A 72,089-nucleotide genomic window follows, 5' to 3' on the forward strand; every position below is an offset into this window, starting at 1 on the left:
TGCTGGAGAGACAGGTTTGTCTCCCAGAAGCTGCCCTGTCTCTGGAATAGACTTCCCATACATGTGAAACAGAGCACCTTGCTGACCCTCTTCAAGCGCAACCTTGATGAATGCATAGGACACAACAAATTTATCCTACGGGTTCCACCTGTGTCCCTCAATGACAGGGGCAACAGGTGCTGACTGGGGTTTCCTTTTGGGGATAAACTCTTGGCTAGGCTTGTAAGGGCCCCAGGGCCATTAGCCTAGTAACCTTGTACGATCCTATGATCCTCTGAGTAGTCCATTGTAATATAATGCCTTTTCACTTTATAACTGCAGTTCCTCTTATATTATACTTATCACAGTGATTTTTTTCCTCTTCAGAGCCATGCCGCATGTCAACTCCCACCCATGCAAAAAATACAGTGCTTAGATGAGTGATGTTTCTTTGTCATTTGGAGCATAACACAACATTACTTGCAATTACAGATATCAGGGGCACCTAAAACAATGCTCATAAACTCAGTACCACTTTATTACTTTTTTCCAGAAAAGATGGTATCACATCTTGAATTACCTATATTATGATGCTGTTTTTCTTATTTATATAGAAACAACTTCACATGCATCAGAGAAACCAACACGTATATTCATGAAAGTTAAACTGGCATGCAAGGTCTGTGTTCTCCATTATTGACCAGTCAGGCAGTCAGCAGATGGGAATGCATTCTAGTAAGATAAGAAACAAATGTAATACCATTTGGGGCATTAATGGCATCAAAATGTTGTCACTGGCTATGTGGGCAAGGAACTTTAACAGCTAAGTCACCAATTTATCCATTGGGGGAGAAATGGTTAAGGTGCATTACAAGTGAATTGTATTTAAAATATTAAAAGACATTTCATATTTAGGGTAAGTTTTCTAATACTGTAATCATTTGGTCAGAAATCATAGCAGGGATGGCATGGAATGGTGTCCAGAGCATTAGAGGTATGCAGAATGCCCGTAAAATGTTAATAGAAAGATGTAAATTATCTGTTGTCTTGTTGTGCATAACTTTTCTTTGTTCCCCCTCAGCCTCCATTTGCCTACAAGGTGACTTTGAGCAAGTTATTTATCCAGACAGTGTTCCCAGGCTGAAACTGAAAATGGTCCATGTAGATCAGTCCCCTAACCTGATTAACAAATACAAATAAATAGATGGCCAGGGAGGCAGAGATGTAACTTGTAAAATATTGAGTGCTGGAGGCTTAGAGGGATTATGATGAAGGTGACCCAAGTTCTAGTAGCAGCTAAGGTGTTTAAAAGCAGAGCTGGGATGTCCTTCCTGGGGAGGAATGGAGTGGGTACCAGTTGGCTCATGTGACTGCACCTAACCCAATAACTGACAGATAGTGACAAATTACTGTGGCCATTGATGGGGTAATATAGGAGTGTCCACCCAGAATATTGATACCCTTACTGGCTATGCACATGAGTGCATTCAGACTGACAGCGGGGAATAAGTAGTCCTTACAGTTATGTAGGTGACCATCTTACCACCCAAGGGTGGAGGTTAAGGTCTTCATACAAAAATAAACTGTCGCTACTGGGATGCCAACAAGACCACCAAAACTTCCTGATGTATACCTGGGTGAGGGCCTCTCAAGAGAGCTCTCACCCTAGGGGATCTGATGAAAAAAATACCACCCACACCTACAGAATGTATGCACTCTAGTTTGATATGGAGTGGTTCAACAGTCAGTAGGCAGACAGCTAAAAGCACCTAGAAAAAAAGAATGATTGAAAACACTAAGGCACTATGACCTAGAGGAGAAGAACCAAGTATGCTATAGGTTGGAGAGGCATACCTAGTAACTTTTAAACTGCACATCCAGCTATTGCATATGGGTTTAGTATGGAATGCCTGAGGAAACAAACATTTATATAAATAGAATATAGAAGCAGAATACAAAGGAAAAAAGCATGAAAGAAACAACGTGGTGTTAGAGCTCCAGAAGGTTTGCAGAAAATAAAAATTAAAAAGGAGTTGAGTCTGGAGAGCTAAGGGATAACTTAGGCAGTACATCAAGATGGAAGAGGCCACAATTATGGTTAAGTTCAAAATGCATGCAGGTGAACCAAAGGAGCTCTGGTAAATAGTGATGGGAATGCACCTTCTGATGAAAGTACCAAGTGTTACAGTTTTTATGATGAGAGGCAGATGAGCTACTGAGGGCAGCTATGGCCTTCCAGTCAGATGATGAAATGATGATACATGAATTTGATGGTGAAATGATGAATTTACAGTCAAATAGTAAATAAAAAGAGGTACTCTGAAGTGAAAGGCACCCCCAAGAATGCTGATGAAATCATGTGGAGACCAGGTTATGTTTCTAATAAATGCACTCTGAACTCTGAAGTCCACTTAGCCCATGAATAGAGTACTGGTAAAACGACTGCACTTACTTGCCCATTATAGATTACTGGTAGATGATCCAAATTGATAAAGTGATATAGGTAACTGACAGATGAACAAAGTCAGAGCTAACTGATGTGACTTATAGTTTTGCATATTTAATGTGTTATGCATTTAAATAAATCTGAATGTGATCCAGCTTGGTGCATAGATGAGTGAATCATATACTCATACTTATTTTAATTGGATGAATCATTTGAATGATAAGTTGTACTGGACAGAACCATTCTTCAAGTGTAGAAATGAACATTGATATTGTGGGTTACTAATACAATAAGATGCATTCATGTGTTAATCTTCTTCTTCTTTCGGCTTTTTCCCAGTTAGGGGTCACCACAGCGGATCATCTGTCTGCTCATGATTGGCAGTGGAGTTTTACAGTGTCGAGTTGCCAGCCCGGTGCCCAACCTTCCACAGAAGTCACACATAGGCACACACTCACACCTAGGGCCAATTTAGAGTGTCCAATCTATCTACTGCATGTCTTTGGGATGTAGGAGGAAACCGGAGCACTCGGAGGAAACCCACGCTACCACATGGAGGACATGCAGACTCCGCACAGAAGGCACCCCAGCCAAGAATCGAACCAGAGAACCTCTTGCTGTGAGACGGCAATGCTAATGTGTTAATATACCCATCAATATCTGTGTTCAAACTTCAGTGGAGTCTGGTGTGCAAGTGTATTTTGTCCAAGTAGAGTACAGGGCTAAATGGTATTGCTAATACTGTCAGCAGATAATGGACTTTTTAAACTATGAAGCAGCATTCCTCTGCACCTATGATGGAGGCTGAAACGGCCGACTGTGATTTAAGTTCAGTAGCACATGTATACACATATACACACACACTCACACACACACACACACACACACACACACACACACACACACACACACACTCACACACACACACACACACACACACACACACACACACGTACACCCACACATTTTTTTCATTTTATTTATTTATTTATTTGTATTTGTTTACCAGGAAAGTCCACTGGTCTGAGAGAACCATGCAAGGCAGTTAGTATAATGGTACAAAAATTCAGAAATGGATAGTACACACACACCATGTAAGCAAAGTGGAACAATATTAAAACAACAAAATAGAAGGGCTATGACCCATACAATATGTACAGATAATACAGTTTAAGGGCACATACTCGTATAGTGCTAGAATAAATTCAAAATGGATAGTACATACAAGCAGTGTTAGAAAATGGTACAATATTAAACAAAAGCAGAATAGAAGGGCTATACTCATGGAGTATTTACAGATAACACAGTTTAAGGGTACATACTAAACCTATAGGCATTTTGGTAAGTATTTTAGTGATATAAACAGTCTTACAGAAGTATTCACAAGGTAATCTAAGAGCAGCAATTAGAATAAATGATGGAAGGAAGAGTGAAAATGAGTAATTAACAAATAGTTAGGAATCGATAGATAGTGAGTTAGGATTGGAAGAATCATATGTGTTTATTAAATAGTGATGAGGGAAGATATGACAAGGACAGGTCAATGTAACTTAGGGTGTGGGACTCAGGTTATAGATGCATGGGAGTTAAGACATCTGCTTTTCCATAGGGTGGAGAGGTGCTGCCGAAATTATTTTTTTAAGGAGGAGATATTGCTGGTGGTTCTGGTAGCTATTGGGAGAAAATTCCATAGCTTGGCCATAGTGAAAGAATGCAGCACATCACCAGCTGGGAGTTTTGGTCATTTGTCTTCTTGAAGAAGAAGGAGCTGATTTTCGGATCTGAGTGCCCTATTTGGGTGGTAGTGGGTTAAAATAGATGAAAGATCTGTTCAATCTGAGAGTTTGAAAATGATTTTGTGTGCTGTGATTAGCTAAATAGTTTGGGACTTCGAGCCAATTAAGTGCTTGTAGGGATTTGCAGTAGTGGAAAGAGTGTTCTTTTGTTATGAACAGTCCAATGAGTGCAATAAGTAGGGCACATACCTCCCTTGTAGTGAGCAACACAGTTAAAATAATCGTAGAAACAAGGGTAGGTAAACCAAATACTGACGTCTTTTTTACAGCAGAATCAAGCATATATCAAACCTCTAATATATATTAGAGACCAAAAACGACTCCAAATTTCCGAACTCCGGTTTATTTAATGAACAACCAATAAAATGCAGGTAAGCGCTTTCACCGATATGGCTTCTTCAGACCTATCTAACAAACATCATTTGCCCTTATTTAAATACATAACTTTGGCGGGAAAAGGCCTGTAAACTAAAATTTAAAGGTATACCTCTTTACTAACTCAGCCATAAATTATTATTATTACATACTAAAAAATGTATATATATCTTCATATACTCTAGATATATTCATATTATATAAACATAGCATTCATGTTAGTATAATGAATCACACTATCCTTCAATAACTTAAAAACTTGAAGTTAAATTAAATTTCTGACTTCTAACATATTTACTGACTTCTTTTGACACAGACTTATCACTCTAATACATCTATAGTGATCAAAGAGAATATATGTATATATATAAAAAGAATATATGTATATATTTAAAAAACATATACAATCTTTAACAATATATGCATATATAAATATATAAAAAACATAAAATATACTTATTTAAAAACATATTATATAATAATATGTATATTATAAAAATTTGGTAGAAAGCGCTCAATGGATATACATATAAAGAAAACTGTATAATAAAACTAGACAATATGTATTTCATCTATGTAGTTTCCTAGATTTTAAGAATGGTTTCACTGAGACCATACTGTTCAAACCAGGGGGACAGTCAGACTTCAGTCTAATAATCCAATTAGCTTCTCTAGTCTCCGTATAAGTCTTGACATCTCCCCTTCTAGGTCCTATTATAATCTTCTCCATTATTAAAAACTGAAATCTATGATCATGTCCTTTATCCATAACATGTCTAGCTAGTGCATTGGTCTGGAGCCCTATCCTGATGTTATAGACGTGCTCCCTTATCCTGTCCCTAAGTTTCCTATTCGTCTTACCTACATAGAATGCGTCGCATTCCATGCAGGTGGCCAAATAGACCACATCAGTGGTTTGACATGTACCTTTCTCATGAAACTGATATGTTCTCAAGGAAACAGGATGTATAAATTTACCCTCCACATTAATGTAATCACAAAAATTACATTTATTGCACCTTTCCGTCCTGCATTCTTCTCTCTCCTTATTGTTTCCTTCATCTAACGGATAACATAACAATCTTTTTAAATTTTTCTTATTCCTATAAATAAACCTCGGTGCTTCTCCTATTATATCCCTAATCATATGGTCAATAGTTAAAACTCCCCAGTACGACCTAATGATGTCTTTAATATCTCCCACGTCACTGGTGTAATACAGGGAGCATGCTACACTGTTCTTCATGGAATCTTTATCTCTAGTGTGATGTACTGACACATTTGATGTTTCCATTATGGAGTCATACTGAGTTCTACCAAAATAGGGAGCGGCTCTATCCTTCCTCAATTTATCTATATCAGTAAATCCTTTAGATATATCCAATGCAGTATAACATCTTGCTAAAAACCTCTCCTCTAATGACGTCTATATTAAAGACGTCATCAGGTCGTACTGGGGAACCACCTAGTACTAATTTTGTGTTCATTTTAAGTCCCTGAATCTTTATCCAGCAGCCCCATCCATAAATATTGTAAAATCCCACTGGATATTTTCTACTATGTTTTGGAAACTCCCTTAGCAAGAAGCACCTGTGTTCAGTCACATGTTTTGTGATCACCACCTCAGCCTGCTATTTTATGAGTGGATAATTAGTCATATAGTATACAACATTACATTTGTTTCAATAATCATTATTCAGTAACTACTGAAAGCTAAACTACCTATCTGATATATACCTGGACAGTTGATTAATGAGCCTTTTAATGCAAACAAAGGTCTGGGCTATTGTCTTACTAATAAAAAATATATTTATTCAGAGTAAACAGCTTCGGCTTATACAGTCACTCAGATAAGAGGAAAAATGAACTGCTACATACTTCACTGAAACTAAATTCTAAGTGTAGATGTGTTATTTTTCTGTTATTTTACTATGCTCTGAGTCTGCCTTTATGTTATGATAGAATGAAGGACACGCACCAGAGAAAGAAGTTATATTACAGAATGCTTAGAACACAGTCATATCCTTGGATATATCTTTCTCATAATTTTAAGTAAGGCAAAAAGATAACATATCAAAAAGTTATCAGAATCAGTTTGGCCAATACCATCCATCTTCCCCATGCAGTAACTCAGTTTAATGCTTTTCCACTGTTGTTTTCATTGTATATATTTTATGTATGCATTTATATAATTTTTATTTGCTTGTAGATAAGCTATTTCTTACTTGTTATGTTCCCTCTGTCTGTCCTGTCTTTACAATACAATTATACCACATGAATTATTAAATAACTTTCTGTAGCCTTTTTCTGTTTAAATTTCTCTGTAATGCAATTCTGTTTATTGCCAGTCATTTGGGATCTAGTGTATGATGTGTATTCCTGTTATATATTTCTCATTTTATTTTCTCTATGCAACTTTTATGTTTCTAGGGGAGGGTTCCAAAAAGTCTTACAACCTGCTACTCTAAACTGCTCAGAGTAGTTAAAGGAGCAATATGACAAACTCTATTCATATGTGACATGCAAAGGAATAATAATAATATTGAGAAGGCAGCTTTATCCAATGAATTAATGGAGGACATGTTGACTTTGCTTATGTTATCTTTACATGCACACATAGACAAGTGGGAAATCCACTAATTCTTACACTATTGTACTCCAAAGTTTTTGGATAATTAAAGGGGCAAAGTAATAATAGTGCTCATGTGTGATATGCACATGGATTGTAACAATGAACTAATGCAGTCTATTCTGGCTTTATTTACATTATAGTTAAAGGTAGACATAAATGTGAGGGAAAACATACTCTGTCTGAACACCATAGTGGTTTACTTTTCTAGACAACCACACAAGATATGCAACTACTTGCATATAGTACTACTATATGGCATACTGTGATGGGCAGCTGCTGATGGCAAGCCGCATTCTATGCTGAGAACATGACAAGGTTGGGAGGGTTGGCATAATGGTTAAGGTGTTTACCTCAAAGACATAAGGTACAGGATTTGATTTCCACCTGTGAGGGAAATTGGATATGCTTAAATGGTCCACAAGGAGTGCTAGCCTAGTACGTACCTATGAACCTATACCTATGAACAACATACATATCTGGAAAAATATGCATCGGCATCCACAAAAAGTGCCCACAAGGATTCCAGATAATAAACAGCAGATAAAGTTCAGTCTTAGGAAATAAGATAGTCTAGGTTATATAACAATTAGCAATAACTGAGTTGTAAGTAAGGGTGAAGAGGGGGTAAGGCAGAAGAAGTATTTAGGACTTGAAGGCAGGAGGTGTTGAGCAGTTACAGCTCCAAATGGAAGAGAGCTAGTTATGTAAGGAAGTTTTAAAAGAAGCAATGCGTGGGTTGGATCTAACAGTTACAGGAAGAAAGTTCCAAAGCCTAGCTACAGTGTAGGAGTATAGGAGATGGCCTGCAGGTCATTTTGGTTTATGAGTCCATAGAAAATGTTGATTTTCAGATCTTAGAGATCTGTTGGGTAGGTAGTTGCTAAATAGGGTGGAGAGGGCAGGACATACTGATGGTCTGTGTACTATTTTTTGTGATAAAGTTAATTGGATGTAGGAGAGATATTGTGGAAGTTTGAGCCAATTTAGAGAATGTAATGCAGTACAGTGATGGGCAGAGTAAGAGACATTAGTAGCAAATTTATCAAGTTTATTGTAGCAAATTTCTAATTTTGATTTTAGGGTAGAGAGTAAGTCAGTGAGTAATGGAGCACCACAGGTTAGAGAAGGTAGAAGATAAATAATGGTAGGGGTCTGTTTACAAGTAAGGCTAAGAAAGTGTTTGTGCCTATATAGCAAGCCCAGTTTTGGTAAGTTTTTTTAATGTTGTGTTGAACATCAAGATCAGATTTTAGGTGTTTATCTATAATAACCCCTAGTAGTTTAGTATGGGGAACTAATTAAATTGGTGTTTTGTTGTGGGGTGTATAGTAAGTTAGTCTTTGTTTAAGAGGGTATTTTTCTTAGGGATAAAAACAAGTAGCTTGATTTTGTTAAGATTGAGTACAAAGTGATTTTTGGTAAGTCAGTTTTCAATGGAGGAAAATGCTAGTTGGGTAATATGTTGGATATTGTCAATGGAGTTGTCAGAGCAAATGATTGTAGAATCATCATCATACTGAATATAGATAGCTTGCAAACCAGTTAAGTGAAGGATGGTATAGTCCAGTTAGTGATAGTCTGTTCAGAATAAGGGGAACTGAAATGGTATCTAAAGCTTTTGATAGATCTAAGAAGGTGGATGAGACATATGGACCAGCATCACTAGCCTTGTTGATTATATCCAGTAAGGAGATTAAGGCTGTCATTGTGCTGTTACCCAGTCTAAAGCCACATTGCGTAGGTAACAGAATGTCATTATTTGTGAGAGAGTCAAGTAGTCAAATTTGTATAGATTTTTCAAGAATATTACCAAGACAGTCAGTAGTAGCAAGAACTCTGGTAAACTTTGTCGCCTCCCTCATTCTTGCCCTATCAAAAGCATTTGGCACCATGTCACACCCATTACTACTTCCAAAGCGGTCTGCACTGGGCATCACTTCCTCAACTTTCCTTCAGTTTCAGAGCTGTCAAGCAGAATACAAGGAGTGAAATGAAAAGATAATTTCTCTTTTTTTTTTTGCCTGCGTCTTCAGGGTCCCACCAAGGATCAATTCTTGGGCCATTGTTATTAAGTTTCTGCACAAATTATCATTACTTTGCTACAAAACTTGTTGCCATACTTCAGTATGCATATGGCCCTATTCTTATTTGAACAGCTGAAAACCTCACAGAACTACAAAAAGTGACAGCAATCTTTCTCAGCTGTTAAAACATGGATAAATGTGGCTCAATGTTTCCTTAATCCTAAGAAGACTAAACTAGCATTATTTCCTCCCAAACAACTCTCTGTCAAATAGACTCTCTTCATTATATGCTTAGCATGATAATATTAAAATGGAGCAGGTCTCACATACTAATCTTCTAGGGGTCACAGTAGATGGCAAAATGAAATTTGACCACCATGTAATCCAAACAATAAATAAAACCCACCAAAAACTTGGCTTACTATATAGGCCTTAACCCTATCTGACATAGCCATCATCTTCCTATTGCCATCCCTTCTATATTCCTCCGCAATATTCATCAGTCATCAAACTGCATCTCAAAATGGAACAACACTACAACAAAGTAACAAAATTTGCAGCTAGTCATCCCTCCAAAACTCACCACTGTTTATCACTGGTTAGAGCTCCCACAGAGTCTAACCTTGCCACAACTGCTAGTAACCCATAAATGTATATGTCACCCAGTTAAACATTCTGCTCTTCAATCTATTATCCATCCATATTCTCAAAAGAGAGAGCTCAGATGTGAGGACAGATCACTGAATGCTATTTCTAAACATATAATTCGGCAGTTATTATATGTTAGATCAAGCTTTTTTGGTTGTGTTTCTGAATACCCGAGTTTCACAGGAAGTCACATTTGTTATTAATTTGGATTATATAGTAAGTATTAGGAAGCCCAAGCCTAAACACACTGACAGTGTTCAGAAGACCATTGTGAGCTGTTAGGCATAGGTGTCTCTTTAGGTGTGTGTGTCTGACACCATAAAGCTGTAAAACTACCTCACAGTCTGTATATTCTCTACTTCAGCAGCTGCTCTTGGCTCTGTTCTTCAATGGGGCTCCAAGAATGACCTATGTCATACCAGTATATCATTCCTGTGCCTCTCCTGTAGAAAGCAAACAGGTATAGATAGCCTCAATATTCCTGATGAATGGGAATTGCTTTCCAATTTCAAAAGTCCCACACTTTTTTGGGGAAGTCTCTCCATGATTTTAACCTCATCGTTAGCATTTGAAAACTATTTAGCACAGAGCCATTGAGAATAACAGTGAACATGGTTAACTTACTCTATTCTTATCATGGATTAAAAAAAATGTCAGCCATCTAGTATGTCACATATGTCACTGACGATACAGATGATATTTGTCAGGAGTTCTCTTGGAGAAAATAACCTGGGTATTTAAATATATCAGTCATGCTTAGCTCCTCACTTTACATGCTAGGTAAGGTTAGGGGGCTGGAGCCAATAATTAGTTTTGGAACTAGTTAAAAAAAACACATCTGTCGGGTTGTTATTCTGGATCAAGAAGACCTGGTGTACCTCAGAGTTTTGTTTTAAGATCAATCTTTTATAATGTTCTTAAAAACCTTCCAACTTACTCCGCATCTCATAATATCCTTTATATCAATAATTAATTTCCCTTGTAACTTTGAAAAGCTTCTCAATTTATGCAAACAGATGCACAACATGACTTCAGTGCCCTATGCAATAGTTAAACCTTAATAGACTAAGCATTCTTTCCAGGAATGTTTACTTTGGTATGATATGAGCTATGTACAAGACCATTTATTTCTTTTACTGAAGATGTTGAAAAGTACACATGCATAGGGGGCTGGCTACATGATTTTCTTTAGTCATAATATTGAGATTACTACAAATTACAAATGTAATTACTTTATCTGTGCTATCAGGTATCCTATTTGCAATCAGCTGGGTCAGAAAAGCTCTTCACATCAATCTAATTCAGTATGCTTTACACATGGTTTCTCTTCTTTCTCCATACAACACCAACCTTTACAGTATCATTAAACAAAACCAGCCATTTCTTTCAAGTGGCAGACTTCAGTGAATGTCACTGAATGCTGTTACAGAAAATTAATTGACTAGTGATTAGTGTGAGTTTCCCTTTCATCACCTTCCCCAACTTTCAAACTACTCAAAATCACCTACTGCTCCTTCTTGCCAAGAAGCTAATAGTCAAATAATATTCACAATCTGTCAGATCCAAAAAAATAGACCTAATGAGGCATGTGATGAATTTTATTGCTGGAGGGGTCCAAAGGGAGAGATGAAAAGTCAGCAAGCAAAGGACAGTAGTAGTGCTGAAACTGACTTCATCCTCAAGTCTAAGTGAGTACCTTCATGACGTGGATCCTGTTTTCTACAAAATCTCACCAATGTAACACTGATATATATTAATATTAAAGGAATCTTAGAAAAGGTCAGCAACGCCAAGCGACTTGATGAGAATAAAAAGAAAAAATATGGTGTCTTTAAATGTGGAGCTTGTGGGTACTGTAAGAATTTGAAGACTGGTAGTACACATTTTTTGGTAGCCCGTAAAAAGACACTTACTTTAGGTTCTTTTGCAAATTGTAATACCAAGGGTATTATATACATTGCACTATGTGGAAAATGTGAAGCATTCTATGTTGGTAAAAGTGAAAGAAAAATGAAACAGAGAATTTACGAGCACCTGTATGATATTAGGACCAAGCGTGACACAAACTCTTTGTTTAAGCACACCTTGGTCTGTGATGGGGCTTATTTTAACTTTTTTGTGTTAGAAGTGGTACCACCAGATCCTAGGGGAGGCTGTTGGGAAACTTTGGTTGCATACAGGGAATTATATTGGCAGATTGTTCTAGAATCTAATAAATTCCCAGGTATTAATGACATGATTACCTTAGCACCTGTATTGAAAATGAGATCAGCTAAACTTTAATTCCAACATGTGTAATTTGCAGTTAAAAGTTATTTATATATTTATAACATTTTATAAAAAGTTTTTAAAGAATATTTAGCTATTTAAGCCCATTTTTACTTTCTCCACTAGAGGGCATTACAGGATCATTCAGTATTACAATACATACTAGTATTATACAAATATATTCTTATTCATTTACATACCCTTATTTATTAATTTTATGTAACTATTACATTTTAAATGTATTTATATGGATTTTATGTTATTATATAAACAAAGTTGCACTGTATTTATAGGTTTTAATGGTTTTAACGTGACAATTTAGGATTCTGAGATTTAATGTGTTTATAATTAATTAACATATTCATGATACATGGATTTTTACTGGTTAGTTTGAATTTAATTAGGGTATTTAAATGTTATTTTGCTGTGTGTTGTCATTCTGATGAAGTTTTGGACGAAACGTGAAGTGTATTTGTTTCTACGTATCATTTAACTGTTGCTGCTGCTTTTGGATTGCTTCCTCGTGTGGTGGTCTACTATTTACAGTTATTCTAGCCCTAATTTTGGCACTTGTGCTGGGACTTCGGTGCTTGTGTTATATTTAACACTGATATATAGACTGTATTTATATAGCATATATCATGGACAGAAGTAGGTCAAAAATTAAAAGAGATAGCTGTGTGCACAAGACCCAGGATAAAAAAAAGTGTCCAATCCTGGTAGGTGCTCTGGTGCCAAGACTGGGGAAAAAAAACATTGTACAATCTTCAAAATACAGAAACATTCCTACAATGGGGCCAGGCCAGGCAGAGGTGGAGGATGCCCCCCCCCCCCCATTGAAGAAGGAAGTAGCAGTCCACAAAAATCGCAAAAACTGATACGCCAAAGAAGAGCCATAAAAACGATAGAGTGGACTATTGTGGATAAAAAATAAATTATGTATTGTTACTATTATGCAAAAAGCCCAGAATTTCCAGACACAAGATATACAAACCAATTAAGAGAAAAATTAGAGAAAAGAAAAATGCTTCCACAAGAAAAACTGTCAGAAGCTTAAAATGAAATTTTGCATTCATTAATGCAACAGATTTGTGAAAAGCAGTATATAGATCAATATACTTTGATGTGTTTGGAAAAAGAAGCATCTGAGGAAGTGCAAAAATATAAACAACAAAATCAAGAGATATTTGAAAAGTATAAAACGAAATATGGACATGGGAAAGAAAGAGAGATTTGATATGGTGCAATATTTATGCAAAGGAGAAAGCCAAATTAATAAATATAAAGAAGGCAGCCCCAAAGATATTCAAAGAGAAATATAGATAAAGGCATCCAGCTATGGAAAAGTTCACAATAAAAAAATTAATATCACAAAGATGGAATATAGAAAAGAAGATTAGTAAAGTATAAGTTAAAAAAAATAGAAGTTGAAGTTATGGAGTGCCTGTGAAGTGAAGGATTTGGTGTAGAAGGTCTAACACAGGTTACATCACAGTATGATGGAGTGAGTCCCCAAAGTAAGGAGAAGCAGGAAGATCAGAAGACATCTGAAGAAGAAATATGGATGTGGGAATGAAAAATATATCTAATATGGTGTAATATTTATGCAAAGGGGAAAGCAAAACTAACCAAGATAAAAAGAGCAACACCAAAGATATTTAAAAGTACTAACATCTTTACACGAATATTTAGCCATGAGTTAGCCAACCTGGCTAACAACAGGAAAAACAATCCTCCTATTTAAGAGTGAACCTGCAAGCTACTCAAAAAATTATAGACCGATAACTTGTCATCCGACCATGTATAAACTATACATGGGAATTGATGCCTACAGAGGTTCTATTCAATTAGACGAAAACTCAATTTTGACAGTAGAACATTGGGGCAATAAAAGAAAGTTGTATGGAACATGGGATCATTTGTTGTCAAATAAAGATGTAGTAAGGAACTGTAAAAAGAGGAATAATTTAAGTCTGGCATGGATTGACTACAAAAAGGCATTTGATAGTATCCCACATTCATGGATAAAAGAGTGCTTAAAAATGTATAAGATACATCCTACACTGATCAACTACATTGCAGTGACCATGAAACAATGGCAGACCACTTTGCAATTAAGCCATGATAAAGGCCAAATTATTATCCCATGCATAAAAATTCTAAGGGGAATATTCCAGGGTGACTCTTTGTCATCACTGCCATTCTGCCTTGCCATTAGCCCATTAAGCTGTCTACTTAACAACTTAGGACATGGCTATAATATGGCTCCTAGAAATCAACAGAGTGTAAAGACTTCTCATCTTCTCTTTGTCAATGATTTAAAACTGTATAGCTCATCAGATGAGGAACTGAAAGCACAACTGCAAGTTCTCAAAACTTTTTCAGATGATATAAGAATATCATTTGGTCTTGATAAATGAGCTAAACCAACCTCCAAAGCAGGAAAACTGCAACAACAGGAAAACATCGGTTTGGGACAAGAATGTGATATAAAAGAACTTGAGCAAGAAGGAGTGTATAAATATTTGGGAATATCAGGATCAGCAATAAAACACAAACAAATGTGAATAAAACTTAGTAGGGAATATTTCAGAAGACTTAAATTAATCCTGAAAACAACACTGACATCTAGGAACAAAATCCAAGCTATTGGATATTTGCTCTTCCTGTCCTAACTTACAGTTTTGGAGTGATTGACTGGCCCCAAAACATGTTGGATAGGTTAGACAGGAAAACAAGAAGGATACTTCACGCTCACCAAATGATTTATAAAAATCATTGCATGCAAAGATTATATATTCCCCGTTCTGAAGGAGGGATGGGCCGCCTTGACATTGATTACATGAATAGATCTGCAATTGTGGGAGTCCACACATATCTACTGACCTCACAAGACCCAAATGTAGTGAAAATGTTGAAACATAAGGAGAATAAATCTAAGATTACGTCTCTGCTTAATCTAGAAGAAGCATATCGGCGTCAAGCAAGAACGGAAATCAAACTAGAAAAATCAGGCGGCAACTGAATGATCCAAAAAACAAAAGAAAGAATATAAGGTGAAGGACCAGATGAGAAGGACAGAAATGTAGAAAATGCATAAATATAGTTGCAAGTATAGAAAACTTCTGGAAGAACCTCATATTGATCAGGAACAAATGCAGGAATGGTTAAGGAGAGGCGAATTCTAACCAAGAGATGAAAAGTTAATATTAGTGGCACAAGATAGTGGGCTATGTACACATTGGTTTAAAAAATCTATTGAACATGTGGGAGAAACAGACAAATGTATATTTTGAAAAACAGAATTGGAAACAGTTGCACACCTCATTGCTGGTTGTGGCATACTTATGGCAGAAGGACTGTATATTGAAAGGCATAATAATGTGGCGAGACTGTTGCACTGAGGATTGTGCAAACATTATGGTACTGAAGTGGCTGACAAACACTGGAAACATGAGTCACAAAGCATCATAGAAAATGATGAAGTCTATATCACATGGTATCATCCATTACCAACAGTTCAAAGGATAGATGCTAGAAAACCAGATATAGTGGTGATGATAGAAAACCAGATATAGTGGTCCAAGAAAAGAAGACAAAAGTAACATTTTTAATTTGTATGGATGGAAACATTTCAGTAATGCATGGTGACTATTATCTCCCATGGCTGTATTTTATATCAAGCATTTACCTGCATCAGTTTTAAGCATATTATAATGTTCTAACATGTTATATATGTATGTATAATCTATATATCTACTGTATATATATATATATATATATATATATATATATATATATATATATATATATATATATATATATATATATATATATATATATATATATATATATATATATATATATATATATATATATATATATATATAGACACACACACACACACACACACACACACACACGCACACACACACATATAGAGATTGACATATATTTGTATTGCACCACTGTATCCATGTATAAAATGTCCAAAGTGGAAGCATGATTTTCTGCATCTTTACTTTGAATTGCCTACCAAAATACCTTGAGCAATACAGGCAGAAACGGATACAAGTAACACACAGAATGAGAGCATCATATAATTGCAATAACGTTAAATTACTTGAAATAGTAAGTACATTATTATATTATAGCAATGTGACACACACACACACATACACCACACACCATCTGTGTCAAAATACATAGTGTACATAGTGCATAAAACAAATGGCTGTCAAGACAATGAAATGCCTAATGACACAAATCCTGACCCACAGGTATAATTAAAAAAAAAAAAAAAACAGAAGAACTAATCCACTCATTCATTAACAAATATTAATGACACAGTAAGTGTCCCCACCTCCATGATCACACTACATTGGGGTAAGCAGGGATTTCCTAACCAGACAAAAGACATATTAGACAATGCATGCCAAGCAACACTTCTTATAAAACTGTACTGTAACCTAAGTGAGCAAGTGCTTTTTTCAGGGGGACTAGTACAGTTGTACTCCCTGTTGATGTGCTTTGCCCTTTACTCCCTGCATTATATTATATGATAACTCTACAAAAGCAGTACAGTGAAGAAAGAAAAAAAATGTCTGAACCAGGAAGCAGCTCACTCAAGTGAGTGGGTTTTACATGATTTGAGTAAAATAATAGTGTGTAGATGATTATTCATGATAACCCCCTTCTCAGGTTTATTGTCTTACCTTTGAAGTCACAAATATGGCTGTTCTGAATGCAGTTTAACTCCCTTTTTTAAAAAATTGAACTACAACGAATTGCCAGGATTCAGATAGTTTGAAACACTGTAGTGTTTCTCTCTGGGCAGCACTAGGTACATATTAACAACAGAATCCTGCTCATGTCTCATTTTTAATAAAATTAAACGTGTTTTAGTCCTGTCTGATAGACTGCCACCTTTATTAACCTTGTTCTGTCTCAGACTGTGCAGGTTGCTTTGTAAACGTGAGCCTATATACACTTATATGAGGTGGATCTGCACGTGCAGTAGTCAGTCATTGCTCAGTCTGCGCTTGGTAATAATATGGCTTCTGCCATGTTCTGCACTCTGTATGGACTTCTTGAAAACATGTAATAAGAACAAGATTTATATTGCCTTATCTGAGAACAATTGAAAACTATATAGCAATGGTGAAATACTGGTCTGTACATATAGTACTGAGAATTGTTTCTTAGTCCCCAGCACACCTGTAGATGATCATCAGCAACTTGACCATGCTCCTGAGTTCCTAATTGCTCCTAATAATAGCCTACTGGGGTTGGGATCACCTTGGCCATCACCAGCTTGGGTAGAGCAAGTTGGAACATCATGTGAATTTAGCAGTCAGGAATATCACTTGTGCTGTCTTGCATGTCAGGGATTTTTCCCTGGCCTCTATCCCCAAGATATGGTGATGTACTATATGGCTATGTGAGCAGTGAAGTGTGGTATGTCAGAACATGTCTGCTGTGAGCCCCAGAGCTGCTCCAACTCTTTGTTTATTCTCTACAACCAGCACTCATTTTCATTTCCAGCCTTCAGCAGGGCTTAACTAGCAATCTGCCATTTCCACCACATTCCATCCTCCCAGGATAGGCACACTAATTCTTTCTGTCATTCCATAAGTAACCCGCGAACCACACCCAAGTTACTTGGACCATAGTCAGGGTTTCATCTCCCTATGCCACCAGCATGGCTCATGAACTGAGAATTTTTTTGTGGTGAGCAAAGGACCTTTGGAAAAGCTAACAAAATGTTACTCAATGCTATGAATGCATCCATAAACAGACTGCTTCAGATCCCAGTTTAACAACAAAATCCTAAAGATAAAGCTTATAACTAGTATTTTAAAGTGGTAAATGGATATTCTGATCCAAACTTATTACTAATGTCAGAAATGTATTTTAATTATTGCAGTCAGAGATTTAATAACATTATGATGGAGTACATTGATAAAATGAAACAGCAGGATGTGAAAAGTGAATTTCTTTTGAGTTTTAATAAAGCACTTACAGATATATTTATTAGTAGTATTCTTACTGAAGGTTGCCAAAAAAAATAATTATGGAAATTAATTTCACATTTCAAAATTTATTTGCGATTCTGTCTTATAATACAGACCATGACAGAGATACACAGTAGCTGAGACAGCATGAGAACAAGTTGTCACCACAAACAATGGTAGAACATAGGCTAATCTTTCAAAAGGAAAAAAAAACTGAAGATATGATGCCAGTGTAATAACAGAAATTACTCATCAGAAGACTGTTTTGCAAAGTTTCTAAATTTCACAATTGTGGAAAAGTTGAGCATATTTAATGAGCTGTTCCTTGCACAGAAAATAATATAAATAATGCTTTTCATAGTAAAACCACTAAATATATTTAGAAGGATGAAAAAGCGTATATGGGGAATCACAATATGTGCCTAAATTTATTATAAATGACAAAAAAAATGACATGGTTCTAAATACATATGCTGCAGTACCCATTACCCCTGAATTAATAATTTATACATTCTTCTCTAAGAAATGTAAAAGACATGCCCCCAGATTCACGAAACCTACGTGTAAGACTAAAAATGTCTTACTCGGAAACTGCAGTTGAATGGACTGACATCAGCGTGCCATGCATATTCATGAGGGCATGCTGAAAGCAGTCCAAGTCTAACACAGAGCGTGTAGGGAGGCAGGGGGCGTGTCCGACTGCAGAGCAGTCCCAGGTACACGCCCCTGCAAGTATGTGAAATGTGAAAAGTGTAAAAGTCCGCCCACATGTTAACACACCCAACACAAAACCCCCTCACAATGTAAATCTCCAGTAGAGTTATAAATTGTAAAATAGAAGTTGAGTTCCAATTCCCGATATAGCTGCCCATATTTGTGCGTGATTGCGCGGGTGTGCACATAGCTTAGCTAGAGTCAGCAATGCTGACATTGTAGAGCATAATACCAAATGTTTATGCAAATCAATCCAAATAGCAATAGCGTAGTGGTAGAACCATCGCACAAAGAGGAGGCATACATGGTTCGACACCCATCACACCCATCAATTTTATGTTTTAAAGTAGCACATGAACTAATACCTGACATATAAATGACTAATATATTACTAAAATGCATTGAAATGGCCTATGTATCAGTGAACAAAATGTAAATATAGAAATGTAAGAAGAAACATCACATATAAATGCCCGTAGCTAAGCAGTGCTTTACCCAGTGCAATATATTTGCCCACAGCTAAGCTGTACTTTACCCAGCACAATATAGTTGCCCAGAGTTAAGCAGCACTATACCCAGTGCAATATAGTTGCCCAGAGTTAAGCAGCGCTATACCCAGTGCAATAAGTTTGCACGGAGCTGCACACCGCGCTAACCAGTGCACCGTAGGCCAACGTGGAGCAACGTCGGGCAACGTGGAGCAACATAAAGCAAAGCTGCCTAAACACAGCCACACTCCCTAGCCTACCTGGAAAGTATAAAATCGAACCCGGGACACTGTGCACCATAATCAAAGTACTGAACCACTAAGCCATGACAGCTTAGGATAAACATCCACTGTTAACATACATATACTTATAAATGGTATATTAACCATTGCTAAGCAGGTCTGCAGTCAGCCGAAAAAGTTCAAAAGCAGCCAATCACAAAAAAGTGCAGGAAATGCGGCATATTTAAGCCCCATAGGTGGGAATACTCACTATATCTGATTGTAGCTCGCATCTGCAGTTAGAATGTCTGGTGTTGGAGAGGGTAGTCACTTCCGAGCGTAACGCTGGGGCATCGAGGAGTCAAAATACATGGTTTGGCTCCTTGTCATGAGTCTCGACTCCTGCAGGGCCAGTTCCAAGGAATGGAGTACAAGGCAGAGGCTTGGAACCGGTTGGCTCATGACCTCACCAGTGCCACAGGTGTCTCAAGGACAAGTGAGCAGGTCTGTCACCACCATGCAGACCTGAGGAGATGGAAGCAGGACCTACTGAACCAGTGGATCCAGGAGGCTCGTCGGATGCATGATGCTCCAGTACTGAGTAGGTAGCCATGGAATGCAGTATGTAAGACATGCTAAGATAGTCTATTAAATGGATAGGTATGTCTCACTATCCCTTCATTTACTCCACAGCTGCAGGTGATCATGCCACTAATCAGCAAGCCTATGCAGATAGGCTGCTAAGGCTGCGCCACCAGGCAGGTTAGTAATTATACTGCATGTATTGTTATATAGTAAATGTCAGAAAGCATGGAAAATGTTTTGTAGCCTAATAATACAGATATAAATTACCCTGAATAACTTCACTGCATGTACTGTTACATAACATAAGTCAGAGAGACAGGAATAGAGTGTAGTAACCCATTAATAAAGGTAAAATAAGTCTGGGATAGTATCTCTGCATGTACTGTCAAAAGAATAAGTGAGTGAGCCTGAAAATGAATGCTGTAACCTATCAATAAAGGTATAATATGTCCTGGATAGGTCATCTGTATGCACTGTAAGTACAAATAAAGGAGAGAGCCTGCAGAAAAGACTGTTCAATGTAATTAATAAAGGTATAAAATGTGGATTGTGTCTGTGTCACTCACTTTGAAATGTAGTTGTACCCTTGCATAAAATGAATTGAACTGTTGTAATAAGTGCTGTCAACCCACAGTTGTGCAGTCCCATATAAAGTGGATGAAGGAAGTGCTAGTAGCTGTGAAGCATATAACATTTATTCCCTGAATAAATCCTCTGTATGTACTGTCATATAACATAAGTCATTGAGCCAGGAATAGAGTGTAGTAACCCATCAATAAAGGTGAAATAATATATGTCAGAAAGCATGTAAAATGTGCTGTAGCCTAATAATACAGATATAACATGCCCTGAATAACTTCTCTGCCTCTACTGTTACACAACATAAGTCAGAGAGCCAGGAATAGAATGTAGTAACCCATACATAAAGGTAAAATAAGTCTGGAATAGTATCTCTGCATGTACTGTCAAAATAATGAGTGAGTGAGCCTGAAAAAGAGTGTTGTAACCTATCAATAAAGGTATAATATGTCCTGAATAGGTCTCCCGTATGCACTGTAATGACAAATAAAGGAGAGAGCCTGTAGAAATGAGTGTGCAATGTAATTAATAAAGGTATAATACTTGTAGTGTGTCTGTGTCACCCACATTGAAATGTTGTTGTACCCTTGCATCAAATAAATAGTACTGTAGTTATAAGTGCTGTCAACCCATGGTTGTGCAGTCCCATATGAAGTGGATGAAGGAAGTTCGAGTAGCTGTGAAGCATATAACAGTCCCCAACAGTAGCTAAATGGCTGGAATGCATAGGTAATTCTGGCACATGAGTAGCTTGTCAAGGTGTTATCCAGAAATGTGAGTGTGCTACATTTTTTATTTTTATTTTTATTTAACATTTTGTTGACCGGGAAAGTCCGACTAGGTTCTACAGATCCTGTTTTCAGCGGAGGCCCGGGGAGAAACACTCCAGAAGCATGTCTTTAGAATGTGGGAGGAAACCGGAGTACCCGGAGGAAACTCACGCGAATGCAGGGAGAACTTGCAAACTCCACACAGAGGGCACCCCAGCCGAGAGTCGAACCAGAGAACCTCTTGCTGTGAGGTGACAGCATTAACCGCTGCACCACTGTGCCGCCCATGAAATGTAGGGTTCAGTAGAAATGTAACTGAAAATGTTACGTGAACACATCCAGATATGTAGATATTGAAATATAAATAAACTACATAAGTATGGAGCAGTAACATCTGCAACCTGGACAGTTAGTATGTTAGATTTAGGTCAGGTCTATAATGAACTATCCAAAGCCATTACATATTCTAATGCAAGTTGCCTATTGTAATAATACATGTAGGGGATATACACCTGCAGTCAATAGTAATATAGTGAAGTATAAAAGTACTTATAAGATGTTAATGGAGGTTTCTTTTTACACCCTAATCTATGTGCATAAACAATGCAATTCCACACTTTAGTGGGTATGTGTAACCTGAAAACATTTGTTGGGACATATGTCCTATTTCTCTATAAATAATTGCATTTACTGTGATGCATGTGCCCTGTTCAAACACCACAATCTCGGTGGCCTGTTGCCACCAATCATCCCTGCATGCCGTTGTAATGTCCACTGTCGTTCAATATATGCATGTGTTATGTTTGCTGTTCAACTGTTGGAACCATGGTGTTTTGGGTTAATGGGAATATTACTGCATGCTGTTACAACTAATCTGGAATGCTGTTGTCTATGTTGTAAATTAACACACCTAAAAATGCAGAAAGTATGGGAAGGCCGGTCCCAGCGGACCCACCTCTCCCTCCTCAGCTGGTGATTGCACCTGGCACCAGTAGGTCTGGTGCCCAGTCCGGGCCACCCTCCTCCGTTGGTCCTATGCCACCTTTGGGTGGAAGCGCTGCAGGGGATGGGGCTTGCCCCCCCTTGCAAGCGTGGGCAGAGAAGAGCCACCTGTCACCCTCCAAAGGGTCCGGGTTGTGGTGAGTAGGGAGATCCAGTATTTAGTCGCTGATCCCCTACTCCAGCTCGAGGCGAGAGTGGCACGTATCTCGGGTGAGCCTGCCCCTCTTACGCAGCCCCCAGCACAGCCATCCTCGAGGCTGTGAAGGTGCAGTGGAGACTGCCCATGGGTGGGGATCTCAGTCCCACTGTTACCATCTGTGGGCTCATGGGCTTGCGATTTCCAAACATCCGTCCCCGTCAATTGTGTTCACCTACCCTATGTGTCATACTCCGCCCCTGTATGCATCTTGCTTGTCTTGTCTGTTTACCTACCCAACCTACCTCCCCAAATATACCTACTTCCCTACCTCACATTCCACTCTCACCTGAAAAAAAAAATAAAAAAAAAAAAAGGCAATCTGTACTCACAAAACAATTATGCCCCATACATAGCTGCCCATTTCACACACTTGTCTGCCGGACACGTAAACAGATAATTAGAATTGGCAGTACAACATACTTTGTTGTCCTCAGCCCTCTCTCAGGGGTGGAAGGTTCCAAATATCACTTCAAATTAGCATCATATGCACAGCTGTTGCTGGTAAAGAAATGGGCAGCTATGGAACTTCCCTACACCCGTCCTGCACACCCCGAGCTTGTTTTCCTACTGTCCTTCCCTCTTTGTGTCCCCTTTTTCAACACTTTCCTATCTCCCCATTTTCTTTTCTTTCAAAGAAATTAGCACGGGGGTTAGTGGGAGTATGCACTTTTAAGCAGAAGTAAGTGGGTTTGAGCGAGTGTGCTCGTGTGCGCTTTTAGCTAAGCTTTCTAAGTGTCGCGTAAACCTGATTACAACTGCTTAAAAGTGCCTTAATCACTCTGTATGTCAGGGCCCTTGTTCTGCTCAGCAACAAAATAAAACACCTCTGTCAGTCTCGCACCCCGGACCTTGGACACACTAGAGTGCATGAAGTACCACTAAGCCAAAGCAGGAATACAATAACCTGCTGCTGAAATAAATATATCATGCATTACAATGAGTGAATGTAAAGGAAAAATAGGAAGGCCATAAAACAAAGCTTGTTCTGTGGATCCGTACCAGCACTTGTTGTGAAACTGCATTACATGAGTGCAATGTGTACATTAAGATGTTGCTGAAACATATATATCATGTGCCAGAATGTGTGAATATAAAGTAAAGGTAGGAATGCCATAACACAAAACCTGTCCTGTGGAACTATACCAGCAATTGTGGAATTGCATTACATGACTGTGATAACAGAACCAGACATTCTAGCAGTAAATACTGTTACAGCAGCACTACACAACCCCCACACAGTTGAGTGTGTGAATAAATGATCACAGTATACCAGTTCACAAACTGTTCATGTGCCAAAAGAATACATCCCAATAACTACTTATGTATGGCAGTACATTGTATCAGTAGTAAAGAAACTACATACCCCCATGTATCTTGTGTTAGCAAATGCTGTGGTGAGTACAATTCTACACTGACAACTGTGTAGTGGAAGTGGCAACATCCAGGTCAGAGTACAACAAAAATATCACTGGCTACACCCCTAGCATCAGATATAAGAACCATACCAACCTTCTGACTTACACATCAGTCTCCACAGCAAAGAAGCATGGGCCCCACTCTGGAAAGCTGAAAGGGCTATGCCTACCTGACATAGCAATGTATAGCATTGGGTTGCTATGACAGTGAATACTGCAATTACCACATAGTAGGCTGCATGCAATCACCAAATGGCGGGCACCAATTGGTGCAGAGGCCATCACATGCACATGTGCAGATAACTATATAAGCAGGCTGTACTTGCTGGCCACACATGCAATCATCACATTGCAACTGCAGAGTGAGAGAGACAGAGACAGAGACAAAGACAAAGAGAGGGATACACACCCCCACCCACACCAGTGGAAAAATAAATAACTAAAACAATATAAAATAAAAAAATAAAAAAAAGAAAAGAAAAACAAAACCATCAATCAAAGCTGAAGAACAGCAACGTGGGAACTAGAAACACATACAAAGGAAAGGCACGTAACAGATATGTATTTACTGGCATGTAGTAGATTTTTTGAAGACTACACTACATAGTTTGAAACATCAACATGTGGCAGCAGTATGTATCTATGCACAGATGCCCTGTAATTATACTGCCATGGACATTTTAGTGTGTAGCTGTGTGCAGTGGGACACAAGTGTGAAATATGTAGCTCAGCATTAAATGTTAAACATTTGAACCATGTCATCTGTGTCCTGTACAGTAGTGTGTACAATGTCTGTTTGGGGGTGTAGCGCATACAGCTCAAAAACCATGGATGTGACAGAGTAACAAATGCATGATAGTCATATCAACATGTAGGTTAGTATTGGCAACAGCTGTACCAGGCTAGTATGGCAAAGAAGTAGTGTCAGCTATATATACACCCTCTAATATTACTGTGTGCTCACATGTGACACCTGTTCATGTTGCAGCAGGGCTCAGCAGGTCAGCTGTGAGGTCCATGGACACAGAACAGTGTGGACCTTGTGTGTGTATAGCACACACATATGGAGAGATCTGTCTGTGTCACATATAGTAGCATCTGTACATGTGCATAGAGCAAGGGACATACTGCAACTGTTTGTGAAGGGTGGACATACAAATGTTGTTGAAGGCTGTTCTGTGCATACTCCACTGTAGATTGTAGCGTGTGGCAAATAAGTCAGCATACAGTGCTGGTATATGAACTGTGGTTAAATGGAGTGGGTATGAGATGTCAGGCTTGCAGTGTTGCAGCCAGTGAGGCCTGCTAAAGCTACATGTGCTAAGTACACCCCCAATGCATTCCGCACAACACTGTGGAATATGATTACATCACAGTATACCTCGCAGCCTTCGCACAATTGACATTCCCACCATGAAAGGTGGACCGTGTATGTGCCTATATGGATATCACTAAGTACACCAATGTTTGTTTGTGCATACGTGTGTAGACATATGTAACAGAAACACATATATATGTGTATGTATATATATATATATATATATATATATATATATATATATATATATATATATATATATATGTATATATATATATATATATATATATAGAGAGAGAGAGAGAGAGAGAGGAACAGGGTCATAATTACTGTGACAGATGGCTGTTGACAAAGCCATGGACCCCACTTCAATGTACACAATGCTGTGGCAACCCTACTGGAAAAAGCTCTGCACACATGAACCATCACATAGGTGGTAGTCTACCTAATACTGAAAGTGTGATAAGAGACCATGGGGACACAGGTGGACTGTAGTCTCCCCTTCGATAATCACAGTGACACACTAGTCATGTAATCTGTCTACCTGCCACACCTCATCACAAAAGGTGTGTCATCCAGGGAAATATAGGTCAGTGTTCCCTTCAACCCATCACAGATAAAGCCCATTACAGGGTATAATGCCCCATGTGGTACGTACCTTACAAGACATCCAGATCTACAGGAAGTGACAAAGACATACCTCACAAAGAGTAATACCAGCCCCAAACAGATGCACTAGGCAGACCATCCCACAAACCCACAACTACACTGTGTCACATACCACCTACCCAGAGGTGATGATTGCCTGATACTAAGCTATGTAAAAAACAGAGCTGTTGGACATGCTGCACATAATTGAATCATAATCCCTACATGCTACATGCTCTAAGGACCCAAGCCTTCTGACAACAATAAACAGCACATGCTGGAGGGATAGGTTCCCATCACAGAGACATACCCATACCCTGGAACAAACCAACTGTCCATAGCAAACAAAGCTCCCAATCAGCAGTCATCTTAATTAATCATGAAGATTGTATGGGAGATAGTGAATACAGCCAGGCATTCACCTCTGACACCGCTTGACAGGGCCACGTGACATGCAATGACCTGTGTGTCACAGGCCAGGGTAGCGTATGGCTTGGCTTCCATAGGCCCTAGGGCCAGTAGCCTCATACCTACCTATGAGGTGATACACACCCACATGTACCTGTAACCAGAAGTGCTATGTGAGCTTGACTGAGTGTGATGGCGCTTGTGTTGGTGAATGTGTCAGAGTTAGGTTTATGTGTGCTAGCATAGTGGGAAGCTATATTTGACATGGTAGTATGTGTCCTAGCTGTGATCCCAGCAAAAGCTGTGTATACAATTGCTAGGCTGAGAAAGCTGTATGCCATATGTCCTGACATAGTCCCTTGTTGCTGACTATGGTGACCATTGTAGGCCAAAGCAGTACATGCATGCTTATTGAGTGCTATTGCTGGTGAATTCAACCCCTGTATGAACTGTAATAGTACCTGTGGCTGTATGCCTAAACAGCACAGTATGCTCTACATCCACACTGATTGGAACCACTGTTCCATGTGTCCCCTATAGTTCTCAGAGATTACATACCTCAGGCAAAGGGTCTCGTAACTACTGCCACACAGCACAGTAAGGTACACAGATAAAGGTCACCTGTGTTGCCATAACTATGTGTTCAGTGTGTATGTCTGATGTGTGTGCATGTATGCCTGTACCATGGCCTTGGTCATATGTGTGTTACAGGATATAGGTGTGTATCTGGAAACATGTATAGTGTCGTACAGCAGTATGCCACCTATATTCATCAATGAGCACATGTGTTAGGCAGGGGTCTGCCACCAATAACTAGTGTGGTACACTAGTGAGACTGTCACTGGACTTTACAATCCTTGCAATGGATAACACTTATCATGATGCAGTAGCATGATATATACCTCCTGTGTTGGGGTTGTGCATTGTGTTGCATACAGTGTGCCAAGTACTGTAGTGTAGTATTACATACTGTTATAAGATTGATGCTGTGCAAAAAGTGGTTAGATATATAGAGTGTGCTAGGCACTGTCATCCGCTTGTGTGTTGAGTGCTGTCATGCGTTGTTGAAAGTGTGTATCTTCTGACAGCCAATAGGTTGCTATACATGGTGGTTAAATGATAACTGTACATTAGTAATATACGTGTGCCTCATGACTTGCTCAGACATTTTGTTTCATTGTCTTCCAGGGCTATGTCCCACCATAGAAATCCCGCCTACAGCATGGCAGAGGAGGAGGTAATAACTGCAAGCCTGGTGCAGCAGTAGTCCCTGCTGTTCTCCAGAACCAGCCAGGACCAGCAGGAGCTGACTGCGCTGTGGCAGGAGCTTGTCCGTAGGATAAATGACATAGGCATGCATAACCGGACATATGAGCAGGTACGCCATCACTGCAGTGATTTAATTAGACATATCCGGCAGCACACATCTGATATCCGCAGACAGCAGCTTGCCACTGGTGGGGGGTAGCCATCCATCCCCCCCTCACCAGAGTGGAGGAGCTGCTCCTGAGTCAGTTCGCTCCTGGCCAACAACAATTGCAACAACAAACATGTGTCATCATGGAGGCCGGAGTGACCCAGCAGGCCAAGATGGAGCATGCAGGTAACATGGCATAGCTGTAGAGTACTGTTACCACAATTGTTACAGCATGCTTATGTGAGATGTGTGCTGTGTAGTTATACGATGTGGTGCCTAGTGTTGTGCAATGTTGATGAATAGGAATACAATCTGTAGGCCTGTGACTGTCAACCATTGTAATACTGTACGACTGCGAAACCACAGTAGCAATCACACAGTTGTTAGCACTGACAATGTGTCTCATATCGTTGTAGGCCCCTCTGGTGTGACAGCAAGGCAGACGACCCATACTGGTGAGTGTGTTTTACCTTTAATACTGCTAATTAAATGTGCATGTCATAGGTGAGGTGTAGGCCATGTACCCGTAACACACATATGCATAATGCATGCTGCGGATGTTTGCTGTGAGTCTATGCACGTCCCAGTAATGTGGGTAGCTGCCTAAAGCACATACAATACAAAGAGCAGTCCACAGAAGTGTGTCAACACTGATGTGGACGTTGGATAGGCAGAGTCGATACACATGCATACAACATACACAACACTGTCATATCCAGTACACTTTAACATGCCACACATGGCATATACAGACGTCCACTGTAAGGTCAAACTACAGTATCCCACACTTCATCCACACGGCACATGTAACAAACCTGAGGGGTAGATGCCTCACATGTAGCTGTGCAACACTCTTCAACACAGTATGCATTCATGGTACGCAATGCCCCCCTATTGTGCACCCTACAAATCCATGTAACAACTGGCTGTGAAATGGTGACTGTAGCCATGGTACTGCATGTCTGGTACAGCATGATATGTGCTGGTCTGGAACACATTAGTAGCCTTGAGTGACCACGTGATGCTGCATGATGATGGCCCATGGTAGTACACCCAATCCAAGTGACCACAGTACTATACATAGCATGACCTGCAAGGCACCTCAGTGTTGTGTGTGTGCAAACATAGGCAACTGTACATGGTATGCATAGCAGCCACCATTTGTACCATGTGACACATATGTATCTTGTCATGCTATTGAGTGTGTCCGTGTGATGTGTAATGTTGCAGTTGTGTTGTACCATGCCATGTCATGTCGGGCACTGGCATGTCCACATACTGTCCTACATGGACCATAACCACTGTACAATGGGCATGTTGAGCAACGGTATTCCATCAAGTAAACATGCACTACTCATCCTGTGTGTATACATTGCATTCATGTGTTAATCCTATGTCCACAATTATCTGCTGAACACACAGATGATCCCATCAGACATGGCTATCCATGTGACACACAGATACACATCCAGCCATGGTATGTACACCTGTGTGAGATGGTGCACTGAACATTGCAGAGCTTATAACACTTGCACAGCATGGTCCTGTCCATGTGCACAGTGCATTCCAGGGTGAGGCCAAACAATTAACAACAACACACATGCATCAAACACAGGCATAGTGCTATTGGCAAGGGCTGTCAACACACGCACTGCATGCTGTTGGGAAACACACATCCTGCATGCTGACACGTGTGATATAACTGCTTGCCTTGTGATGCTGTACCCCACCATCACATGCTACTGAGTATGTTCTGGACTGCTGGTGGTGTGTGTGTGTATGTCTGTGTGTGTGTGTGTGTGTGTGTGTGTGTGTGTGTGTGTGTGTGTGTGTGTGTGTGTTGTAGTGATGAGTGCATTTGTGGGCATGTGTGCCTGTGTGCATGTGTTCATGTGTGCATGTGTGCATGTGTGTATGTGTTCATGTGTTCATATGTGCATGTGTTCACGTGTTCATGTGTTCATGTGTTCATGTGTGCATGTGTGCATATGTTCATGTGTTCATGGGCGCATGTGTACATGTGTGCATGTGTGCATGTGTGCATGTGGTCATGTGTTCATGTGCGCATGTGTTCATCTGAGCATGTGTTCATGTGCGCATGTCTGCATGTGTGCATGTGTGCATGTGTTACAACATCCTGTATAGATGGTAAAGTGCGTTTCCTGTCTCCCTCTCACAGGTCCTGAGGTAATGTTGGATGAGTGCAGCAGGGAACCTGATGTCACTGCCACAAATAGTGGACATGATGATACATGTGTTGTGGCACAGGCAGGTTTGACAGGGTGCATCGTTGGTCCGCCAATCGACAGTACACAGCATTCCACCTCATCTATGCACACATACATATTGCCAATACATCCCTCAACACCAATGGCCTTAGCTGAGGAACAGCATATGGTAGGCATTGACCAGGATAGTGTGGTATCAATGGCACATGCAACCCCACACAGCAGCCATGCCCAGACACCTGGAACAGTACCACATAGGCATATGTCCAGGGATTCTCGTGGGAGCACTGCTGGTCATAATGCCCCTGGCAGACATGCCCCCACAGGTCTCACAACCCCAGGTATGTTCAGGGCTGTAATGCAGGCACAGGCACATATGGAACGGTACACCAGGCAGGGACTTAGGGCGCAGAGGGCTCATAATACCACTATCAATGACAGTAGCTGTGACCTTGCCGCTGCCATACGTAATTACACCGAGGTCATTGATAGACGTTGGGAGGAGACACTAGATGTCCTCCGCAATGTGATGCCCATGCACCAGGACAGTGCAGGACAGCTGAGATGTCGACGTGGACATATGCCAGCAACTTCATTGGCTGGCAGTCGTCGTGGATGGCACACAAGTCCCAGCCGCTCCCATAGTGACAGTACCAGCCCCAGCAATGTTAGGTTGGCCTGTCGATAGACCGTCCTAGATGACCACGTGCACGTGGCTCTGGCCATTCCCAGCAGGGACATGGGTCCAATCAACATCCCTCTGCCTCTGACGATAGTACCCAGTCTGTTGTAGTACCCAATACTGTCCGTGTCACCCCTGCCAGGCACAGGTACTGTGTCCGTGGCCGGAGACAGTGATCTGTACAGCCTGGCAGGTACAGTCTGTGGCTGTCCCACAATCTCCCATATTAGGCAGCCACAAGGGGGAACTGTGTGCATGCAGACACACACACATAATCCAAACACCTAGGGCTAACACATACACACACACATCACATCAACACTGACCCATACTGTGCTGTTGTCCCTCACACACACACACACACACACACACACACACACACACACACACACACATGCACATACATGTCGATTGGATGGGTCAATGTTGTGCTCTGGAAAACCAATTACACACCCGGTGCATATGATGAAACTGTGCCACCTCCTGTCATCTGTGACTGTGATGCAGGAACAGGCTAACATGGTGCTGATGCACAGGGTGACCTAATAGCAGTGTAGCAATGTTAGCATGTTGCAACAGTAAACTGTAATGTTATCCTTGTAGGTATATCTGAGCAGGCATGATACATTAAAGCCGAGAATATCAATGTAGTATTGTTTACACCAGGGTTAAATACAAACATGGATTGTCCACCCATGTGCCACTTGGCTGATGTGTGTGGTACTGGCAGCATGTGTTGGTGAGTGGACGGTACGTGTGTGAGGTATGCAGTACAGATTTGCAGGTGTACATTTGTGAACATGGTGGAGGTGCACTGTCTGCATGTATGTGCATGGAGGACACATGGGAAGGATGACATGCCCTGTATTACACAGTGATAACACTTCATATGTCATTTTGGTGGGCAGTATGCATTTTACTACACATATGTTACACCTTGGGTACACATGTGTGTATGACATGGTTTGACACTATGCTGTGGGTGGTAGCATTAATATCGGTCATTGGTTTGCATTCTGGTAGTGTACATGTTCTCAACAGCCTGATCTTAACCAATTGTTAGATGATGTTTTGACAACTGACACACAGCTGTAGGGTACACAGTAGCTTATGAATCCTTCCGGTACTATACCAGTTACCAGTGGTATTGACTGCCACACATTCCCATGACCAATCCTGTAGGCATGTGGCCATCCTAGGTACTAGCAGACACACTAGGGATATGTCTGTCCACATCTAGTAATGCATACAGTGGCCTACAATACATTCTGTGGATTAGACACTCATCCTCCACAAGGGTAACATACAGACAGATACCTGTTGACAAACCCATGCTGTGAAGCTATGAGCCAACTATAGCATAGTCATCCACATTTAATACTCATGGTATCCTGACAGTACCACATTGGTAGTAGCCCATGACATGTAGCAGGGGTACAGATGTGTATATACAGCCACATGTGATGTCACCTGTCCTCTGATATTCACATTCCCAAATGTATGCTGATGTCCGTCAGTGTATCACATAAGCAATAAGGGGGTCTGTATGCATATCCACAGAGTTGTTGTACACCTATACTGAATGCCCATTATTGACAGACTGTGTTGTGTTTGAACATGTCTGTGATATGCCCCAGGCATGACCCCTCACACACACTATTCTATAGAAACTGTCATGTGTGTGTGTGTGTGACACGAATGACCTAGGGCACAGATCCCTATAGTGGCTGGACGTGTCACATACATACATATGTGACCTACTGTCTGTGAAGCAGCAGCACAGACTGTCAATGGTAACAGATGTATTAGTGTAGAAGGCAGGCTTCACACCTGTGATGTGATTGCGGTCAGATGTACATCTATGTCTTTGCCACACAGTTAACAATTGAGGTCACATGTACTTCTGTGTATTTGCCACACAGATACCTGACATATGCATTGCACATACTTTTGTTTTACTGATATGTCATACATTAGTAAAAGCAAAACCCACAACACTCTGATCAACGGTTTCACACACACACACACACACACACACACACACACTTAGGAATTGCAAGATTCAAACACCAACCTAACTATGTTATGATAACTGAGAGATACACATTAACACGACGCGCTATATGCTTTACTGTAAGCTTTCATTTCCACTGCTGTATTTGTGGGATACTGACATCATCTGATTTGCCAAAGGGGAATTTACCTCTTTGAATGTGTTTTGCTAGGCTCCAAAAAGGCCACTCCTCTCAAATAAATCACACACATACATACATACATATATTACCCCACACTCACTCTGCATTTGCAGGATTCAAACCCCTACCTAATTATGTTATGCTGTTTGAGAGAAACACATTAAAACGACACACTATATGCTTTAGTGAGAGTTTACATTTCCACTGCTGTATTTGTGGGATACTGACATCATCAGATTTGCCAAAGGGGAATCTACCTCTTTGAATGTGTTTTGCTAGGCTCCGAAAAGGACACTCCTCTCAAATAAATCACACACATATACACCCCCACACTCACATACACTCTGCATTTGCAGGATTCAAACCCCTACCTAACTATGTTACACTACGTGAGAGATACACATTAACACGATGCACTATATGCTTTAGTGGGAGTTTGCATTTCCACTGCTGTATTTGTGGGATACTGACATCATCAGATTTGCCAAAGGGGAAACTACCTCTTTGAATGTGTTTTGCTTATGCTCCAAAAAGGCCACTCCTCACAAAGGAATCACACACATACATACATCCCCACATGCACATACACTCTGCATTTGCAGGATTCAAACCCCTACCTAACGATGTTATGATACTAGAGAAATACGCATTTACATGACACGCTATATGCTTTACTGGGTGGCTTCTAGTCTCCTGCTATATTTGTAGGTTGCTGACATCATCAGACCGGACATGGTAATGTGTGTGCACTTTGTTTAATGCAATCCCAAGAATGAAACATGTGGGTCAGCAGGTGTTACCAGCTTGTAGAGGACTCCACTATTCATGGCTTGTGTGATCTATCCGTGGACAAATTGCCATTCCTTCATATGACAATACATATTTATGCACAAATTGTTGACTTTGTGGATATGACATGTGTCTGGTATGTTCAGTAAGGGCTATTCAGAGTATATGTGGGACGTGTGTAGCTCCTTACAGTGGTATATTTCCTGGGTGGGTGCCTTGCAAACAGCCTAGCAGGTTTGGGAACCATGTTCTGTCCATGAACATACCATGGTTGGTAGGGTTGTGTGTTTGTCGGCATGCAATAGCTCTGTTTATGACTTCAATCATGATGGACTACATAGCCTTGCAGTTCAGACATCATAGGCTTATAGGACATTAGTTCCCATGGTCTGGTGTGCACAAACACTTGTGGGGTGTGCCATATGTTGCTGTAACACATTCAACTGTTTCAGATCCGGTAGTGTAGGTGGGGCTCAACAGACTGTTCGGGTGCAGGGTATGTTTGTTCTGTAGTTCACTTATGTCACATATAGGGGAAGTATGTAATCCAATTGATGCCATGATTATGGCTTTGGGTGGTTCTGTATGCCCATTCCACGTGTGGTATCTCCTGGTATGATGATAGGGCCTTTTGTCAGTGGGATGTGGGGATGTATGTATGGGCCCATCTGACAGGTTGTTGGCATTGTCAGTCAGGTACAGTTGTCCCTGACTCAGGGCATATATAGGTGTACATTGCTATATATGACCATATCTGAAGGCAGTGTGATGGTTGTCTGGACTCATTCACAGATGATCTTTCAAAAACACTGACAAACATGAGCACAACACCCCTGTCATGCTCTTTTACACACTTACCACCCTACTGATCCTATGTGATCGGTCAACAGAGTATGTCATCATAATATCCTGTTATGTCCGAAGGTCGGTGTCATGTCTACTCTCCAGTCCAGCATGTGATTATTGGACGCAATGTTACAACTGCCTCATGTACACAGACAACCCTCTCCTCCTCCCAACAAACTCAGATATATGAGAGGGATGCAACTATATAGACGGACAGGGGGCTGAGCTCTCTTGACCCATGACTGGCATGGTCTATCAGGTGGTGAAGGTAACCACACACACCACAACTCCAGTCTCACATAGACCTATAGCGTCAGCACAGACAATACATTACCACACATTGGAGGCTCTGCATAAACTCAGCCTAAGCAGCGGTGACCTCCAAAGCAGTCACACAACCAACCGCTACCTCACAACATTACCCACATATCACATAGTTCACAAAGTCAGTGTGCCACACAGTCACTGCCCTTAGGGCTAAGGAACACACCTAATACACTTCTCATAGGTGACTCTTATTGTCAGACACACTAACGTCCCACTCACCAGGCTGTACAAGGTGAAGGTCACTTTGAGCTGTTTGTCGGGTGCCAAGATCCACCACATGGCACATGCACTCAGGTCACTCCACAGCAAGTACATATATGGCTCCATCATTGTCCATGCTGGTGTGAATAACCTCAGATGTTCCTCCCTGGACTACATGACATGTGACATAGATGGGCTCTCTGATCATGTTGCCCAGGACAGTATGACCCTGACCTTGTGTAACGTCTTACCCTCACCAGCACTGATGTCACAGTATACAGACAAACTGATCACTTATAACGGTTGGCTGACATATTGGTGTCCTTCAAAGGGGATCCAGTGTCTGTCATCCTGGGATGACATGCTCAACATGCCACGTAGATTCGCTATGGGCGGCTTGCACTTGTCACACCTAGATTTTCGAATACTGGCTGAGGCTCTTGCCACCCCCATAGTGGCTTTTTTAAGCAAGGCTCATGACACAACCCACCTCCATACACGTTACAAGGTTATAGACACTAAGGGTTATCCTGCTCAACACCTGCTGTCTAACCCTCAAATGCACACACTCAGGACTCTCCTCAGTATGGGGGATGTCAATATATGTGCAGTGACAGACACCTGGTTCAGGCTAACGACAGCACAACAGTACTACCAGGTTGTACGTCATACCATGCTTTTCAAACACATGACTCAGACTGGCCAGCATTACTGGGGGTGTATACATATACATCACAGATACACACACCTCCAAGTTATTAGCACTGCACGAAGCATCAGAGACCGTTCCTGTGCATCTGACTGTGGGCAAACCTGCCTTTCAGTTTGTAGCCTGCTACAGTCCACCCTCCCTAACCCGGGTACCACACTCAGTATTCCTGGGAACATTGGGGGATATGTAAGTCTCTCCAACCAACATTGTATTGGGTGACTGCAACTACCCAAACATTGATTGGGAATGCTACACAGGCACCAACACCCTTGCACGACTGTTGCTAGCATATAGAGACTCAAATGCTATGGCACACCTGATCACCACACCCACAAGTGGAGAGAACATATTGGACCTGCTCATCACTGGCATGGGGACTCTATGTTCCACACCAGAGGTATACCCCTCATTGGTGAGTTCAGACCATACATTTATCTCACTGGACATCCATATCCCGTCCCCACACCCATAGTAGGTTATCCCTGTGTGGAACTTCTCAGAGCAGACGTCACACTTCTACAAACCAAGGTGGTATCCTACAAAGACCCTGGGATAGTGGCAACTACGGCTCAGACCGCTGATTCCTTTACGTACGCATTCCCTGGATACCTACTGGAATGCATGAGTCGTGCTATCACAAATTACAACATGGCTCACTCCTCCAAAGGCAGAAGACCTGTCAGGTGGAACCCAGGCATTCATAGGCCATACAACGTAAGGGGGAGGCTACTACATGGTAGAGCACATTACCAACATGGGAAGACATCTCTGATCAGTACTGGCAGAAAGCTATGATCACTCATGTATTCATGTAAGGGCCACTGCTAACAGAGATCTGCACCAGACACTGAGGACAATCACAAGGCCTTCTTTGGTTATGTCGGGAACCTGGGTGGGAACTCAAAGATATGCTGTGAGTTACTGCATATTGACAATACATACACTGACCCACAGACATTGCTAACATCCTGGCAAACAGGTTCGGTGCAAATGTCTCAACCCCCATCCCCCCTACACAGCAAATGTCCATCCCAACAGGGTGTAGCCTCCCAGACATCACAGATGTACAGGTGTGTGCTGCCCTCTCCAGAGCAGACATCACAGCATCAATGGGACCGGACAGTGTCCTGGCCTGAGTGTTGCACAAGATTCATGATGAACGTAACCCTCACATTAGGTCAATGTTCATTTTCAGAGTCACTTCTGGATGTGTACCCAATGAATGGCATACAGCAAAAGTCTTCCCGCTCCACAGGGGTGGTGGCACAGTGGACCATGGAGAATGTCACCCTATAAGCCTAGCTAGCCTGGTCTGCAAAGCTATGGAGCATATCATCATGGAAGTCATACACATAGACTTCGGAAACATACAGACACTGGATCCTACACATCTCGCCTTAGTTGTGGGCAGATCTTGCCTCTTGACCCTGGTCAACTTCTTTAAACAGTTAACAGGTCCATAGATGTAGAGAAGGATGTCCACACAGCCTACCTGGGCCTCGCATACACTTTCCATGCAATACCCCACTCGGACATTTTACATAAGCTGACCAGCTTCAATATCGACACATATGTCACAGAATGGATTGCTAACTGGTTCAGGGTTAGCACACGCATGGTAAATATTGCAGGTGCCATGTCTGACTATACACCAGTTAAATGTGGCATCCCACAAGGCTCAGTCCTGTGACCTGTCTTGTTCAGTAAATATTTCTCTGATGTACAGGCTATCACAGGAGGGATATGGCTGACCATGTTCACAGATGACTGCATACTGGGTGCCATAATCATCTCTCCAGCTGGCACAAGCATCGTCAAAAAGGGTCTCACAGAGATGTATAACTGATGCCAGAGCCATGGCCTACAGCTAAATGCCATTAGATGCATAGTCATCCCCTTTGGGAATTACAATGTGCCCACACATTACCATTTTGGTGGTAATCCATTATGTACGGTAGGAGTTATTATGGCTTTTGGGACATGAGTACTTAGTACTCTTGCCTTTGACAATCACGTTGCCAAATTTGTTAGACAGACCTTCTATATAGCCCACCTTATGCCATGAGGTTTCACATCTAAATCAAGTGGGTCTTTGTGACCCTATAGTCATCAGGCCCATGCTGGGATACAATGCCCCATTTGGGATGTACCTTACCCAACACCTGCAGCAACTGTAATGGACACAGATTACCTCATCAAGTAGATCTAGGGACTCACACAGATGGCCTGCGCACTTCGGCTACCATATCTCCAGCTATACTCAGTCACTTACCACCTACTCAAATGTGATCTGTGCCTGTTGTTTAAAGACATGTCCAACCCAGATGTCATGGACATGATCCACCTCAGGATATCCATATCCCTTGGAGCTACATGCTCCAGGGACGTAAACCTCAGCACAGATGTTAATAAGACATGCGGGATGGACAGATTGCTATCCCGGAGGCTCCACTCACTGTGGACTGGGATCCCAGTCCCGCATACGCAAGGCCCACCAATGACCACCTACAGGAGACATCTTGATGAGTGGATGGGTGATCGTATGTTTACCCCTGAGATATCTTCTGTGTTGCTGCTAGACAGGGGCACATTAAAGTAAATGTAAATGGGCTATCTTGTGTGACCTGCTATTCACAGGCACAGTCTACTAATCTAACAGGGTTGCAGTAGCCAAGCACACTCTGGCTAGGCTTGAACATGCCCTAGGGCAGATAGCCTAATATCAGCCTCTGGACCTGTGATACTGTTTGGGATGCACATTGTTTATTGATGATACTGATTGCAGGTTTTGTTTCTTCTTTGCATTCCCACTTTCTATGAACAGTCTAAAAGAAGATCACCAGCTTAGTCCTAATCAACCACACCACTCGAAGATGATGTTGGGAACCAGTGTTCCTAAAAAGACTCCTCTATACGTCTTCAGTAGAAAAACCAGCACTAAAACGTTGTACACTGGAACAAAGCTTCTTTATTGAACACAGAATAAAACCAAGCGCTTTCGCCTGAGAATCCTAGGCTTTTTCAAGGTACATAAGCTGTGTGGCCATGCAGTTAATATAACCCACAAAATTGGCCAAATCAATCAATTAGACTCATTAAAATTAATCAATTGAGAACACATTGTTTCTTGTCTTAGGCATAAAAAATGCTTAAAGTGCAACAGTACTTTCCGAAAATATTGGCATTAAAAAGTTAAACCTTAAAAACATTAAATATGCTAAAATGCATGTATTAAAAATGCATACAAGTGATGAACATATTTTTGCACAAGTATTTAAGAATTTTTGTTCTTAAATGTAAAAAATGTGTACAAAAGAAAATATGTAATACAAACTGAATACAACAATAAACAATACCATAAATGTATTGGCATTACCTCTTATGAGGTATACAGTATTCCAGTTGTAATAAAAATACTAGGATTGTTTGTTAACTAACTCTAGGAAATTTATAAACAAGGTTCTGAAAACTAATTATAGTCTATTTCTCTTCATTTTAAGTAAACTCCTTAAACTGATAGCATCATTCATACCTGGAGATCTTGTTGCATCCAGTGTGAGTTGCCATGTTAATTCCCTACTTTCTAAAAAGGTTTCCCAATCCCCACCTCTTGGGTCCTGCTGGACTTTTTCCACTACAAAGAACTTTATTGACATGTCAGCACAAACCAGGGAGTGTTTTAAAAAAGCATTGTTTTCTACTCTTTTTTCAATTTCATAAAAATGCTCATATATTCTTTTCTTGAGCTTTCTCACCGTTTTGCCTATGTAAAAACCTCGGCAAGACAGGCACAAGCCCAGGTAAACTACTCCAAAGGAATTACAAGTATGATGACCATGTGATCTTAATGTGTAATTCCTTGAAGGTATAAAAACATGGTCATCATTCAACATATGAGAACACTGGTTACACCTCCCGCACTTGAAAGATCCATTTCTCATACCAGGACGGCAATTACCACCAGGAAACCATGACCTGGAGGTCTGCTCAAACATCCCTTTTAGATTGATGTCACATTTTCTAATAAATTGTAACCTTTGAGGAATGTATGGTTTAATGTCGTCCTGGGATGTTAGAATGGGCCAGTAGGAACTCATAGTGTCCTCAATAAAATTTGCGTCATCTGTGTATGTGTATGAAAAACTCCTTTGTTTATTATCTTGTTTTGATCCTCTACTCGTAGGTAAAGGAAGTCCTTTAGCTAAAAGGGGGGGGATACAAAGAATCCCTTTTTTCTTTTATCTCAAGTGTTAATGACCTAATAAGGTGAGGTGGGTAGCCTCTTTCCAAAAACATAGTTGTCAAGAAACTAGCTTCTTGTAAAAACAGTTCTAGGGAACTACACATCCTTGAGCCTCTTATCAACTGGCCTCTAACTATTCCTTTCTTAATATACAAAGGATGGGAACTGTCGTAATGCAAAAAAGCATTAGAAAATGTATTTTTTCTGAATACCTGAGTTTGAAACTGAAGAGTCTCCCTGTCCTTAGTTAATAAAACATCCAAATAGTGCAGGGAATCCTCATTAAGCTCATATGTAAATGCTAAAAATTCTGTTGTGGAGTTGATGTATTCAAAAAATTCCAAAAAATCCTCTTTTGTTCCTTGCCATAAAATGCTAATATCATCCAAGTAACGTTTGTAGAATAGGATGAATTTTTTCCATCTAGATGAATGGATGTATTTTTGTTCCCACATGTGTAAAATGATGTTTGCATAGGAGGGTGCACATGGTGAGCCCATGGCTACCCCTTTATTTTGTCTAAAGAGCTCACCATTGAAATAGATAAAATTGTTGTGCAAAATAATATGCATAAATTCAGCCAGCAAATTAATTAAACTGTTGCTTAAGCCTGATTCTTTTACCAAAACCTCAGTGAACCACTCAATACCTTCAGAATGAGGTATACTGGGAAATAATTCAATGACATCTATAGTAATCATAAGTGTGTCAGGATTACTAATACTGCCAGGAAGACTGGCCAATAATTCCCAGGAATCTTTGCAAACATGTGGAAGTTGGGAAACAAGATGTTTCAAATTGTAATCTACAAATTTACCCAAAGGCTCGGTAATACCCCCCGCACCGGCCACAATTGGCCTGAACCTGAGGGGCGAAATACCTTTGTGGACCTTGGGTATACCAAACAAAATGGGGATTTTTGGATTGGAAACATTTAAATAATTAAACAAACTCTCATTAATGGCACCCTGGAGAAGGTGGTCACTCAGAATATATTTTATTCTACCATGTGAGACATTCAATTCATTTCTTGAAATCTGTTCATATGTTTCTGTATCTTGTAACAAGTCATGTATAGCATTGTCATAATCAAAAGAATTCATGAGGACAACTCCTCCCCCTTTATTGGGCTTCATAACCCTGATTTTTCTTTCCTCAATAACTCTACCACTCCGTGTAAATTTTTGTCAAAATTAGAAGGGAAATGTTGGTGATGTCTCCCTAAATTCTTTCTAAAAGATTTTTCTAGCAGTTCTTCAAACATTTTAAGTTCAGGGTGGGTGGGGGGATTGAATGTACTGCGTCTGCAGATGTCATTAGATGGAGCTTCCTGACCCTTAAAATACAAGGAAAGGTTTAAATTCCTAACAAAAAGTTTCAACTCAATAAGAAGATTGGGTAAATAGGAAGACCTCGAGGGTATATATTGTAAACCCTTTGTGAAGAGTTCAAAAAAATCGATGGTGACAGATAAGTTGGTAAAATTGTAAACTTTAAAATTATTATGTGTTAACACTATCTGGTTATTAAAAGGGTTTAAAAGGTTGACCATGTCAGAACTAAAATCCTCAAGTGTTTCTGTCAATTGCTCCCTCTCACCCAGTTCTGCTGGTATGAGTTGCTGTTGTTCCTCCCCATCGGTCTGCCCTGGGGTAGCTGAAAAACCTGGGGGGGAACACCACCTCCCTTTTGTGCTAACCTTTCACTTTGACGGAGCGGTTCCGTGTTGGATGCACTTAGAAAATGTTGTTTGTTAGTATTGTTCTCAAAACCTTCAGAATTCATATTAACATGTTTCTGTTTGCTGAAAAACGGATATGCTTCGCCCTCCCTGTACTCTGCTAAATCACGATCCAATTTCCTAGCTTTTCTTTCTAACACTTTATAACAATGCTGGTCTATCTCTTTAAAAACATCATCATATTTCTTTTTGTGCCTTAAAAAATTTTTATGCTTCACAATGTTTTCATTAAGCATGGTTAAATCATTTAAAATGTTATTGCATTTAGATTGATAATCCTGTATCATAAATTCCATTTCCAGACCCGTACGGTTAAACAGTTCAATTAATTGTGAGTGTAAAACAGAACCTGAAATAGCATTACTAGGAAACTTGTAACATCTGAGTCCTTTAGGGACTCTTTGTACCTTCACACACTCTTTTAAATAATTTATTTCAAGTTGACAGTTTTTATACGAGTATAACTTATTGTTAAATGTTTCAAAATCAATATCCAGTTGTTCCGAGTTATTATCACCAGTACCTCGTTTGAATATGGGTTGGAGTTCAGTCCACGCTTTAAAATTGAACTCTTTACTAGAGGGTTCGCCACTCAAACCATGTCTATCGGTAACGTTGTCGTCGTGAAAACAGGAGTTTTGATTATCCAACGTAGTTGTATCCCTCGATGCACACACACCATTCGGCTCCTTTGCTGGTAAAAACCCCCTCTTACTGCGAGCTCCTTGTTGTTGGTTACAGGGTATCGTAGACCCATTACTGCTGCCATGCGACAAAAGAGTGTTACTGATTTGCGTAAGAAGAGTAAGGACCTGATTGAACTCTTTACGCGTAACTGGGGCTTCATCAAGCTCCTCATGTAAAACATTGGGTGTGTTAAGAAGTTCCAAGCAGGACGAATCTTCCGCCATAGAAACCAAGAACCCAACAAAAGCACAAAAAACTGTAAAGTCTAAAAGAAGATCACCAGCTTAGTCCTAATCAACCACACCACTCGAAGATGATGTTGGGAACCAGTGTTCCTAAAAAGACTCCTCTATACGTCTTCAGTAGAAAAACCAGCACTAAAACGTTGTACACTGGAACAAAGCTTCTTTATTGAACACAGAATAAAACCAAGCGCTTTCGCCTGAGAATCCCAGGCTTTTTCAAGGTACATAAGCTGTGTGGCCATGCAGTTAATGGGACACAGATTACCTCATCAAGTAGATCTAGGGACTCACACAGATGGCCTGCACACTTCGGCTACCATATCTCCAGCTATACTCAGTCACTTACCACCTACTCAAATGTGATCTGTGCCTGTTGTTTAAAGACATGTCCAACCCAGATGTCATGGACATGATCCACCTCAGGATATCCATATCCCTTGGAGCTACATGCGCCAGGGACGTAAACCTCAGCACAGATGTTAATAAGACATGCGGGATGGACAGATTGCTATCCCGGAGGCTCCACTCACTGTGGAATGGGATCCCAGTCCTGCATACGCAAGGCCCACCAATGACCACCTACAGGAGACATCTTGATGAGTGGATGGGTGATCGTATGTTTACCCCTGAGATATCTTCTGTGTTGCTGCTAGACAGGGGCACATTAAAGTAAATGTAAATGGGCTATCTTGTGTGACCTGCTATTCACAGGCACAGTCTACTAATCTAACAGGGTTGCAGTAGCCAAGCACACTCTGGCTAGGCTTGAACATACCCTAGGGCAGATAGTATCACAGGTCCAGAGGCTGATATTAGGCTGTTTGGGATGCACATTGTTTATTGACGATACTGATTGCAGGTTTTGTTTCTTCTTTGCATTCCCACTTTCTATGAACAACCTAAGTATCTGCAGAACATGATTGATTTTGACAGGGTTCCTCTTTATTATATATGTGTCTGTTGTCATTTAACTGTGTGCACAGGGCAGATTGGTGGATAGTGTGATGTTCCTGGGTTAACACATGCAACTGCTGGATATGTGTGGCCCACTGCTGTACTCAGTCATGGCCTAAGTGTGTGAGCATGCCCAGTTCTGTCTTTCAGTGTTTTGTTGCCTGCCATTTGTCTCATTTATTCAAGTGTGTGAGCATGCCCAGTGTGACCTTTCATTATGTTGCTGTCTGCGGTCCACAACATTTGTAGATGTGTGTGAGCATGAGCATTATTGACATTTATACTATCTGTGTGTTGAAGATCAGGTTCTATTCTTACAGCAGGGCTCACCTTTGTGTCATAACTCGACGGGAATTATGCTATGCCTGCAGGATTTCCATAAGATACTTTGCATAGACCTATCAACATTTCTTCATACAGGCTGACCACCAACATATTGTTGTGGTTTAGTGGTTCAGTACTATGACTATAGTGCACAGTATCCTGGGTTCAAGGCCTGTCACTGCTTTATATTTTCATACTGAGCAGACCTGACTGCTTACGGGCCAGTGGGCAAATATGAGCATGTTGGCTTTTGTTCGGACATGCCCATCTTAGACCACACTTGTCCAACATTGCTCAACGTTAAACAACATTGCTGAACGTTGGGCAATATTGGTCAACATTGACCACAGTTGTGCTAGTTAGTGTGTGCAATTTTGTTTACATATACTGATTGGTGGTGAAAGCTGTTTAGCACTGCTTTATATTGCTTAACAGATGGCAATCATGCCTCGGGTGGTGCTGCAGGGCTGCCTATGTTTGATGCACATACTACACTCCCTATACATGTTTGAGCACAGGTAGTGTCATGTTAGGCATCCCTTTTACTCTTTGTGCATGTTGGAGAGAGGTATCATTTCCAGGGTTCCTACTAGGCCAGTGTATGTGCTATGCATTGTCTCTTTGCCAAGGCCAGGGCATACTGGGCACACCTCCTTCTGCCTACTGGGGCAGGCTCAGCTTGTTCCTCCTCTGAGTCACGCTCTGCCTGTGATGGCCTTGGCAATGGTGGAGGGCTGTTTGACCCAGGCCTATGCTGGTCCTGCTGCAGCTGTTTTCACAGGATCATATTATGTAGCATAGCACATACCATGACAATTTGGGTACATGTAGTTGGTGAGTACTGCAAGGCTCCACCAGATGTGTCCAGGCACCAGAACCCTGACTTGAGCAGCCCAAACACACGCTCAATTACATTTTGTGTTTGTGCGTGTGCCTCATTATGGCGTTCCTGTTCAGGTGTGTGTGCGTTTCTTATGGGTGTCATCAGCCACGGCTCCAGTGCATAGCCAGCATCCCCCACTAGGTGACCTTGTGGGATTTCCCCATTGGCAAATGTCTGGTACAGCTGTGTCAGATGCCAAATATGGGGACCATAGTAGCTTCCAGGGCAGCCAGCACACACATTCAGTATTATGCCCTGGGCATCACACACAACCTGGCAGCTGATGGAGGGGTAGCCCTTGAGGTTAAAGTAGACCATACCCTGCTCACCAGCTGGTGCTTTGATGCATATATGCGTGCAGCCGATTGCACCCACTACCTCAGGGTATTCTGCTATTTGCTGGAAGTGATGCATATTGATGGCCAGTACCTCACAGGAATTGGTGAAGTATACATGATCACCGACATGTGCTGACATGGCATCCAGGAACTGGTGCAGTACCCTGGATGCTGATGCCTGTGATATCCCCATCATATCACCAGTTGGTCACTGGAAGGTACCTGTTGCTAATATTCTTAGGCCAACACATATCTTGGTTTCCACTGGGATGGGTTCCCCTCTGTTGGTTCTGTGTGTGAGGCGTGGCCTGCACAGCTCACCAATTTGCTGATAGGTTACCCTGGGCCTGTACACTCTTCTCCGTCTCCCCACTGTGGGTTGTCCAGCAGCATTTGCATTGTCACCACCCTCAGCATGTTGCATATGTCGCCTTATAACAGCAATGGCAGCCCCTAACATTTCTTTGTCTCAGTAAAGCTTTTTCAGTTTTCACTTCTATTAGCTTACTGCAGTGTTGCAGTGTCTCTGTGGGAAACATAGTGGAATGTTGTTTGCAGACTTTTAAGTGCTGGGCTGGGCTGGGCTAGTGTACTGCCTGTGCAATTGCCTGATTCTAATTGTTTTCACCTGTTAGCTCTGCTAGTACACCCTTGTTACCTTTTTACTATTTGTTGTGCTTCCTTTTCCCTTTCTGTTTCCTCAGGGGGGCAGCACCACACACACACAAGTGCAAACACGTGCATACAAGTTCACACGCATGCACACATGCTTACACGGACTAGCACTTGCTTATTCTTGCTAAAACACGAGCACACAGGTGCAAATGCGCTTACACAATGTTAAACAACCTTACCCATGCTTACTCCAGCTTAAATGCACGCACACAGGTGCACACGCGCGCAGACAGTCTTACTCAGTTTTGCACACGTGCACACACGTGCATACACGTTGCAAGCACTTCTACAAGAAACTTTGGTGTTATCCACAGCATACACCTCCAATTTCTTGACTTTAGCTGGGATACCTGTTGACACACCTCTTCCAGTGATGGGCAACTGACAGCATACACATGACACTCTGCTCCAATGAGCTTCACTTCTTTCATACAAACCCCCCTCGTGATGTCACCTATCTTCTACTCTGATACTCCCCTTATCCTACTCCTACACTCCACTGACTGTGCTCATTTGCTGTGTAAACTTGGGATTCACTATCCTTACCCTCATTTGCATAGGATTGCCTACTAATACTTGGTTACATGTCTTAGACTGAGCTTCCCCCCTTAGCAACCTCTACTCAGTAGCCATGTTGTCATCGGACTGCCATTCCCTTGCATTATAATTTAAGAATTACTATAAAATCCACATTTGTGGATTTTAATTCATGTTTTTCTGATTTTTAGAGTGCACCATGTTTGCACGGCACTGCGCTCCGCTTAAACATCGGCGATCAGGATAAAAAAAATTATTATTTTATTTTTAATTTGCATCGGTGACCATTGCCAATGGCTGTATTTTTGGCCATTGGCATGCTTCCTCCACTGTATGCATCCATTTTTTGGGGCTGTCACAGCTCCGTTTTGCTATTTGCAGAACCGTACTCAGTTGTCAATTGAGTACATTTCTGCAAATAACACTACTCTTACTCGGACAGGTTCAGGTTTCCTGGATCGCAAATTTACCTCATTTGCATAGCTTTCAGCTGCAAATGAGGTAATTTAGATATCCTAGCCCTGTCCATTTAAGACTCGTTTTGGGTGCTCTGTTGCACGCCCCTACCAGCTGTTCCTGGATCACTCGGCAGGCATGATGGCTGCATGGAGTCTTACACTACTCTTAGACTCTGTGCAAGCCTTCGTAAATCCGGCCCATGTACTAAAGTAAATTTGCAAGTTCAAAAAATAAGACATGAAGTGAGATTACAGGTGCTTAATATTTAGTGCATTATTTTAGGTTCATATATTCATAGGTGTTTACTAGGCTAACCACCACAAGTGCCTTTTTAAGCCTAGCCATGCATCCCAAATCTCCAAGTTCTTGTATCCTTGGTAAGTATAAGCAGGGCCTTGGGAGATGAAACATTTACAAGCAGGGGCCTAGGAGATGAACCATTTACAGGCAACCTGTGCCCATGTAGAGACATGGGTGCCAAACCAGGGATGAATTTCCTGCTCCTAATCCAATTATCCAAGTTACACTTGAATTGTTTTAGGGAGGAACGCTACATGGATGAGGAGCCTGTTACATAAAAAGGGGTAGTCTCTGGGATACATACCTGTCTCTTCAGCAAGTCCTATTAATAAAACAGCCAAGGTTTAAAGTCTCTAGAATGAGTTATTCTGGTGTTGTTTTGTGGATATGTAGGAGGTTGGAGTTGGATCTGGTAATGTCTTGTATGCCAGGCATAAATCTCCCCTCATCAGCCTGTAGGAGAAAGAATACAGGGCTACGGCCTTGAGGGAGTCTGCATAAGACATGTTACTTATGCCCTGTGTTCTTTTAGTGAGGAACTTCTGTAGACATTACAATTGTTGGATACCCCTGATTAGGTACATACCAAAGGGGACATTGTACTCAATTATAGGTCTGATGAATGCCAAATATGGTGGAACAATGATTTCCTTGGACCTAGATGCCATACCATTGTTTATAAGTTGCCCAATATAGAATCCTTTCCTCAATAAGATACGTGACGGTCAAAGGCTAAATCACTGTCTATGTGTGTCTCTAAGTCCATAACTACTGGATCACTTCTTAGGGCTGTGTTTTCAATATGATAGTTAGCACATGTGGATGACTTCCTGAAGGATACTATTATGTATTTCTTGTCATTTAGTTTTAGTCCATGGCTTTGATATCGGTTATTTATCTGTGTCAGCCCTTCTCTCGATTTATCCCTTTTGCTTCCTTTAGTTTTCACTGTCTCTTCAATTGAGTGATATAAAGTGCATTCAGAAAGAGTTCATCTGTGGTGTGATGAGATAATGCTCAGATGTATGGAGTGATTTTTGCATACTTTCAAGGGTTCTAATCCTGGCATTACCAAACTGTTATTGCCTGTTTTTAGTACACTATTTTATGTATAGTTGTGCAACTCGGACAAATGAATGGGGGACTGGAAATTCCCCCCTGACCTGGGATTTATGTTTTTAATGGACAAAGGCAGCCTGTAAATGGTTCACCTCCTAGACCCCTGCTTGTAAATGTTTCATCTCCCAAGCCCTTACTTACACTTATCAAGGGTACCAGAACTTGTCAAAGATATGGAATGCAGAGCTAGGCTGAAAAATGCCCTTGTGGTCATTAGCTTAGTACACACCTATGAACTTATGGCAGCTGTGCACCAGCATGACTGTTAGGTTAAATTACCCTATAGAAGGCAGCCCAAATTAAATTTGTCACTTTTTCCTTAGGAAGTGAACCATGTTTGTGAGTTGCCAACTAGAGCACAGATGCATAAAGCATTGGAAAAAGTTAAATAAATAAAATGGGCCAAATTAACAAATTAAAAGGATATATGCAGCAAAGAAGAAAGCTGTTACAGCACTAGTGCGACACATTCTCCTTTTCACATATGCTTGCACCATCACATGTAGCATTTGGGTTACACATAACCAGGATTTCATGTAATGGCAATTGCTCAGAAAGAAGATATACATACAATGAATGACTGGAGGTAATTTTTGCTACACTATGCATAATTACCCATGACATCAAAGGCTACAATATATTATATATGTCACGATGACAACATGTGACATATGGATGAGTTCTCCTGCATGTATGACTCATATGTCCACATTACTCATGTCACTAATTTTGTGCTAACTTACTGTAAATATCTTAGAAAGTTGTCGAAGATCCCTAGCACATATTATTGCTAACAATGAAAAGAAGTGAGTTTATAGCAAAAGCACCTCTGTAACATACATTCATATAGACTACCGGTATGATATTTAGCACATATCACACACTTTAGCCTGTTCATTTCATATATAACATTGGGTGGCAATAGTTATCCTGAATCCAGTAATAAAAATCTCTGTGACCTGGATTCAAACCCTGTATCACTCATCTTATATGCTACACTCTCCTCACATACGCATTATCCCACAGAGATAACATACCTGACAGGTGGAATTTATTCACTAAGTACTATCCAGAGTGCTGACAACCATGCAATGGTACCACACTTGTTTGTGCTACAAAAGGCAGCACACATTAAAATTTTCACTTTTCTTTAGGTAATGGAATGTGGTTTACTGCTGGAGAATGCTGCCAGTCCAGAATGCACAATGCCAAATGGAGTGCAGATGATAAAGAGAAAAAATCTACTGAAATAGAGGAAACATTCTGAAACAAGTAGTAAAAGTGTAGAGCTCTGATATTTCCTCAAATTCCTTGTGTTGCAACATGAACACATGCTCCTTAGACATCATTATGTTCACAACACAGCCATCTTTGGATTAGAGCCCCAGGATGCAGAGGTACTCACAAGGCACACTTGAGATTCTTATCAGTACTTGGCACATACACACATAGTTAGACTGTGAAGATAAAAAGGAGGTTACACATACTCAAGATGTGACATAGAATCAATAGACATTACTGGGTGCACTTAAAACAATCTCTGACCTTTGCCCAGTGCAATTTGCAGTTAGATGTGTTGGCTGGGATACTCGTAAATGGGAGGATATATCTTTCCTCACACAATATAAAATTTGAACATCACCTCTTTTCTTCTCTATTTTGTGAACATTATTCTTATATCTATACTTCTCTAACAAGACAGCTACATGTTTTCTTTCCAGTTGATACACGTTTCATTGACAAATCTCTTCCCTTAGAATTGCAGACAGAACTGTACTTAGACAGAAACTGTTATCATAAACAATTCATATAAATGTTAAGAATGTTGCTCGCCTAAGTCACTAAGTAGTAATCACAAAATGTCTTGCAGGTCCCTTCTCCCTGAAAAGTCCTTGCTAAGTGTACATCAAAAAGGACTGATAGTGAAAAACTGATTAATATGATAGTGAGACTAATCATTCACACTTTCAAGCACTTAGCAAACCTTTCTTAGTGCTCGTCCTTGCAGAGGTAGGATGTGTGCATGCAATTGTTTAGGTCCTTGCACCATGCTTACATTCTCTGCATTAGTGCAATTTGTGGTATTCATGAATGCTTATGAGGTCACATCTCATTTGTATACACACAGTGCTGAAAAGGCTAAATCAGCAGTATATAAATGTAATCATGTATGCAAGAAACATATATCCTAGTATGGGAGACTGCTTGGATCTAGACAGCTCCATACTGCTACTTATTGCTACTTGCTTTGAAAACGTGTTAATACTTTTACAACTAATGTGTTGGAAAGGTCACACACACACACACACACACACACACACACACACACACACACACACACACACACACACACACACACACACACACACACACACACACACACACACACACACACAGACATGCACACCATCATCATCAACTCCCCTTTCCCATTCTTTACATGAGGTCATGGTGTCATGGCATCTTCTTTCCTACAACCCATCCACCTCTTTGCTGAATGCCCCCGTTTCCTCTTGTCTTATTTATGTCTGCCTATAATCTTCTTCACCAGATTGTCTTATAGGTTCATAGGTTGGTACTAGGCTATCGGCTCTAAGGCCTATACAAGCTTAGCCATAACAATTCCCTGGATAATTCTTCCCACAATATTTACTTTTCTGGACCCCTGTCTAGCAGGGCAACTGACATGATCCCTGGGGTGAATATCCTGTCTCCCATCCAATCATCAAGGTTCCTTTTGAAGAGGGCCAATGAGGCACTCTGCTTGACATGTATGGGCAGTCTATTCCAGAGTATGAGGAGTCTCTGGGTCAGGAATCTATCTCTCCAGCATGTTTTGTTCATTGTGATGACAAGGTTTAGATCCCTGGAGCATGTGGCTCTGAGGGATTGGGATTTCTTTAAGTGGAGCATGTCCAACAGCTCAGGGTTTGACATGGCCTTGTATGTTAAGCAGAGATCGCATCTGAGTAGACGATATGCCACAGAGTATAGCTGTCGTTTTTTAGATGGTCAGCATATGGCATCTGCTTTAGGCCTGTGATTCTTTTATTGAGGTATTTCTGTGGCCTTTCCCAGCTGTTGCAGATGTCTTGTGAGGTACATACCAAATGGGGCATTATACTCTGTAATGGGTCTAATGAGGGATGAGTACAGTGGGAGAATGACCTCCTTTTTTCTAGATGAAAAGCCCTTAGTGATGAGGTGTGCCACATAGAAGGATTTCCTGACTGTTGTGGTGATGTGGTTATCGAAAATGAGACCACTGTCCACCTGTGTCCCTAAGTTTCTTATCACACTTTCAATGTTTAGTGTTCTGCCACCTATGTGGTAATTCATGGGTACATGTTTTTTTCCAAAGGGGATAACTATACATTTCTTGACATTAAGCTTGAGCCCATGGCTCTGGCACCAGGCATTTGTTTCTGTAAGGCCCTTTTGTAGAATACCCATATCATTTGGGGATTCAATAATGGCTCCCAGTTTGCAGTCATCTGTGAACTTCGTTAGCCAGAGTCCCTTAGTGTTGGCCTATACTTCAGGGAAGTAGATGCCAAACAAGAGTGGTCCCAGGACTGAACCCTGAGGTAGTCCACTTGTCACTTGTCTGGAGATAGATTTGGAGTCGGCTACTTTTACAGTCTGGGTTCTGTCAGTAATCCAGTTGGCAAACCATCGAGTGATCTAGGGATTTATGCCCAGCTTAGTAAGTTTATCTATGATTCCAGAGTGGGGGATGGTGTCGAAGGCCTTGGCGAGGTCCAGATAGGCTGTGTGGACTGCCTTAGCCTCATCCACAACTCTGGAGACTGATTCAAAGAAGTCAATCAGATTCAGGAGACAAGATCGACCCTTTACAAACCCAAACTGGGTGGGGTCCAGTGTTTGAAGGTTGCCAATGTCTTTGTTTATAAGTTCCATGATGATGCGTTCCATGCCCTTGCAGATCAGGCTTGTCAGACTGATGGGACGGTAGTTCCCGGGATCCAAGGCAGATCCCCCCTTGTGGAGTGGGATAACTGTAGCTGTGCACCACTCAGTGGGTATGAAGCCTGAGGTGAGGCTATGATTAAACATGACACTTAGGTGAGGTGCCAGTTCATTTTGTAATTCACGTAGTACACAGCCTGGGATGTCATCTGGTCCCATGGATGCTGTATTCTTAGCTTTGAAGAGTGCGGTTTCTACCTGTGTAGCTGTGATTACCAGAATTTGGCAATCTTTTGGTATTGAGATGGGCCCTTTAGGGGGTGAGAGGGGGGTGAAGTTGGCACTAAATCCATCTGCCAGAATATTGGCAATATCCTTGGGATCAGTATATTTAATGCCATTCTGTTGTGGCTCAGAGCAGATCTGACCATTGCCATTTAGATTCTTGACATAACTATAGAATGCTTTGTGGTTGTCTTTGGAATCTTTGGCAATTTTATTTTCGTAACTAGCTTTTGAGGATTTTATAAGAAATATCAGCTTCTTACTGAGGCTGGTGAGGGAGTTTTTTGCATCCTGGGATTTTCCTCTTTTCTGCAACAGATTCTTCCTTCTGTTGCATAGTTTGTTTATAGCAGGGGACCATCAGATTGGCTTCCTTTTTTTGGAGAAGAGCATCTTGGTTCTATTTGGAATGGCACGATTCATGCACAAGTGGATGTGCTCATACAGTGCCTTAGTGTAGGATTCTGCAGTTGAACTTTCAGATCCCGTCTGCATGGGTGTCATGATGTTCGTTACTTCTGACTTCAGTAGCATGATGTTGGCTTTGGAGAAGTTTTTTAAGGAGGTTTCCTTACTGGGGATTGGGGGTAGAATGTGGATGTCAAGGGTGATTTGCTTATGATCAGACCTGACCAATGAGGGGGTGACCACTGGTGTGGGGCATCTATCTCCTATATTGGTAATGACCAGGTCTAGGATACTGGAGCCCCTGGTGAGACAATGGATTAGTTGATCCAGGGGGTTGGAATTTTTGAATTCCAAGAACCGTTGGGAAAAGAGTTGGTACCCGAGTAGTTTTCCCAGTTAATGGCAGGGTAGTTGAAATCACCCAGTATTAGAGTGTTTGGTTGTATCTTAATATTTTCCAGTATGCTTAGAAAGGTGTAGTGAGAATCTTTGGGCATGGTGGGGGATCTGTAGCAAGCTACAATTTGGATTGCAGTCTTACCTAGTGTTAGTTGCACCTGGAGAATTTCAGATGCATTGTGTTGGGCAACTAGCCTGGAGGTGTGAATATCCTTGGTGAATATGGACACTCCTCCACCTTTACTGTTTCAGTCTTGGTTTTGTGGCCAAAAAGTGTGGTAAGAGTTGTAGCCTGGTATTGCAGGGGTGCTCTCTGGAGCCTTGAACCAGGTCTCAGTTACTGCACAGATATCGATGTTCTCCATTTTTAGGAGTGCCTCGAGAGAGAGTGCATTTTGAGGTTTAGACTTCTAGCATTTAGTAGCATTACCTTCAGATTTTGCATGCTTGTATCTGTTATGGTGGTAGTTTTATCCTTTGAACCTTAGCTAAAAAAGGCCCTATAGGGATGGCAAGAGCTTTAGCCAGTAACATGAATCCCAGGGGTGACAGGTGCAGACCATCTCTGGCAAAGCATCATGGTTTGTCGATCATGTCTTCCCAGGCAGGCAGATACTGGATCCCTTTTGAATGACATCAGAAGCTTAGCCAATTGTTGAAGTCAATCATTTTGTCCTTATACTGTGGTATCATTCTGGGCGAAGGCAGGATGCTATGCAAGGCTAGGGTCATACTTGCCTGGGCCACATGATCCAAGAGCTCTTGCATGCAGTCGAGGGAGGTACGTCTCAAGTCATTCACTCAGCATGGACAATGATAGAGTCGTATTTGTACTTGTTGTGGCGTGACTTGAGTGCATGCATTATGTGGTGGATCCTGGCTCCCGACAGGCAGCTGACTGTAATTTTCTCCTTGTTCAGCCTGGTGAGTGGGACATCTGTGTGCCTGACTATAGAGTCACCTATGACTAAAGTGTTGAGTACATTGTCTTGCCTTAGGGGCTGTTGTTGGGTGGCACATTGGTGTTGTGAGCTATGTGTCACTTTGGTTGTGACTGGTGTTTGTTTGCTTTTCAGCTTCGGAGGTCCTTGTTGCTTGGGCGGGTTAATGTTAAGGGCCTCCACATATGTGGGTTTAGTGTTGCTATGTGTGGGTGTTGATGGTGTGGGTTTTGAAGGGCTATGAGTTGCTTGAGGTGTAGTGCAGGTGTTAACCTTCTTCTCTTTACTGTCTAGCACAATCTTGGCCGGAGAGAGCTTTGCTTCCAGTTTGGCTATGTAAGTGCATCTCTCGCAGGTTGTAGTGTTGGGTGGTAGGAGGAGAGGATTGTCTGTGTACATGAGGCAGTTGCCGCATTGCCTCAGTATGCCCAGATTCACCAGATGGACAGGAGAAATCACCGGAAGCTGACCCTTGGACATGCCTGTTTAGGTGCTTTTTATGTAAAGTTCAAAGAGCTGTTTTCCCTTTTTTGCATGGTACTTTGCAATTATAGGCTGTTTAGTGCCTATGATTAATTTCTCCTAATTGACAAGGAGAGTTTAGTGCTTGTATCAGTTTCAGGCTTCCTAGTGCTTTCCAGCAGGTTCTAGAGCAAGTGTTCATCACAGCGGTTCAGATTTTAGTGCTACTACTGAGAAACCAGCTAGTTCTAAGGGAGAATTTGAAGAGCAGACTTTCTGCTTTTATGCACATGTGCCCGAGTCATTGTCATCTTTTCTCGTTCATCTTTTCTGCAGTTGGAGCTACTTTGGGTTCTGCTCTGATGTCCTTATTTCTTCATCTGTCCCTCAGTGTGCATCTACCACCTGTCTCAGGCACTACATTTCCATCACTTCTTAACTGTTTTGCCTTTACTGCTCAGGTTTCTGTACAACACAGTAGTACTGGTCGCACCTCTGTTTTGTACACCTTTCTTTTCAGCTTCTTTGGCATTCTCCTGTCATATGCTGCATGTTACACTTTATGCCATTTGGCTGCATTGGCACCGATTCTAGCTTTGACTTCTTTATTCAAACTTCCCTTTTCCTTAACTACTCCTCCTGGATACAAGAAGCTGTTAACCTGTTCCACTATCTTTCGTTGTATCTCGATTCTCAGCTTCTTCTGATTCCCCAATTGCTGCCATTACCACTGTCTTATCTGTGCTTAGTTTCATCCCATCTTATGCATACATATAGAGACAGCCAGAGAAACTGGTGGATAGAACAGACATAGACAAAGAGGGAGAAGGAGGGGGGATGGGGGAGTGTGGGTAATCCAGTGATTGGTAATAATATCTATGAGATGTGTCTTAATTCTGTAGCTGTAAAGGTAATTGCTTTCCGTTTCTTTTGTAATTTGCTTTGGGATACTTACCTGTGCTGTTTCATCTCTCTCTTTTTTATATGTAGGCACATTTGGGCCTCTTGTTGCATAACCAACTGAACGTAGTAAGCACATCTTTTGTATTCTTATTAATATCCAAAAAATAGATGTACATGTAACTGAAGGTTATTTGATTTCATTCCATTTGCATCTTTTAGTTTGCAATATATCGTTCACATAACATAGGTTTGAACACTATCTATTTTTTTTTTCTTTCTCTTTTTCTTTTTTTTTTTCATTTTTGTTGCTTACTTGCTATCATAGGTGATCCTATGTCAGACTATTGGTAGTCTCTGATGATGATGATGACAGTGTCACGTCTATATCAGAAGACTGAATGCTAAAATTAGTGAACGCTCTTCTATCGAACTTAAAAACATGAAACCTTAAAATGTCGAAGAAACAGATCAGCGATTTTTTTCCCCAGGGAAAAAATTTGCTGATCCAAAAAAAAAAAGAAAAAAAGAAAAAAAACAATGTACAGTCATCCCCAACACCCCTACAACTTAAATATACAAACTCTGAGATCACACCACAGTGAAGATCATGGTGTTTACATCAGTACAACTTCAGAAGTTGTACTGACGAAAATATAGTGATCCAGTTAAAGCATTCTGTATGTGTTATACCTGAACGTTGCCGTGTGTGTTCAATAAAGTGGTGGATTTTATCATGGTTATCCTTCCAGAGCCTTTTTTTGTTTATTGATTTTATGAAACATAGAACAGACTGCAAGTATTTCAACACAGGTGGTTGGGTCATACTGCAGGGCACCTTCTGAGGTGTCTAGACACTGGATTCTTGATTTAAGCAAGCCAAATACACATTCTATGATATCCCTATTCTGAGCATGGGCATCAATGGGATTATGTGGATTTCACATGGGTGTCAGGAGCCACAGTTCCAGGGCATAACCTGCATCCCCCACTAGATGCCCTTTTGGAAAGTCACAATTACCAAACCTGGTGTACAGCTCGAAGGTGTGCCATATGTGTGAGTCATGAAAAATACCTGCGTTACCTGCACAGACATTGTAGCTGATCCCTTGGGCATTACAGACAGCCTGTCAGTTTATAGAATTATATCATTTCTTGTTGATGTACCTCCTGCCCTGTTTACTGAGTGGGGCTTTTATTGGTGTGTGTGTGTGTGTGTGTGTGTGTGTGTGTGTGTGTTTGTGTGTGTGCAATTTATAACTCCAAATATGTCTAAAAGGTGTGCTATTGCATAAAATTCCTACCTGGTTCTTGCTATTGCCTGTGTGGTGCAAGGGGAAACAGATATGCTGTCTTGCATGGTATAGCATTGTATTTAGAAACTGATGTAATATTCTGGAAAATAAGGCCTGTGACACCTCCAATGTAGCCTCTGTGGGCCTCTGAAAACTGTTTATAGCTAGCATATGTAATGTCACACATAACTTTGTTTCCACTGCAGTGAATTCTCCTTGATTTCCCTGGGGTCTCAGGTGGGAGCAATATGGATTGCACATTTCCTCTAGTGTTTTCCTGTCCTCCTGGAATCACTTACAATTTCTGTGTCATGAAGTCCATAATAAGTCACATAGGGTTGAAACACCCTTCTTCGCCTTGGCCAAAGTCTTGCAACAGCAGCAGCACCACTTTGAATTAAAGCCTGTTCCACATACAGGTTTACAATGGCAGCAGCAACTGCTAACACATTTTTTTTCTAAGTGTGATCGTGGCTGTAATCCAAAAAGATTTGTATTTCAGGGCAAATGGCTACACTGAGTGTATATGGTTGCTTTATAGCTTCCTGAATATCTCTACCATGCTAGATTGGTTGATTAGCATGTATTTCAGCTACTTGTGCTTTCATTAGCATATTCTGACATTTACCTTTGTTTTGCAGCTCTACACTAAGTGTAAAGACATTTAATGAATACAAAATAGTGAGATATCATGTGCAAGCTACATCACGTACATGATAACTGCACTTAGTGTAGATGCTAATGAATCTGGCCTTATATCAATAAGTATGGACAAAATATTAAAGTTGTTTACTGACCGTAGACCCTTATTAACATTGCTTCATGACCACAAGAAGTTACCTACAATAATAGCAGCAATAACTCAGAGATGCCTATGACTACCAAATCATATACAATGTTTCCAAGAGTTACAGAAAAAAAAAGACTTATACCAATGCAGATGGACTTCCAAGAATTCTATTTCCTGAAATGTAAGATAATACTATAGATACACTGTCACTGAGTATGTGAATGTTTGACTGAAGAATGCTTTCAGGACATCCCTGTTAAAACAGATTTAATTGTACATGAGTAGGTCCAAGAAATGATGGAAGGGTCAGTCAGCATCACAGGAAGAAGATTCAAATTTTCAGTAGAAAAAAGTTGTGTGTTATGATGAGCCATATGAGCAGTCATCCCATGGAAGATGAGAAAAGCTGTATTGGCAGAATACCAGTCTTCCTAGTATTGTTAAAATGAAAGCCCTAGTCACAAGAATTGTCTTGCTGATTTTACTTTGTGAAGAAATCAAGAATATTCCCAGGGTACTCTCACCTTACAACATACCTTTACACTATAACTATCTTCTCTGATAACCTACATCTACATTACTATGTCTCCATCTATCCTCCTTTTACAACTGAAAATACCTATCTCCTTTTTATTACTTTCCTCTCTTATTACTACTTACTTCCTTACCTCCTACGAACATTCTCTGACTGTTCCTCTCTCACTTCCCTCAAAACATACCTGTACACATGCAACATCCTTACCCCCAACCTTCTTTCATACTTCCTCACAATCCATCTACCTTCTTGCCAAATACCACAGGATACTACACTGCAAACTACTAAAATCTAAAACAAAGAAAACATTTGACACTTTCCATAAAATAGCCAAGAAAACATTATGCATTTCTCCATCTACCTCAAGATGGGGACATACACCAACCCAGGCCCTCATGATAATACAAACAACACACATCAAAACCAAACCAAACCCTTCTCTCTCTCATCCTCTAAACACTCTAACCTACTATCCATTGCCCATCTAAATATACGTAGCGTCTGTAATAAAATTAGTCAACTCCATGCCTTGCTGGAAACGCACAAATTTGATATTTTATGCTTATCTGAAACTTGGCTAAAGCCTTCAATTAAAGACATCGAAATTACCCCACCTGGTTATAACATTGTTAGACTGGATCGCACCACCAGAAAGGGAGGGGGAGTAGCAATTCTATACAAAACAAACCTAAAGCTTACTCCTATTGACCTAACCCTTTCCCAAAACAACAATGCTGAAGTAATTTGCTCCAAATTACAAATCAACAATTCTAAAGCAATAAACATTATTTGCGCATATCTCCCCCCTGGTAATAACATATCCACCTTAGAACATATTCTTGACCAGCTTTCTATTAGACTCCCTCAAGAAACACTATTCCTTGGGGACTTTAATATAGATTGGAAATCCTGTAACAATAATAACCCTTCTTCCCTTATAAACCTTTATGGTTTCAAACAACTCATTAATACTCCCACCAGAATCAATAAAAAAAGCAAAAAGGAAACTACCTTAGACTGGATCCTTACCAATTCCCCACTGCAAACTTACCAAACAGGCATCCTTCCTGATGACCTTAGCGATCACTCACTCACCTACATCATTAGAACTAAAACTAACCTAACCTTACCTACCACTTTCAGAACACTCCACTCCAAAAAAAATTTAACCCCGAACAGTTTCAAACAGAACTTTCACAATACAATTGGACCTCTCTAAAACATCTCACACTTAACAAGGCTGTTGAACACTTCAATTCAACATTCCTTTCAATCCTAAATCAACATGCCCCAAGTCGCAACATTAGAATAAAAACTCAAACAGCACCCTGGCTTTCATCCACTACTAAGCAGAAAATCTTCCTCAGAAATAAATCTTGGAAGAAATGGCGTTCCTCTAAAAACCCAACACATCATCAAACCTTTAGAGAACTCAGGAACATCACCAAAAAAGCCATCCTTTCAGATAAAAAGAATTATTACTTTGAACTTCAGCAATCCACCAGAAATGAACCAAAAAAGTTCTGGTCTAGTATTAACAATTTACTTACCCCAGGTAAAACTCCTAACCCTCAGGACTCTGACCCTGATGATCCCACCTTAATAGCTAATAACTTCAATACTTTCTTCACTACCTCCATACAAAGTCTAGCTAACCACCTATCACCTGACACTTCTCAACTCCTTTTATGTAACTTCAATGACTCCCTGCCTCCCCTTCAACTACAACCCATATCGACCTCCTATATACAATCTCTTTTACAAAAACTTAAACCCACTACCCCTTCAGCTGATAAGCTTCCTGCTGAATTCCTGCAAATAGCAGCTAAAGCTATAGCCTACCCTGTCTCTATTCTAATAAACAGATCCATAAAAGAATGTACTTTCCCTGCTATCTGGAAGATATCCCATATCATACCCTTACACAAAGGAGGTAAGTCTACTGACTTCTCTAACTTCCGCCCCATAGCACTATTATCTCCTCTAGCTAAAATCATGGAAAAATGCATACATAAACAACTACTTAACCATCTCCTCCATAACAATCTACTAGCTAACACTCAACATGGATTTAGACCTTCACATAGTACCACCACTGCTTTACTTTCTTTTACCAACACTATCAACTGTAACCGTAACAACGATAAACTAACCTCTTCTCTCTTCCTAGACCTATCAAAAGCCTTTGATATGGTAAACCACACACTTCTCTTACACATACTTAAATCCCTTGCCTTGCATTCCTCTTCCTTAACCTGGTTTTCATCCTATCTTGAAAACCGCCAACAAGCAGTACTCTGGAAAAACTCACTATCTACTCTACGTCCTATCTCCTTAGGAGTACCTCAAGGATCTATACTAGGTCCACTTTTATTTTCTATCTTTATTAATGATCTCCAATCATCCATCCAAAACACTACCTGTATACAATATGCTGATGATTCTACCATTATTTGTACAGCTTCCTCTCAAACAGAACTCCAGGCACTCACACAAACAACCTTTTCAACATTGAACAGTGGTTCTCGAATAGATGTCTTCTCCTGAACCCAAAAAAAAACAAACTATTACTCTTTTCACCTACCCACAAATCTACTCAACTAAACTTCATTATTTCTACAAGTGATAATTCCCACATTTCACCAGACCCTACAACAAAACTGCTTGGTGTTACTATTGATAATAATCTTAACTATGATTATCACATCAATAACACAATAAAAGCGGTTAATAAAAAGATTGGTTCACTGTACAGAATCAAGCCCTTCCTCACACCTGAAGCAAGGACCACCTTAGCCCAAACACATCTTATCTCCACCCTTTTGTATGCTTCTTCTATTTATACTAATCTCTCTAAAAGCAACCTCAGGAAACTGACTACATCTTACCATAATATTGCTCGATTTGCTACAGCATCTCAATCTAGAACTCACCACTGTATAAATTTAAAACATTTACACTGGCTAGAACTTCCTAATAAGCTTATCTATCAACAACTCCTAATAGCACACAAAATCCTATATCAACCATCAAAAACACCTGCTCTTAGCAGCCTCCTGACTCCCTATAATAACCTGAAACAACTACGTTCTTCAGAGAAGTTACAAGTTAACACTACTAGAACCACTAACTCTGCAGGTAACCACCTATTCTCTAACTCAGTTGGAAAAATATGGAATAATCTTCCCTCACACATATCCTCTCTAGCCACTCTTCCACCCTTCAAGAAACAACTCCTAATACATCTGAACAAATTCTGGCTATGCTCTTGTACCAATCCTGACTAACTACTTCCATCTATTCACTATCATAATTCTCTAGTCATCACTGCAATATTCTATCTGACTACAAATAACTTAATACCTCTATAGTTACTAGTGTTCTCTTAAAATTAAAAAAAAAAAAAAAAACTACCATATATATATTTTTTGGTTTAACAAGTATGTATTATACATTGAACTTCATAACACCTAACTTTGTACTGAAAGCAGCTAATGCCTTCATTTTACTTAGGTGTTTTACTTGTCTTCTTTTTACATTTGTATTACCTGTACTAAAATCACTGCATTCTTGCTTATTGCCTTTGTAAAAAGTGTTTATTCTTCATTCTTTATGTTTATTATCTTGTTTGTATCCTTGGAGCTTTTCTCCTCGGGCCTCCACTGAAAATGGACATGAATCCAGCTGGACTAGCCCGGTCAACAAATGTAAAATAAAATAAATAAATAAAATAAATTTATAAAACTTATGTGCCATGTCAGATGAAATGTAAAATGCCTACACAGGTACTAATGCACACTTGGGAATTTCTAACTGAATGTTAAAAAAGGTTGCACATTGATTTTGCAGGACCATGGTTTTACTAAGGCATTTAATACAATGGCTGAATTTATTTATTTAATTATTTTATTTTTTATTTATATTTGTTTACCGGGGTAGTGCACTGATGTCAGTGGACCATTTGCAAACACAACCCATGTGAATGGGATCATGTAAGAAATTAACACACATATTTAATGATACAAGGATATGTTCTAAAACATATACATATTTACAGGTGCAAAAGTAGCCTACAACATTTAGTTCAAGAAGTAGGTTACAATGTCAAAACATGGATGTAAAAATGGAATTATGCTTAGCAGAGCTTTATGGTTAAGATGTAGCCATAATGACTTAAGCTACAGGGATGGCAGCATATCATTATATATAGCAGTATGACTGAAGAAATTAGAAGAGGCAAGCGAGAGCAGCTGCAGGAAAGGATACTATGGGGAAAAGACAGATAAATGGAGAGAGAGAGGCATACCAAGGGACAAGGAATAGAAAGGACAGAAATGTGAGAGATGCAAAGAGAAGAGGACAAAGGATGAATGAGAGGCAGTAAGTGAGGAGATGACAAGATGAGCTAAGGTACGATGAAACTCGAATAAAGGTGTGCGAAAGAGCTACATTATTGTACTGTTACAGCAACTGCTGTAATATCAGTAATGGCCTTCTAACAGGGGGTCTGTTTGTGGACCTAACTAGGACTTTTGAAAGTGTGGACCACCCCATGCTGAAAAATCAATTTTGATTACAGAAGTCTATGAACAATACTCGGAAGACAGAAAATTCCAAATGTATTTCTATAACTCCATTTCAGAGGCTGGCTACCTGCATATCAGTATTAAAAGCCAACTTCTTTTTTCTCTATTTATAAATGATTTTACCCATGATATTTCATCCCTTAATTAAGTCCTGTATGCAGATTGTCTTCAGTGAACTGAGTCATGTAAGCATGCCTCTGAACTTCAAAACAAGCTGCAAATCATACTTAGTAAGTTATGCAACTGCAATTGGCTAAAAAATTAACAGCCAAACAAATCCTGCAAAAGACAGCACTATGTTATTTACTACTTTGTACAAATTAACAAACTATCCATCAGTATTAATCATATATAAGTTGAATACTGCAATTGCTAATGCAACTGCACAAAACTACACTGGTATTATAATAGACTTCTGACCTCAGTTTGTAGTGAAATAATTTGTCTAGAGGCCTATCTGTTTTCTTAGTGAGAGAAAGTGAACAGAACCGGTTTAATCTAGGCAGGACATTCCTGCATCTGTTATTGTTTGGATAATTTGTTTGTTTTTTGTTTCTGTGCCTTAAATAGCCAGTGTTTTAAATCAGATATACCTGTTGCTCAAGCTGCTGCAGAGAAACTGATCTAGCCAGCTGTGATATTGAAAAAAGATAGGAGTTTATTCTCATTTATCGTCTGCACTTTTGATTTAATATCTCTGTAATCTGTACAACTGTTTTTTACTCTCCTTCTTGTTGTGTGATAAAGCTGAATATCTGTTAGTATTGACCTCCGTTTGTAGTGAAATCCTTTGTCTAGAGGCCTATCTGTTTTCTTAGTGAGAGAAAGTGAACAGAACTGGTTTAATCTAGCCAGGGCATTCCTGCATCTGTTATTATTTGGAAAATTGGTCTGGTTTCTGCTTTTGTGCCTTAAACAGCCAGTGTTTTAAATCAGATATCGCTGTTGCTCAATCTTCTGCAGAGAGACTGACCTACTGCCAGCTGTGATATTGAGAAAAAATAAGAATTTATGCTCATTCATCATCTGCACTTTTGATTTAATACCTCTGTAACCTGTACAACTGTTTTTTACACTCCTTCTTGTTGTGTGATACAGCTGAATATCTGTTAGTGTTGAACTCAGTTTGTAGTGAAATCCTTTGTTTAGAGGCCTATCTGTTTTCCTAGTGAGAGAAAGTGAACAGAACTGGTTTAATCTAGCCAGGGCATTCCTGCATCTGTTATTGTTTGGATAATTGATCTGGTTTCTGTCCAGTGCCTTAAATAGCCAGTGTTTTAAATCAGATATACCTGTTGCTCAAGCTGCTGCAGAGAGACTGACCTACTGCCAGCTGTGATATTGAGAAAGGATAAGAGTTTATTATCATTTGTTGTCTGCACTTTTGATTTAATATCTTTGTAATCTGTACAACTGTTTTTACTCTCCTTCTTGTTGTGTGATACAGCTGAATATCCGTTATCATTGACCTCAGTTTGTAGTGAAATCTTCTGTCTAGAGGCCTGTTTTCTTAGTGAGAGAAAGTGAACAGAACTGGTTTAATCTAGGCAGGGCATTCCTGCATCTGTTATTGTTTGGATAACTGGTCTGGTTTCTGTTTCTGCGCCTTAATTAGCTAGTGTTTTAAATCAGATATACCTGTTGCTCAAGCTGCTGCAGAGAGACTGACCGACTGCCAGCTGTGATATTGAGAAAAGATAAGAGTTTATTCTCATTTATCATCTGCACTCTTGATTTAATATCTCTGTAATCTGTACAACTGTTTTTTTACTTTCTTTCTTGTTGTGTGATAAAGCTGAATATCTGTTAGTGTTGACCTCGGTTTGTAGTGAAATCCTTTGTCTAGAGACCTATATGTTTTCTTAGTGAGAGAAAGTGAACAGAACTGGTTTAATCTAGCCAGGGCACTCCTGCATCTGTTATTATTTGGATAATTGGTCTGGTTTCTGTTTCTGTGCCTTAAATTGCCATTGTTTTAAATCAGATATACCTGTTGCTCAAGCTGCTGCCGAGAAACTGACTTACCGCCAACTGTGATACTGAAAAAATATAAGAGTTTATTCTCATTTATCATCTGCACTTTTGATTTAATATCTCTGTAATCTGCACAACAGTTTTTTTTTCCTACCCACCCTCCCAGTTGTTGTGGTGGTCATTTTGTCTTGGTGGCTTTGAGTTGTCCACCTCTGGTATAAGGTTGATATTGGACACTTCCCCCCACTCACATTACATCAGCTCATTCTGCTGTTAATAGTGAGAACTTAGCAAAAGCTCACCCCTTTAGCTTCTGCATATTGAATTATCTCATTATCTCATTATCTTCTGTATCTTCACTTTCTACAAAAAAAAACATTTCCTGCCTTTCCTGGAACTAGTGTAGTCCACGTACAGATTTGCTGTATCCAGGATTTTTTATAAGCTTCTGTGTGGTGGTCTTCAATTTTTTCCTTAGACCTGCTAGTTCTCTGCTCTTCTGCACTTTTACTAGCTTATTAGTCTAGCATTTGATCAGACTTCTTGTAGCAATTATTGTAGCACACAACAGTGTTACCAGCACTAAACGTTCTACAAGGAAACAGCTCCAGTATTTATTATTAATGTACACCCCTCCAGGTATTTCTAAAGTTTGGGTCCATGGCAGAAGAATGAAACGCCGGATCACCGATGACCACATCGCTGAGACAACATTGCCGACAGCAGACATCCCTGACAACAGTAAGTCAAGGTATTACAGAATGGAACACATTTCTGTTCCTGTAATACACACAAAAACATATTAAAATGTTTATAACTGGGGGACAAGCCCCCTGTACCCTCCACACCCCCCTACTTAAATGTACCAACTCCAAGATCACACTACAGTGAAGGAATGGGACTAACTCCCATTCTGCTCTACTCACCATTGTCGGGGATGTCTGCTGTCGGCAATGTTGTCTCGGCGATGTGGTCGTCGGTGATCCAGCATTTCATTCTTCTGTCGTGGACCCCTAAAGGTCAGTTCCCTGTGCTTTCTCCTATTAGCCTGGTGAGCTTGGGCATCCTGAGGCAATGTAGCAACTGCCTCATGTACACTGGCAACCCACTCCTCTTACCTCCCAACACTCTGACTTGTGAGAGATGCACTTATATATCCTAACTGGAAGCCACACACTCTGCAGCCAAGACCGGAATAGCTGGTCAAGAGGAGAAGGTCAACACTTGCACTACACCACATGGAACACATAGCCCACCAGAACACACACCAGCACTGCCTTCACATAAAAACACAAACCACACATCCACCTTCACAGAAGCTCTCAATAAAAATCTACACAAACAGCAGAGACCTCCAAGGCAGAAATGCACTCAACCACCACAACACAACACTAATCATGAGACACATAACTCTCCTAAACAGTGTGCCACTCAACCAAAGCCCCTAAGGCAAAACAGCATGCCCAACACACTAGTCATAGGTGACCCGATAGTGAGGCACATTGATGCCCCACCATCTAGGTTGAATGAGGAGGAAGTAACAGTCAGCTGCCTGTCAGGTGCCAGGATCCACCACATAATGCACGCACTCATGTCCCTCAACAACAGGTACAAATATGACTCTGTCATTGTATATGTGGGTGTGAATGACCTGAGGCGTACCTCCCTGGACTACATGAAAAGAGACATGGAGGAGCTCTCGGATTATGTATCCCAGATGGGTATGACCCCAGCCCTGAGCAGCCTCCTACCATCACCCAGAATGATATCACAGTACAAGCAGAAAATGATTGATTTCAACAATTGGCTAAGTTTCTGGTGTCATTCTAAGGGGATCCAGTATCTGTCTGCCTGGGATGACATTATTGACAAACCTAGATGCTTTGCCAGAGATGGTCTGCATCTGTCAACCCTGGCCTTCTGGATACTGGCCAAGGCTCTTGCCACCCCATAGTGTCTTTTTTTAGGCAGTTTTCCAAAGACCAAATTACCACCATAACAGTTACAAACAAATGCGATCTGAGAGTCATGCTGCTCAATGCTAGAAGTCTAAATCGCAAAAATGAACTCACTCAAAGCACTCCTTAAAATGGAGAACATTGATTGGCTAGGCTTGTATAGGCCCTAGGGCCGATAGCCTAGTACCGACCTATGAATCTATGAACAGAGACATGGTTCAAGGCAGCAGATAGCACCCCTGCACTACCAGGCTATAACTCATTCCATACCTTTCAGCCCCAGAACTTAGACCGAAACTGGAAAGGCGGTGGTGTTTTCATATTCATAAAGGATGCGCACACCTCCAGACTGGTAGCCCAACATGATGCATCATTGATACTTCAGGTGCAGCTAACATTGTGTAAGACAGCGATTCAGATTGCAGCCTGCTATAGGTCCCCAACCATGACCCAAGCCTCACACTCCACATTCCTAAGGACCCTGGAGAATATTAGGATCCAACCTAACACTCTCATACTGGGTGACTTCAACTACCCCTCCATTAACTGGGAAAACTACCAATGCACTTGTCCGTCATTTCTTGGACTTCATTAATTCCAATGCCCTGGACCAGCTCATTCTTACCCCCACTGGAGGTAGCAACATCCTTGACCTGGTCATTACTAACATGGGTGACCGTTGCTCTGTACCAATAGTTAACTCCTCCCTGGTTAGATCTGACCACAAACTAATCACCTTGGAAATGCACATCCCTCCCACTCCCCCTCCAAAAGTACCACCATGAAAAACTTCTCCAAAGGTAACTTTGGGCTCCTAAAAACATAAGTAGCTAACTTCACGGCACCCATGCAATTGGAGAACAGCTGCATGACTACCGAATCCTACACTAATGCCCTGTACGAACATATAACAAATGCATGGATCTCGCCATACCCAATAGAACCAAGAGGCTCTCCTCCAAGAAAAGAAAGCCAATCTGGTGGTCCCCTGCCATAAACAAACTCTACAACAGAAGGAGGAAATTGATGCGGAATAAGGTGAAGTCCCAAGACTGGAAAAACGTCCTTATCAGCCTCAACAAAAAGTTGAGATCCCTCATCAAATCCTCTAAAGCTAGCTATGAAAACAGAATTACAGCAGATAGTAAAGACAACCACAAAGCCTTCTATAGTTATGTAAAGAATCTCCATGACAATACCCAAATTTACTCAGAGCTGTAGCACAATGGCACCTCCTATACCAAGCCAACAGATATTGCCAATATACTGGCCAACAGATTCAGTGCCAACTTTACCCCTTTCTCCCCCACCAAAGTACCAATCACAATACCAGTAGATTGCCAGGCATCCAGTATTACTGCTGCACAGGTTAAAACAACTGTGTCTAAGGCCAAGAATACAGCTTCTATGGGACCTGACAATATCCCTGGCTGTGTTCTACATGAACTACAGAGTGAACTGGCACCTCACCTGTGTGCCCTGTTCAATCACAGCCTTATCTCAGGCTTTGTCTCTACCAAATGGCACACTGCTACAGTCATCCCTCTCCACAAAGGAAGAGTGAATACAGACCCTGGGAACTATTGCCCCATTAGCCTGACAAGTCTGATATGCAAAGCTATGGAAAGCATCATCATGGCCCTAATAAACAAAGATATAGGGAACCTCCAAACTCTGGATCCAACACAGTTTGGTTTTGTGAAGGGTAGCTCATGCCTGCTCAACCTGGTCGACTTCTTTGAGTCAGTCACCAGAGCTGTGGATGAAGGCAAGGTGGTTCATACAGCCTACCTTGATCTGGCCAAGGCCTTTGATACCATTCCCCACTCAGGAATCATAGAAAAACTCATTAAGCTAGGCATCAACCCCTATATCACTAGGTGGGTTGCAAACTGGCTCACAGATAGAACCTACAGTGTGAAAGTAGCTAACTTCAAGTCAGACTGTCGACCAGTCATGAGTGGAGTCCCACAGGGTTCAGTCCTGGATCCTCTCCTGTTTGGTATCTACTTCTCTGAAGTCCAGGCCAACAGGAAGGGACTCTGGCTGACAAAAGTTCGCAGACGATTGCAAGTTGGGAGCCATAATTAACTCCCCAAGTGATGTTGACATCCTACAGAAATGCCTCACTGAGACCAATGACTGGTGTCAGAACCATGGCCTTAAGTTCAATGCCAAAAAATGTGTTGTCATGCCCTTTGTGAAAAACCTGGTTCCCATGAATTACCAAATCGATGGCAGTCCAATGAGCACAGAAGGCATTATAACAGATCTGGGAACACAGGTTGACAGCAACCTCTCTTTTGACCACCACATTGCCACTGTGGTCAGAAAGTCCTTCTATGTAGCACATCTCATTACTAAGGGTTTTGCATCTAGGAAGATAGAGGTTATTGTCTCCCTCTACTCTTCCCTCATTAAGCCAGTCATTGAGTACAATGCCTCATTTGGCATGTACCTCACTAGACACCTACAACAACTGGAGAGTCCACAAAAATACCTCACAAAGAGGATATAAGGCCTTAAACACTTGTCCTAAATGGACAGACTCAAAAAAACTCCAACTATTCTCTGTCTCATATACTTAGAGGTAATCTCTGCTTGACTTACAAAGCCATGTCTGACCCAGCTCTGTTAGAAATGCTAAATCTAAAGAAATCCCAATCCCTCCACATTGCATGCTCCAGAGACCTCAACCTCATTACCACAATCAACAGAACAAGCTGGAGGGACAGGTTTATAACCCAGAGACTGCCCATGCTATGGAATAGACTTCCCATACATGTCAAGCGGAGCTCCTCACTGGCCCTCCTCAAGAGAAATCTTGATGAGTGGAAGGTAAATAGAAAATTCACCCCAGGGATCACTCCAGTAGCTCTACTTGACAGAGGTACTGGGAACTAAAGTTGTGTGCCATGATGCCAGGGTAATCCTATGGACTAGGCTTATAAGGGCTCCAGGGCCAGTAGCCTAGTAGACCCCATAAACCTATGAACCTATGAACTTTTGAAATACAGTGACATAAATTTTGCTACAATGTCTTCAATCTCCTTTTCTTGTTCTACGCAGAAATGTTCTAATCTCTAACTTAAAATACAGTGGGCAACTTCTAATCCTAGTCTGGTGTTATCATCCATAAACTACAAATGTCATTTAAATGAAATCTAAAGGTTTATATTTGTTGCCAATGCACTTACCCATCACTTCAACCTTCTTAAACATTCCAACTGGTTATAAGTGACAAGCAAATCAACTTTATTACTTAACATGCTATTATTTTGACTCTTTCTCTTGGCCAATGTCCACTCCTGAAAATTTAACATTCAGTTATGGACTAATTGTGCTGTCTTAGAGATAGACAGGACAATGCAATTACACTAGTCATACTCAATTTCAAGTCAACAATGGAAAAAAGACATTTTCCAGGATAGGTCCAGCTGCAAGGAACAATCTACCAAATGAAGTAAGAGAAAAGCAGACCACATGTTACTTTAAGTTGAAACTAAAAGAACATATATTTAATGAATTCAAATTTTTATGATTTTGTGATACAGGTTAATTGCTTCATTAGATATACTGCAAACCTTGAACACTATATCTTTGCAGCTATGCTTATAGGTTCATAGGTTCATAGGTAGGTACTAGGCTATTGGCCCAAAAGGGCCTACAGAAGCCTAGCCAACAAGGTTCCCTGGCTTATGCCACCCAAGAAAGTTATTTTCCTGTGCCACTGTCGAGCAGAGACACAGAAGTGATCCCGGGTTGTATTTCCTATTTCCCATCCACCCATCAAGATTTCTCTTGAAGAGTGCTAATGAAGAACTTTGCTTGACATAGATGGGTAACCTGTTCCAGAGTATGGGAAGTCTCTGGGACAGGAATCCATCCCTCCAGCATGTCCTGTTTATTGTGGTGACAAGGTTTAGGTCCCTAGAGCATGTAGCTCGGAGGGATTGGGATTTCTTTAGGTGTAGCATGTCCAACAGCTCTTGGTTTGACATAGCTTTATATGTTAGGCAGAGATCACCTTGGAGTAGGCGATATGCTATGGAGTAAAGCTGGAGTTTTTTGAGGCGGTCAGTTTGTTTGAGGCCAGTAATCCTCTTTGTGAGGTACTTCTGTGGCCTTTCCAGCTGCTGCAGATGTCTTGTGAGGTACATTCCAAAAGGGGCGTTGTACTCTATAATGGGTCTAATGAGTGTTGAGTAGAGAGGAACAATGACCTCTTTTTTCCTGAATGAGAACCCTTTTATGATGAGGTGTGCCAGGTAGAAGGACTTCCTGACTACTGTGGTGATGTGACTATCAAACGAGAGACTACTGTCCACCTGGGTCCCAAGGTCTCTTATCACGTCTGACTAGTTTGCTACTTGTGTGTCTTTGCTATCCTTAAACAGCAAAAAAAATCTTGTTATTTTCCCACTTTAGAACATACCTAGAGCCTGTTTGTTGCATTTTTTTTGCATTGCACTTAATTTAAACACATGTTGGGGTCATTTATTGCACTGTTCTGACTAGTTTGCTACTTGTGTGTCTCTGCTATCCTAAAACAAAAACAAAAAAACTTGCTATTTTTCCACTTTCTATAATTTAAAAAAAGTTCAGTTACAGAGTTGCTGTTCTGAACTGTTTGTAAATTTCTTGGAGGCCAGTGCTTACTACCTAGAAACTGTAGTTTTATTAGCCATTTTGGGTCAATTCCAAATTCTTTGATCTCTCTCTCTCTTAAAACCCTGCAACCACGTGGTTTTGGTGTCTTTCCAGGCTTGATAGTTGTTGCTGAAGCACCTACCAAGAGGAGAAAATGCTGAGAGAAGAAAGGAGCCACTTTTGAGATTTTAAGTATATAAAAAATTGCATTTTACCTGCCTCTGACCTAGCACACATGTGTTGGGGTCATTAATTGCACTGTTCTGACTAGTTTGCTACTTGTGTGTCTCTGCTATCCTTAAACAAAAACAAAAAAACAAAAAAATCTTGCTATTTTCAAACTTTCTATAATTTAAAAAACGTTCAGTTACAAAGTTGCTGTTCTGAACTGTTTGTAAGTTTCTAGGAGGCCAGTACTTACTTGGGCTAAAGGGAATTCTCTGTGTTCACCAGTGGCAGTGGTTAACACCGAGCAGCCTGCCTGTCCCTGTAGGAGTGGTTACTGCCTAGAAACTGTAATTTTATTGGCCATTTTGGGTCAATTT

The sequence above is a fragment of the Protopterus annectens genome, chromosome 3.part1, assembly GCF_019279795.1.
Source record: "Protopterus annectens isolate FY-2018-M chromosome 3.part1, PAN1.0, whole genome shotgun sequence".
In the NCBI taxonomy this organism is placed as follows: domain Eukaryota; kingdom Metazoa; phylum Chordata; order Ceratodontiformes; family Protopteridae; genus Protopterus; species Protopterus annectens.